The 69,685-nt window shown below is 48.3% G+C and overlaps 2 protein-coding genes across 24 annotated transcripts in view; one reads left to right on the top strand and one right to left on the bottom strand.

Moving 5' to 3' along the window:
• EXTL1 (exostosin like glycosyltransferase 1) overlaps positions 1 to 13,908 on the bottom strand; it is a 16,348-nt gene extending 2,440 nt beyond the window's left edge. For 3 of the 6 annotated variants that reach the window (XR_008665355.1, XR_008665356.1, XM_055332743.1), the window contains exons 1-12: positions 12,408 to 13,908; positions 6,483 to 6,573; positions 6,072 to 6,179; positions 5,138 to 5,257; positions 4,425 to 4,557; positions 4,132 to 4,238; positions 3,256 to 3,345; positions 2,500 to 2,613; positions 2,338 to 2,424; positions 1,586 to 1,746; positions 176 to 359; positions 1 to 37 (exon numbers count right to left, since the gene is read on the bottom strand). The exon at positions 1 to 37 is cut by the window's left edge. Coding sequence is in view for 4 of the 6 variants with exons in the window: in XM_055332743.1 (XP_055188718.1) it covers positions 1 to 37; positions 176 to 359; positions 1,586 to 1,746; positions 2,338 to 2,424; positions 2,500 to 2,613; positions 3,256 to 3,345; positions 4,132 to 4,238; positions 4,425 to 4,557; positions 5,138 to 5,257; positions 6,072 to 6,179; positions 6,483 to 6,573; positions 12,408 to 13,183 (2,008 nt within the window). In the remaining 2 variants the exon portion in view is untranslated. The remainder of the gene's footprint in view (positions 38 to 175; positions 360 to 1,585; positions 1,747 to 2,337; positions 2,425 to 2,499; positions 2,614 to 3,255; positions 3,346 to 4,131; positions 4,239 to 4,424; positions 4,558 to 5,137; positions 5,258 to 6,071; positions 6,180 to 6,482; positions 6,574 to 12,407) is intronic. The other 3 variants (XM_055332745.1, XM_055332746.1, XM_055332747.1) reach the window with 3 other exon arrangements.
• Positions 13,909 to 31,269: 17,361 nt separating this feature from the next.
• PAFAH2 (platelet activating factor acetylhydrolase 2) lies at positions 31,270 to 62,468 on the top strand. 18 transcript variants are annotated; one of them, XM_055331618.1, is made up of 12 exons: positions 31,718 to 31,834; positions 31,981 to 32,071; positions 38,287 to 38,424; positions 39,399 to 39,552; positions 40,191 to 40,287; positions 44,939 to 45,007; positions 45,559 to 45,700; positions 47,071 to 47,184; positions 50,444 to 50,535; positions 52,376 to 52,546; positions 54,434 to 54,588; positions 60,672 to 62,468. In XM_055331618.1, the coding sequence occupies exons 3-12, from the start codon at positions 38,335 to 38,337 to the stop codon at positions 60,764 to 60,766; spliced, it is 1,179 nt and encodes a 392-aa protein (XP_055187593.1). In that variant the 5' UTR covers positions 31,718 to 31,834; positions 31,981 to 32,071; positions 38,287 to 38,334; the 3' UTR covers positions 60,767 to 62,468. The 18 variants fall into 18 exon arrangements, 17 of the variants coding, with proteins under 17 accessions (XP_055187602.1, XP_055187593.1, XP_055187596.1 ...); XM_055331621.1 differs by having other exon boundaries at positions 37,842 to 38,424; XM_055331615.1 differs by having other exon boundaries at positions 31,981 to 32,140.
• Positions 62,469 to 69,685: the final 7,217 nt, after the last annotated feature.

Below are 69,685 nucleotides of genomic sequence, written 5' to 3'. Positions count from 1 at the left end.
CCTGGGCTGGCGGCTGCTGTTCCGAGGCCCCAGGCGCCTAAGGGGGAGGGGAAATGGGTTGGAGGTCTTCTCTCCTCCTTCTGGATCCACCCTCATGCCCCCATACCCTGCAGCAATAAAGGATTCCGATTAGACAGGAAATCCCTTCCCCAGCCAGCGCCCTCCTAGTGCCAACCTGGATCCTCACCAGTGGAGGCCTTGCCTCTGGATGCTGCTTCCCATAGGGCACCTTGATAGGGGGCAGCTTGGTGACAGCTGCTACTAGGAAGTTCATCAGGACATCCACACAGGTGGGTGCTTCATCTGCCAGGGTTCTCAGAACCTTGGGCAGGGAGTGGGTGAAGAGGGTGTGATAATACCTGCGCAAGAGGAGATGACAGGGAGAGGTTGCAGCCTAATTCACCCACCACCCCTCCCTGCCAGGCCCCAATCTCTCCCAACCTCACTCTCCCTTTGACTTCAATCCCCACACCTTCTTTAGAAACCCCTGCTCCCATCTCAGCCCCGGCCGCCTCAGAGAACACACACCAGAAATACAAACCTCTACTCTGCTGTGCTCTGTGGTTTGTCTGCAGCAAATGGTGTGTACTCCCTGCCCCCATCCCTTCCAGCTCCTTGGGGCTCCCACCCCTGGGCTCTGAGGTCTGAACTTGGCCAGAATGAGGTGGGGGATCAACTGGTTCCAAGGCCACTTAACATGGCAGGCCCCAAAGACCAGCCTCAGGAAGTCTGTGGATTAACCCGACTGATACTGCTCTGGGTGAGCCTTGCCTCCGAGAGAACAACCTAGGCCCACCCTGCAGACCTTAGGGATATTTTTCACTCTGCTAAGAATTCCCTGCAGAGCTCCTGGGAAAGTCTATCAGAGGTTCCAGGTTACACATAATTAGTTTAAACACATCTCAGCAATCCCTCTAAAGGGGCCTCCCAGAATTCAGTCCCTACCCCAAAGACAGGCCCTTCAATCAACTTCTGGAAGGACTGGAACAGTCCCCAGCTCATCACACACACATTTATAAAGCTTTAGGACCAGGACGCCTGAGTGGTTCAGTGGTTGAGCATCTGCCTTCGGCTCAGGGGCATGATCCTGGAGTTCCAGGATCAAATCCCCCATTGGGGTCCCTGAAGGGAGCCTGCTTCTCCCTCTGCCTGTCTCTGCCTTCTCTCTGTGTCTCTCATGAATAAATAAAATCCTTTAAAAAAAAAAAAAAAGCTTTAGGACCATTCTCTTACCACCATCACCAAACCAAACCCAAATCTGTAAGCTCTACAAGGCTCTATTTAAAATAACACTAGCTACCATTTGTTGACCATCTGTGCGCCAAGGCCTTCATAGGGTTTTCTCATTTGATTATCACATCAGCCCTGTGAGATGAAAACATTCTACTGATAAGGAAACTGGGCCTCACAAGAGGTGAGGAGACTTGCCCATCACACAACTGGGATGTGGTGGATCTGGGCCTTGAACCTGGGTCTCTGGGCTCTAGGTTGACTGCTGTGTTCACTCTCATGCCACCCTGCTCCTGATTCAAAGAGGGCGGGGTCTCTGGCCCTCTGCTCCCAGAGCCAGGGCTGCCACCTGTACCTGTGGTAGAAGGCAGCTGATGTGAGAACCATGGAGAACTCGTTGGCCCTCTCAGCCGTGTAGCCCCAGCCACCCTGGGCCTCATCCCAGAAGTGACTCCACGTCAGAAAGCCCACCATCCGCTCAGGGAAGCTCTGCCACACTCCAAAAGCAAAGTCCACCTGGAGAGACATTTAAGTGAGGTATGAGGAGGGACTTCCCCACCAACTGGGAACAAGATTCGGAGGCAACAGGACACCCAGGTGGCTCAGGGGTTGAGCGTCTCCCTTTGGCTCAGGTCTGATCCTGGAGTCCTGGGATCGAGTCCCACATGGGGTTCCCTGCAGGGAGCCTGCTTCTCCCTCTGCCTGTGTCTCTGCCTCTCTCTCTGTGTCTCTCATGAATAAATAAAATCTTAAAAAAAAAAAAAGATCCGGAGGCAAGGCCAGCCTGGCAGAGGGGACTCAGAGGAGAGGAGACAGGAGCATGAAAGTTTCCAGGAGTGCTGGGGGCGGGGGTGGGGTACCCATCTAGGAGCTAGGAACAATGCTTTCTCAGCTGGAGCTGAGAACTGTCTTCAAGAGTCTGCTGAAAGCTTCCAGAGATTGCTAAGGAGGAGGCTGATTGGCTCCCTTGAGTGGTGTCTACAGTTGGAAGCTGCACCTCTATGCTGGCACCTCGATGCTCCTCCCTGCTCTGGGGACCCAAGGGGCTGCCCAGGCCCTCTGGCTCTGTCCCCGCCACACACTGGGCTCCTCGCGGCCCGTCCTCACCTCACTTGTGGTAAGACTGCTGTGTGCATCGAGGCTGAGGATGGCATCAGTGCTGATGGCTCGGTGCGGGAAGAAGCGATCACTGACCTGTAGTGGGGGGGAGGTGAGGCCAACTCAGCCGTGGGAACGCTCCCCAGCCTCCCAGGGTGCCCGTCTAAATACCTGCTGTGCGGAGCCCCTGCACACGTGGTGTAGAAGGCAGGGCAGTGGAAGCAGCCTGGCTGCCTGGAATTGGGACCTGGAACTCGCTGCAGCTCTCTGCACTTCGATTTCCCCCTTGGTAAAATGGGGCAGATGGTATCTAGGGGCCCTTCTAGTTCTGACACCTCAGGATTCCTCTCGTCACATGACATGTTCACCTCAGCCCTTGGGAGGGGTTGTCAGACATCCTTCATTTGAAGGAAAGGCATCCAGAGAGATGAAGGGACTTGCCCAGAACCACGCAGCAGGCAGGTGGCTCATCCCAACCCGGGTTCTCAGAAGCCACCCTCCTCTGGCTCCACCGGCTGCCATCTGTCCTCATTTCCTCAAGATCCCATGTTTCTCCTCTAGCTCATCCAAGACAGCCAACACACTCCCTCTGCCTTCTCTCGTCACATAAAACACCAGTTCTCTGGAAGCACAATCCACAGGGGCCAGGGATGGAAGCGGATCATTTCTACTGGGCCTGTAGCTGAGACCACGACAGACAGCCCATCATCCACTCCAGAAAGCTCTGCCACACCCACACGGTGCAAGCAAAGTCCACCCTGGGGAGATACTTAAGTGAGTCATGAGGAGGGACTTCCCAGCCAGCTTCAAGCCTGATGGAAGTCCAGATTTGGCTCAGGCTCAAGCAAAGCACCCTGTGTGTGCCCTCCCGGTTCCCCCACATGCAGGGGCTGGAGCCCTCCCTCTGCGCCCGTCCCCACTCCTCACCTTCCTCTGCCCGGCCAGGACTGTCAAGGGCACTGTTGTCTTGGGCCACCTGGGTGGAAGTGGCTTCTCACTGCTCCAGAGAACCAAGATCTAGGAGGAAGAGGGGGTGTTGCTGAAATCTGGGGGAGCAGCTGTATTGGGGAGTCTGGGAGAGTTTAGTTGGAGCAAAGGCCCTCTCTTCACTGCCCTGTTTTTGCCTCTGGGCTTCTGGAAGGTTCCCGGTGACAGGAAGGTAGCTACCTATAGCATCAGAACTGGAGAGAGTCAGTTGTGGTGGCTCCTGGCCTGGGCCCTGACCCATCGCTCCATCGCCATCTTCCCTCAGAGGCTTTCTTTCTCTTCTGCTCCTTCATAGCATTGGCTGCTCAGCTCAGACGTCCCATCTGTGGAGCTGCTCTGCCTGTCCTGGGCTGAGGGCTGAGCTAAGAGCTTCCCTCCCCTGTGAGTCCTCTCAAGAGTCTATGTGGCTCCTCTGGAAGTGGGATTTGACAGCTTGTGCCAGGAAATGCTAACTGAATCTGAATCTGGGGCGGAAACCTTTCTGGCTTTTTCTCTGCATCCTCAGCATCAAGCCCACGGCCTGGGTGGGCTTGATGACTGACGGGTGAGCGCGTGAATGCATGTGTTTACCTCTCCAGCCTCCCCAAGGGGTACCTGCTTTTTAGATGATTTCATCAGTTTCCACGAGGGATGGAGGGAGGGAAGGAGGAGGAGGAAAGGAATAAGAACCCTGGGACTAAGAGGAAGGCAGTGATGGCACTTGAAAGGGCCTCCCGTGTCTCTCCCCCCAAAATGTGCGGTTACGCTTGAGGTCTCCATGTCTTTCCCTTGCCCCCACCCTGGATCCCAGGACCCCGGCTGGAAAAGGGGACAGACCTGGGCACAGTGCTGGGAGCCTGCCACTGCCTGGATGAGCTTCAGCGGGGGCTGGCCTGGGGCCCCCACCCAGATCAGGGCGCTGAACCCGCCCACAGGCCGAGAGCCTGGGGAATGAGACACAGGCTGTTAGGGGAGGAGGGGACAGGACCCCCGAGGAGGGACCTGAGCTGGGGACTCCAGGAGCCAGGAGAGACGCTGGAGAATCAGGGAGGGGTTGGCAGGGCTCTATATGGATGAGGCTGGGAAGAGTTGGTGAGGGGACTTCAAGGTGTCCCCTCCCGAGGGCATACCCCGTTGTAGGTGGTAGAATGGGAAGTCTGAGGGGCTTGTGGAAAACGTGGGCAGGGCCAGGAGGGCGCCTGGGGGGCTGTTCCACAGTAGCGAAGGGTGAGCAGATGCTCCGAAGATCCGGTCCTGAATGATCTGTGAAAGGAGAGAGGGCTGTGCTGAGGGAGTGGCCGGTGTGGCCGAGGGCAGGGTCGGGGAAGTGTGGACCTGGGAACCCCCCTACCCCCCTTCTGGCTCTTGCGAGGGCAGCAGCTGCATCCCTGTCCGAAGGGTTCAGGTCCAGAAGTCCAGAGTGGGGGGCACTCGGTGATGGTGTCAGGAGGCGGCAGATGGTGGTGAGCTTGCTGCCCCCCTTCCCTTCCTCACTCATGGCAGATGTTGCTAACAAGTCGTGAGATTCTTTCCAGACCCAGACCCAGACTCCCCTTTAACACAGCACCCCAGGCAGCCGCTGCCCATGACCTGGGCTGCCAACTTGGCACGTGCTTCGGAATCTATTGGCCAGAGCTGTACCCTCTGTTGATGGGGAAACTGAGGCAAAGTGTGGAAGAGTGGAGAGGGAACTTGTCCAAGAGCTCAGAGCCAAGTCTCAGATTCATCCCAGAAGCCTCTTCAAGGGGGAAGGAAGTCCCAACAGCGGGGAGCAGTGTGGAGAGGGAACCGGGCTGAGGCAGGAGCCCAGCACCAAGGCCCCCATCATGGAGGTCCCCCTCACCTCCAGAGTGGTGTGGATGACTTTCTCCACTGAGGAGAAGTAGGCATCCCACAGAAACTGGGTCTGCTGACGCAGGGCAAGGACCCTTGTGGGGGGCATCTCCTGGAGGGCAGCAAGGACCTGAGGCACAGAGGGAGGAAGGAGAAGGCACGGGGCCCTGTCAGGCTCTGACTCTGAAGAGGGACCACCTCGGTGGGAGGTCTGGGAACCAGAAACTTTCTCCCCACGGTCTTCCACGTGGGTTAGCAGCAGCCACCCTTGGCCAAGTCCCAGGTAACTTAGCAATTAAGAGTTCAAGGGTCACACACAGCTGGCCCTAGATGTCACTTAGTAGCTGTGTGACGGTGGACAAACTACTCAACCTCTCTGAGTCTGTGTCTTCATCTGTGAAGGGGGGATGATAACAGTACCTGCCCCACGGGTGGCAGTGGGGAGTAAATTAGATAATCACATTAAGTGCTTAGCATGTGGTAGAGGCTCAGTGACGGGTGGCTGTTATTATTAACAACCATACCGTCCTCACTTCTCAGGGGGTTCAAGCTTATGCACGTTTTTTCATAGCCAGGCGAAATTAGTTTCATCATGGAAAAGGTCACCGCGCATTTTGCTTTTCCTCCTCGGTCTCTATGGAGATACTCAGATTTTGGATTTTTTGTGGCTTTCCCTTGAACTGGTCAAGTCATGGGCTGGGCCCACAGACATCATCTGGTCTAACTTATCCCGTTGTACAGATGGGGAAACTGAGGCTAGGAAAGGCTCAGGACTTGCTCTCAGAACCATCAGGAGTCTCTGCCTCTCTCTGAGCCTATGGGAGCCCCAGAGGCTTGGGGATTGGAGCAAAGCCATAATATACACGTAGAGTGAGAACTGAGCGGAGCCCGGGGGCCAAGATCACAGGCCCTTTCCCCACCCCGTGGCCAGGGCCCTGAGCCACCTGAAATGGGAGCCTCTTGTCTGCTACAATGGCGGCCTTGGTCCAATCGATGACTTCGGAGAACGGCAGCTCCCACCGAGGGCTGAGCAGCACAGGGATGCAGCCAGCCTGGGGAAACGGGGCGTCACTAGGGAGCCCAGTCCTGTCCTACACACCTCCCCCTCCCCTAGTTCCAAATTAGCGGCTTCTTCAGTTGGGGGCAAGGGGCAGAGAGGGGAGAAAGTGTTTTTTGGGGCGCTGAGTCATTCTGCAGAGGGTGTGGTGAGCGTGGGTGTCAGCACTCCTGCGTCCTGGAGTAAAGGAGCGAGCAGCTCACTGTCCCTTCCCATTGGCCTGGGCCCACGGTGGCCTGTCAGCTCGGGCAGGGGGAGGGGGGGACAGGGTCAGGGGATGCCCAGGTTGGGGCTGTACCTGCAGGGCTTGGAAGAAGTGCAAGGCTTCCGGACGGTGGCCAGGGATGATGCAGAAGGTGGCATTGGGTAGCGTTGCCCCAAGGGGGGTCCTAAGGAGGTACAGGAGGGGGTCCTAAACATATGAGGCCTGAGACAGCTGCCCTTCACCCCACCCGGTTCCCTGATGGCCTCCAGCGCCCCCCCTCCAACATTCCCAGATTCATAGTGTGCAAGCCCATCACCTGGGGTTCATATGTCAGCAAACACTCATGCACACGCACAACCATGCACTGAACTCGGACACAGACACCAGCTTCACATCTGCCCCTCACCCACGGTGGCCTAGGAGGCGGGAGCCCTGGGTTCTAGTTCTGCCTCTGCCCTCCCGGGTTCAAGCATCTTCCCCTGCTCTTCTCTGGACCTCGGTTTCCTCACGTGCAAAATGGGAGGTGGTGGGAGCCGCTGTTCCCAAGGCCTGTCTGACGCGGAGAGGCACGGTCTGCCCACCCACTGCTCTGCCCCACGCAGATTCTCGGGCAGCCCTCACCTGAGTGGCCTCCTGCCCTGCTTTCCCCCCGCCCCCCATCCCGGGAGCCCAGGCCCATGAAAGGCTCTTCTGTCAGGAGGTGGGCCGGGCCCCCAGCCTGGAACCGCACAGGAAGCCGCTGCCCAGAGGCCCCCTCGCCCAGAGGACAGGCCTCCTCTGTTCCTCCCACCTTCTCCCCGCAACCCCAGGGCCACACTCAGACTGTGTGTGTTTGGGGGGGGAAGGGCTTGAGTCCCAGCCTCCTGAGAGCCCCTCCCTGGGACTGCTCACCCGGGGAAGCAGTGCCCAGGACGTAGCTCCTGGGAGGTGCGGGGAGGGCGTGGAGGGAGCGGGACTCCTGGACTCACAGGCCTGCTCAGAGTGGGACTGATGAACAGAGCCCTCCTCAGCTACAGCCTCCCTGGCCTGAGTCTGAACCATTGAACAGATGGAGAAACTGAGTCTCAGAGAGACCCAAGGACTCCAGCTTAGGGTCTCAGAAAGGGTAAAGGCAGAGCTGGAACTAGAACCAGGTAGGCTAACTCCCACCCCTGGGTTATTTGAACTACCCCAGAACTGCGGCTCAGGGGCTCCCAGGGGTTGTCTCCTGCCTTCTGTCTGCTGCTTAGGTGGTCACCAGGCTTCTCCCAGGAGAAGCCACATATTAAACACCAGGACTTTCTCTACTGCTTTGGTGCCACAGCACCAGCCGGCCACAGCCCTCCTCCCCTCCCCAACAAAGCCCTAAGGGACTGAGAAGCCCTAAGTTCAAGGCTACTGAGAACCCAGAGACAAAGCACTTTCTGAATAAACTGTACTCATCGGTCCTCCGTAACCTCCACTGTTCTGGACTCTGTGTCTCTGCACATGCGCCCCCAGCCTGGAGCACCCCTCTCTGCCTTATGGCCCAGGGAATTCCTCCTACTGGTTCTTTTTCTTTTTAATATTTTATTTATTTATTCATGAGATACAGAGAGAGAGAGAGAGGCAGAGACACAGGCAGAGGGAGAAGCAGGCTCCATGCAGGGAGCCCGACGTGGGACTCGATCCCAGGACTCCAGGATCACGCTCTGGGCTGAAGGCGGGTGCCAAACCGCTGCACCACCCAGGCTGCCCCCTCCTACTGGTTCTTAAGGTCTAAGCCCAAACCTCACCTTCTCTGGGAAGCCCGCCTTGATCTTCCCAGAGATGGCTCCCTCCTCTCTGCTCCCACAGCCTCCATGTGCATGCTCAGTAAGAGTGAGCCCTGCCGACCTTCACAGAGCACCATTCTAAATGCTTTACATGTGTTCACGTGCTCACTCACTGTCACAGCGCTCCCTCAGAGACCAGGGGCCTACGCGGTTAGTCCTCTGCTTTACAGATGAGGGAACGGAGGCCTAGAGAGGCCTCGCAGCTCCCAAGTAGAGGGGCCAGCGAGGCAGCTTGCAGCAGGTCTCTGCGTAACAACGTGGATCCCAACTGGTGACTTGCCTGCCTCTCCCAAAACACGGAGCACCCGGGGCCATGTGGTCCTCACCTCAGCATCCCCGGGGTCTCGTGGAGCCCCTGGCAGAGACAGGGCAGGTAGTGGCTGCTTGGTGTGCAATAAAGGATGGGCCCGGGACCAGTGGGCCAAATGTCTGAAAGGTCAGTCTCAGCACCAATCTTAGTAATGGGTCTGGATGAGAGTGGCCAGCGGGTGGCCTTGGGAGATGCTGAGATCCCCATCGGCAAAGGCAAATAAGCAGAGCTGATGAGCACCTGCCTTTGTATGTTTTCCTGCATGTGTGTTATGGAGGGGACATCACGGTACCTGCCAATGAAGTCTCAGGGTTTGGTCCCCATATAAGGTGTTGTCACAGACTCAGGGCCTCAGCCCCAATGATGGAATCAGTGTGGCTCCACCATGGCCCCATGGCTCCACTGGGCTCTCTTGTGGCCTGGTTATAGGTAGGGCCACGTCGTGACTTCCATGCATCCCAGGCATTTTGGCCTTTGGGGCCCCTCTGCCATAAAAAAATATATATCAGGCCCCTGGTCTCTGATGGCTCAGTTGGTTGGGCATCTGCCTTCAGCTCAGGTCATGACCCCGGGGTCCTGAGATTGAACCCCGTGTCGGGCTCCCTGTCAGTGGGAAGCCTGCTTCTCCCTCTCCCTCTGCTGCTCTCCTTGCTTGTGTTCTCTTTCTCTCTCTTAACTAACTAACTAACTAACTAACTAAATAACTAATAACTAAATAAATAAATAAATACTTCAAAAAAATTACATTTGATAACTTTGTTGATATAAAAACAAACACATTGGGATGCCTGGCTGGCTCAGTCGGTGGAGTGTACAGCTCCTGATCTTGGAATTGTATACCTGAGCCCCATACCAGGTGTAGAGATTACTTAAAAATAAAATCTTGGGGTTTTTATATCTATCCCTACTCAACACATAGTATAATTTCATATTTTATTAAACTTCATATATATGCTAAAAAAAAATCTTGGGGGTGCCTGGGTGGCTCAGCCAGTTAAACATCTGCCTTTGGCTCAGGTCATGATCCCAGGATGCTGGGATGGAGTCCCCAATCAGGCTCCCTGCTCAACAGGGAGTCTGCTTCTCCTCTGCTCCTCGCCCCCTGCTCGTGCTCTCTCTCTCTCTCTCTCTCATGCTCTCTCTTTCAAATAAATAAATCTTTAAAAGTAAATAAATAAAAATAAAATCTTAAAAATAAATGAAAACATTAATATTGTATATTAAAGCATTTTCTTCTACTTAAAGGTACATGTTTTTCTTCTGATTTTCAAACAAATGAAAATGTTTTCCTGGGTGCCTAAAAATACCATGGGTCCCAGGCATGGTGCCTCCTATATCCAAATAAGATGAAACAGGGGGGAAAAAAAAGACAAAACAGGGAACTTTAAAACATGCATTGAATTTATCTTAAAAAAAAAAAAAAGCCCAAGTTGGGGAGAGCATATACACTTGTTTGCACACACACAGAGCACTTCAGAAAAGACATGAGAGAAAGTAGAAATGGTGTTTGGCTCCAGGAAGGGAAACTGGGTGGCCAGAGACAGGGGTGGGAGGGAGTTTTACTGTACACCCTTTTGTGCCTTTGGAATTTCATACCATGCGAATGAATCCCCTATTCATAAAAATAAATAAATAACAATTTAAATGGGTGGAGGTTTATTCCAAAGCAACAGGAGACTGTTCACCAAAGGTGGAAAAATATGGGCTTTGGAACCAGAAGTATGGGGTTTAAGCCCAACCCCACTGCTGCCACTACCGCAGCTGCCCCATCAGAAACCCTAGGGAGGCCCTGGTGAATCAAGGAGATCCTCACCAAGGGGCCTCGGCTGGCTCTCTGAGCCTCAGTTTCCTGTTCCCTGAAATGGGAATAACAATACTTCCCTTGAAGGGTGCTGGAGGGTGCATGACAGTGGCTGGCACAGCACCCAGCCCAGGGCAAGCTCTCCCCACGTGCTCGCTTCCTCCCCCCCCTCCCCCTCCTCACCAGCCCAGTGAATGTGGGGCAGTGGCCGTGGGACAGTGGCAGGGACTGTGAATTGCCTCTTTCTCTGGCCAGTACTTGCTTATTCAGGCCACCTTCTGGGGGCTCCCCTGTGGCTGGTGGCCTCTGTCTCTTACTCTGTCCCTCCACTGTCTGGCTGGTTCAGGCAGCTGGTTGACACCTCCGGGGAACCTAGCCTTAAGCTACTCCAGAGATTATAGGCCTGTCCCTTGCAGGTGGGCTGAGGCCTGACACAGCTTCTGAAAGGTCAGAGGACAGAGGCTGCAGGCATTGCACCTGGGACAGAAACTCATCAACAATGACTCTCAGGGGGTGGCCCACAGCAATTTGAAAGCCTTGACCAATTCTGGCTAATTTGGGATCGATCTGTAAACACTCAGTGAGTCAACAATTCACCTACTACACGCAGCTCCCTAACTTCCAGCTTCTCAAAGAAGTTCAGACTGAAATAGCTTTCAGATTCACCAGTCACCAGCTGCAGAGAACGGGAATTAAAGTGAGCTGAAGGAACTTCCTATAAGCAAGAATAGCTAAGAGCCTAATCAGAAACTTGAGGGGGGGCCGTGGTGAGCCAGAGAAACTTGTTCACTGACCTTAAGTCCTGTCTGAGCTCCGAGCTTCATCAGGTGCCTGGGGTGGGGGTGGGGGATCCCTGACTTTTCAGATCCTGCCCAGGACACCTACTAAGAATGCGTCTCCGCAGAAGGGCCTGGGGACCAAGGAGACAACATTGCATTCCTACCCCTGGCTGTGGGGCTCCCTGGAGGCCATGTGCCTTCAGGAGGTAGAGGGATTGCATTCCCGTGAGAGCCCTCTGGCTGAGAGAAGCCCCTGAGAAGCAGAGGCAAAAATGGAGCTTGGCCACGTGAAGAATTCCTAGGGGGGAGGCGGAGCTGAGAATAGCCCGTGTTGTTCTAGCAGAGCACAGGGGGATACCTGAGGGAGGGAGCAAGGGAAGGACACCAGAGTGACAGGTTCCAACTCAGGTCTGCCCCAGAGATGAAGCAGGAACCCTCGGCCGCTCGGGCCCTGAACAACCTCAAAAGGCCTTGAGATCCTGTCTGCCCAACCAGCCTTTGGACACCTCCGGCCTTCCAGGGAGGGGTGCAGAAGGGTTGGGGTGCTTAGGGGTTAACTGCTTTATCACCTGTGGTCACTCCAACTAACCCAGGGAGAGGAATTTCTGAACAACTCTCCCTGTCCCATAGGCCACCATGCCCCTTCCATGTCTCCAGGCAGCTGTGCTGACGGGAAGTTCTTCTGTAGGTCTGACCTCATTCATATTTGCTGTTTCCTTAAGGGATTAATCCCCCAAATTAGATACAAGAGCGGCTTCCATCGGAGACCAGTCCTTAATCACCATGGCTCTGAGGCATTTGATGGGTTGATCATAAACTCTTGGTTAAAACTCAAAATTCTAAAGCTGACAGCTTTGCCAACAGGCAACTCTGGATTTCAACACGGGCTGTGCTCTTTCTGTCTGGACGGCTTCAGGCAAGTTACTTAACCTCTCTGAGCTTACTGTCTGGTACACAAATGATAGCAGTTAGGATGATTTTATTTTAACCATTATATATAAGGTAGCACAGAGTGAACACAAGAGCCGTGTAGGTTAAAATATTGGGAGAGGAGGAATTAGAAGAGGAGAAAAAGTCAACAGGAGTGAGTCATATTTTTGTTTTTACAGATCCCCCAAGGCAGAACTCCAAAACCTACTTTGGACACCTCCTGTGGCAAAGTACCATCTTGCTGGTGTTTCTCTGGGTCTACCCTGATTCTTTCCTGCTGCAGCTGAGGCCTAGCTCATTCTCCCATCCCATCTCAATCCTGCCCTCCACCCAGGCCTCTGGGCTCACCCCCACTGCAGACCCCTCCCAGTCCTCCCCCCACCTCCAGGGTAAAGGTCCACTTACTGCTCGGGTCCACGGTTCTGCTCACAGCGCCCGTCCCAGGGGCAGGCAGGGGAGTCAGCGCCTGCCACGCGCCACCCGCCCCTCTCCTCTGCCAGGGCTAGCAGGGGCACCCCGGGGTGGGGGCTGTGCTGTCGCAGCTGACCAGGTGCCCCACCTCGCAATGGGTGGGCTTCAGGGAGAAGCGGCAGGGCCACATCAAAGCCAGGCCGGAAGGTGTCCACCGCGGGGCTGGCCTTGGCTACCATCGCCTGTCCCGGTGGGAAGGTCTGGGGGCAGAGGGCTGGGTGGAGACTGAGGACCAGCTGGTTCTTTCCCCCATTCCATTGCTGGGGCACCGGGCTGCACTCTCCAGCCGGGGCTTCGGGGCCGAGGAGGAGGAGGAGGCAGGCCTCATCAGGGCTGACTGAGTGGTAGCTGGAGCTCTCAATGGAAGCCAGGATCCCACGCTGAGTGTCAGAGATAGGTCCAGCCACGGGGGACACGAATACCTTGAGGCCACCACCCCTGCACTTGGAGACATTAAAGCAAGCTCCCCAGTCACAGTGGCCGCCACCACGGGGGGCATGAGGAGGTTGAGGGTCATCTTCTGGGAGCTCCCCAGCCCGTGAGAAACTCTGCAGGAGCTCTGCATCCAGCCAGCGGGGCCAGCCTTGGGGGGCACCTGCCCAAGGTCTGGCAGGCACTGCCAGGCGGAGAAGGGGGAAGACTCTCAGGAGGACGAGAAGCCAAGAGGCCAACAGTGCCAGCCAGAGGGCCTTTCTTCTCCACGACTGCATGTGGCCACCCACAGCCAGGGCTGGGGGAAGCAGGAGGAGCAGGGGCTTGAGGGTGAGCCGCTGGAGCTGGAGTCGGCCTTCTAGTTCGGTGCCTTCATTGTACAGATGGGAAGACTGAGGCCCATTGAGAACAGGCTGCCTGTGTAAGGTCAAACCGCAACCACCAGCCAGGCACCGGGAGGCCGGGGAGGACCCGGCTTTCTGGCCTTGCCTTCTTGCAGTCAGGAATCTGCTTCCTTGGCCTTTGGACAAACAAGCCAGGCTTTGCCCCCCCCAGCAAGGCCCCCTGCCCCTGGGCACTGCTCAGGCTGATGCAATCCCTGACCACACTGCAAGGCCACGTCCTTCTGCCCTCCTGGCTGCACCCCCTGACCTTGGCCTCAGCGGAGAGGCGGGCAGTCTGCCAGGCCATGGGGGACCCGTCAGGGCTCTCACAGGAGGTGGCTTGGCCAGGGTGCGGGGCTGGACAGAAGTGGGGCTGGCCTCCCCAATCCTCCCCCTGCCTCAGCAGCCCCTCAGTAGCCCTGGCTGCCCCTGTGCCCACTGGCAAGCACTCCTGGGCTGTGGGCCCTGCGGCTGGAGCTAAAATTAGACCCCACGCCCCATGTGGGCTCTCAGGGTCAGCTGAGGTCAAGGCCTGGGTGCAGCCATGCCCCCTGCCTGGGGGTGCTGGGAGTGCTCTGGATCCCTAGTCCTCTCCCACCCTGCCCCTGTCCCCCAGCCTAGGCAGCTTGGCCCCTCCTCCCCCACCCCTAGCAGCTGGGCCTGCACCCTCAGACTTAGAAGAGCTATCACGGTGCAGACACCGGGACCTGGTCCCAAGCCCCTGTCCCACAACCCCAAGCCCTGCTGGTGTCTCCTCCGTTCCCTCTCAGGGCAGCATCTGGCCGGACTAGATCTCTTTCCCAGCCTGGCTCCTCCCCTGCCAGCTCTGATTCGTTCCTGCCTGGGAGGCAGGGTCTCCACTTAACCCCTTCCAAACCAGTTTCCTCACTGGCCAATAATCCTCTTGAGCGGGACCCACACCTCACAGTTTGCCTAATTCACACATCAACCTTCCAAGGCAGAGGTTTATCACCGTCATTTTTTTTTTTTAACAAGTGAGAGTAGTGAAACTCAGAGAGGACCGGTACTTTCTGAAGCCGACTAAGATGTGACAGGGCAGGGATTTGAAACCTGAACTCCTGACTCTATTCCTGGGTGCTCCCCACAGGTATGAGTGTGGGGAGTCTGTGTCAGTCAGCAGATGAGAGAGTCCACAGATGAGAAAGTGAGGTGTGAAGTGGGGGAAGGGAGTAGGTGGGATGGGATGGGTGGTATTGGGTAAGATGCTCTCAACCATTCCCAGGCTTAGTCCCTCCTCCATCAGCATCGCCCACCAAATCTCATTTCAGGCCCACTCCCGGCCCTTCTCACTCAGGTGCCCAGGTCTGCACTTGTCTGGAGCTCTGCAGGGAAGGTCTCATTTTTTTTTTAAGATTTTATTTATTTATTCATGAGAGACACAGAGAGAGAGGCAGAGACATAGGCAAAGGGAGAAGCAGCCTTCCTGTGGGGAGCCCAATGAGGGACTTGATCCCAGGACCCTGGGATCACGACTTGAGCCAAAGGCAGATGCTCAACCACTGAGCCACCCCGTGGAAGGTCTTGACACTCACCCTCCAGTCCATGTGGTTCTGCCTGGCATTGAACTTGGCTAACCATTCATCCACAGCCATTGAGGGGTTCCCCTGCTCAGTTCCTTGGTCTGTGCTCTGAAGGGGGAGGGGGTCAGAAATAGGTGATGTCACCCGCTGAACAATTGCTGAGGTGATAGGGGGACACAGACCCTGGCTGCCAGGAGTCCCAGTCTGATGGGGGAGGCTGCATGGAATGGGCCAACCTAGAGTGAACTCAACTCCACCTCTTAATAGCTGGGTGATGTGAGGCCTCTGTCCCTTTAGCTCTATATGGAGGTAAAGAGCTTGACCGTGAGATGGTTGCCAGGTTAAATCCAGGCCTATCCCATGGGGTCCCTCAACAAATGGCAACTTCCTTTTCTTGCTTGCCTTCCCTGATCTCGGATCTGACCAGAGACAATGCTTTGCTGTCCGTGGGCAGCAGGTCTGAGGGAAGAGCACAGTTCATTCACCTAGTGCCCTCAAAGTGGCCAGCACAAGGGAAACCTGGCCTCTTTGCCTAATGTCCATCACTTAGTGATGGCAGAAAGGCAGACTTTATCTGCATGTATCAGGCTTTCTCAAGTGGAGAGAGGCCTTTGTACTTTCTGTTTGCTGCTCCCGCCATTCACCTTGCTCAGCTAACTCCACCTCATCCTACAGGAACCAGTGAAAGGCTGCCTTCCTACAGAAAGCCTCCCAGACTCTCCTCGGGCTGGGTCTGGGCCCTCCTCCTCTAGGTTCTCATGTCACTTCTTCATCCTTGTATCCCTGTACTCATTCATTCATTCATCCAACAAATACTTATTAAGTACTAAATGTGGGCCAGGTTTTGTGCCAAGCCCTAGAGATGTGACAGTGAAGAACAGTAACAGTGTCAGTAACAGCTGACATTCTTTTTCTTTTTTTTTTTTTAATTCATGAGAGACACAGAGAGAGAGGCAGAGACACAGGCAGAGGGAGAGGCAGGCTCCATGCAAGGAGCCCCATGTGGGACTCGATCCTGGTACTCCGGGATCACACCCTGGGCCAAAGGCAGACGCTCAACCACCAGCCACCCAGGCATCCCACAGCTGACATTCATATTACATTTACCACGTTCCACACACAACTCCAAATGCAAGTATATTAGCTCACTTAATCCTCTCCTAGGGGCCTCCAAGGAAGGTATTGTTGTTACCTGCATCTTACAGATGGGAAAACAGAGGCCCGGGCAGCTTGACTAACTCACCCAAATTCCCACATCTTAGCTGGGATTTGGACCTGAGCAGTCCATTCCTTCAGCCATTGCACCATCCTGTCTCTTGAGTGAGACGGGTACGCCCCCATTCTGCAGAAGGCGCCTACATCCCAGAGAAACACCAGGATCCAGGCAATTACAGGATGAAGGAGGGGGAAGGACAGGAGAGCTCTGAGGGCCGGAGGGACTGCCTAACTCAGAGGGCCAGAGAAGTCAGCAGTGATGCCTGTCCTAAGACTTGAAGGGCACAATAAGTTTTTTAGAAAAATCTCTGTGGCTGCTCATGTGGGAGCAGATAGGAAATGGCAGGAGTGGAGGCAAGGACTGCTTTTTATTATGGCTCTGGCGCCCCCACAAGTCACAGAGGCCCTCATTCCACAGCTCCTGCATGAGCCCCGAATGTGGGCCAGACACGTTCTCAGGGCAGGGAACAAAGCAGACACAACCTTGGGCTCATGGAGTTCATGTTCCAGGGCGGGGAGATGGGCAGTGAACAAAACAAATAACACATCCTGTGTTATTTGGCAATAAAGCTGTGGAGAAGAGGAGGAGCTGCAGCACTTAAAGGGACGTACAGGGGAGGGCACACTGACACGCTATCTGATGTTGGAGGTGAGGGAGTGAGGGGGGGTGTATGTGTAAAGGTCAGGTCACTCAAGCAGGGCAGGGAGAAACCAGGGCACAAGTTCTGGGGGTGGCATGGACGTGTGATGATGTGAGAGGCATGATCCGACTTGTTTTTGTGGCACCACTGGACACGGGCAGAGACAGAAGCGGGGAGCCGTGTTGGCCCCAGGGAATCTCGCAGAGGAGCCCCGATGGTGGCTAGGACTGGGGTGGCAGGGTGAAAGGGGTGAGAAGTCCTTGGATTCTGGGTATATTTCGAGCTAAGGCAAAACGACAGATTTGCTGATGGACTGGATGCCATCAGCAGGATAGAGCTGCTGTCAACCCAGACCAGGAAGACCAAGTAGGGAGCCAATCCAGAGGACAATCAGGAGTCTGGTTCTGAGGCTAGGAGTTCTGTTTCATTCACCCCTGTCTTCCCGGCATTGGGGTAATAAATAAATACTTGCTGAACAAATACTTGCTGAATGAATGAATGGATGGATGGGTGGACAAAGTTGAGAGGGCTGGGAGGCCAAGGCCAGCTGGCGAGGGGTTTGGTAGAGACCAGGTAGAGGCTCCTGCTGCCCTAGCCCTAAGCACCCTGGCTGGCTCCTGCCCATGTCCACACTCGTGTCCACACACAGGCCACCTCCTACGGCCCTGTGGGGTGGCTCTCAGACTGGCTGGCCCCTGGGCTTGTCTGGCCTGCGATTCACATGGTTGCCCTGCGGCTTGGATAGAGGGAGAGAAGGGAGGGCATCCTGGCAGGTGGGACTGAGCTTGGCTCATTCTAAAAATGCATCGCTGGGCTCTGCCCAAAGCTCTGGCGGCCTCCATTGAGCTCTTCAAGGCTCCTCAAAGCAACCAGGAGTCCCCAACCTCTGCCTGGGCTCTGATCAATGGCACGGTAGCCAACACTTGAGGAGAGGTGGGTGAGACAGGGCAGGGAGGAAAGGACAGCAGTGAGGAGGAGGAGGAGGAGGAGGGAGAGGAGGAAGAGGAGGAGGCCAGGGCTCCCGTGCAGTGTGGGGAGGCTTCTGGGAGCAGACAGAGATCTTGGAGGGCAGGGTTGATGCAGACCTTGATGTGGATTGGAGACTGGACGTGCTCAGGCTGGCCCCCCGGGGCTGGGGCACTGCAGGTTTTGCTTTGGGGAGCTACAAGGATGTGTCATGCTGCCTGGGGCTGCCCGAGCAAGGGCTTGCTACCTGCCTGAGGTGCCAGGTGTCATACTGGCCAAGCGCACAGGTAGAAAAAGGGAGCTAACACCACTGTGTTTGATCTGAAGGGTCTCTCTTTTTTTTTTTCTTAAAAAAAAAGATATTTATTTATTCATGAGAGATACAGAGAGACAGAGACACAGACAGAGGGAGAAGCAGGCTCCCTGAGGGGAGCCTGATGTGGGACTCGATCCCAGGACCCCAGGTTCATGACCTGAGCCAAAGGCAGACGTTCAACCACTGAGTCACCCAGGCGTCCCTGAAGTTTTTTTGTTTGTTTGTTTTGTCCCTGAAGTATTTATTCCCTCTCTGCACCCTGGTTCTGCCTCCCTCTGGTCCTTCCTTCTCTGAAATAGGCCTGAAATTTCCAGAAGGAATGTATCTAGTCTTTCAAGAGAAAGTTGGCCCGGAGCATTAGCTCAGGTGCTCTTAACAAGCTGTGTGTTCCTGTGCAAGTTACTTCACCTCTCTGTGTTGCTGTTTCCCCCTCTATGAAATACTGATCATAGCACATTCTTCAAAGGCTTTCTGGGAAGAGGATTAAATTAAGTCATGAATGGACAACCTTTAACACATCATCCTGGCACAAAGCTAACGCCTAATGAATGTGTCCTCTCTCCCTCTCAGAACCAAGGTGAGCATGCACCAGGCTGTGCATATGGGGTAGATCGGGGCCAGGGCTTGGGCTTTCTCTCCTGTGCCCATGTTCTTCCTGCTGTACCTCCATCTCTGTTCAGAAAGAAAGACACTTGAAGCTCCAGGAGGTGATCACCATGGCAACCCATCTGCTGCTTCTTGTTTGCTGCTGTTTTTTCCTCCAGCTCTGAGCTTTCCTGGTGTCTCACTGAAGAATTCACAAGTGTGGGAGGCTGGAGGCCATGGGAAGCTCTGGGGTCTCAGCTCTCACTTGCCTGAGCACTGATAACCCCAAACTGTGGTGAATCCCCACAGGACTCTATGATATCAACCCAGCTCCAGCTAAAGTGGATCCCAGACCTGGGGCAGGGCCAGGGAAGCTCTTAGGGGCTCTGGGGTTGGAAGTCAGGGAAAGCAGGTCTCTTCCACTCCCCCAGGTATAGCTATTGACCTTGGATAAATCACACTCTTTTCCTGGAACTTCAATTTCTCTCCATCAGCCTAACATGGTAGCAGGACTAGATTTTAGAGCACAAAGATCTGAAATTCTTATTGAGAAGTAATTCTGACAGTTTGGAAGGCCGAGCCTCCCCTTTTTCATCCTAAGGACACTTGACTTTATAAGGAAAAATATACAAAACTTGGAAGCAAGGCGATGAGACAGTGCGAACTTTTATTATTCCACCGGGGCATCATCCAAGAAGCCGGCAAGGGTCATGTGACCCCCTACATATTGGGAGCCCAAACATTTTATAAGTATGAGAACTAAGACACAAAGTTGTAGAACACAAGTAAGATACAAATGATTTTTATCCAATAGCAGCAAATACACATGATTTATGACCAATAGAGATCACCCCAAAGCTTGTAAATCACGCCTTATAGGGTATTTGCCAGGTTGGAATCTGGTTAGCAATCTTATTCATCAACTATCCTCACCGAGTTCCCTGAACCAACTCTGTCATCCTATAATTTCCTTATGAATGAGTGAAATACAACTTTGACACTTGCTCGCTATGCAGGGGTACAATAATTTTTTTAAAAAACACTTGGAAGATTATAATTTGATAGTTCAGTGAAACTCATTTTCCTCTCCTGTAAAATTCAAGAGGAATTCAAGGGAATTTGAGGGAGGGGCCCATACATTTGCTCCCCATATGCCAGGCACTATTGAGCTCCTTGTGTACATGATTTCATTTAGGCCTCACAATAGCATTGCCAACATAGGCATCTGTTCTCTCCCATTGAACAGGTCAAGTTAGTGAGGTTCAGAGAGGTGAAGTGATTGCCGCAAGGCTACAGAGCCAATGCGTAAACAGAGCCTGTATTTCAGTCAGTGCATCGTAGGGGCCTAATTCCTGCTCTGGAGGTTTATTGTGCAACTGGTTGAAGGAGGAGGTAACACATAGGACTGTTCTTGGCAAACTGAACAGGCCTGTGCACGTGTAAATAACTAGAGTCAGCTGAGGCTACCTTCTAACCAGCCACACCTAGACACAGCCCAGGGTCTGAGCCTCCTCACCCCTGCGAGGTGGGTCTCTGCTTCCTGTAGGGTGGGTGTCTCTTAGCAGGAGAAATCCAGAAGGGATTAAGGTAAGCAGGCACTGCTGGGCCAGCCTTTCACAAACAGGACACCATCCCTGCCTGAAACTGCAGGCTGAGTTTTCAACCCTGGCCATTCCTCTGGGGCCTGCCTCCCCAGGACAGGGGTCTCAGGGTGGAGGCTGGCGGACAGCAGGGCTGAACAGGGCAAATAAAGTAAATTTCAACCCCTGGTCATAGTCATTCTGTTCCATCCTCCTGAATGTTTCACTTGAATTAGTTCCCCTCCGAAGGCTCCAAAGCCATCCCCGGCCTCAAGGTTCCTCGACCCTCCCAGATCAGCCCACACCCAGACTCCTCCACCCCAGCCCTGGGTGCCAAGGGGTTAATTGACAGGCCAGCTTGGCAAGTGTTTACATAGCAGTTGGGCTGCTTGGAGCCCCAGGTAATTAACAGCCTGCTTTTCAAAGCCACGGCAGGAAGATTTAGTTCTCCTCTCCTCCCTCCCTAGGGATGCCACTTGGCAGAGTAAACACAGCTTTCTGTTGGCTCTTTGAGGAAATGCCCACAGAGGAGTGGGAGCTAGAGGCAAGAATCAGGCCTGAAGAGTGGGAGTCAGGGGCAAGAATCAGGCCTGAAGGTGGGCTTAGAGGAGGAAATGAAGGCAGCTCAGTCCCCATTTCTCTGGGAATCGTGGCCCTACCTCCAAAACCCGGCCCCCAACTGACGTTCCTTAGGGCCTGCCCATCATTGCTGAAATTGATGGGAGCCCATGCAAGGGCTGGGCCCCTTACATACATCACCTCATTTATTCCCTGCTACCACTGGAAGAACTAGGTGCTTGTATCTCTGCTTCCAAATTAGGGAAGGGAGATGCAGAGAGATGAAATCACTTGTCAAAAAAAAAAAAAAAAAAAAAAAAAAAAAGAAAGAAAGAAAAAAAGAAAGAAAGAATAGAAATTACTTGTCTAAGGTCACCCAACTAGTGGGTCGTAGAGCCAGGACCAAACCATGATCCATCCGACATCAGACCTGCTGGACTTTATATTTTCCCTTATGGAAGAAAAAACATGTCTATTTGTTGAGACCTACCATGTGCCGGCACTGTGTCAGACACTTTACTTCAGTCTCTAATCTGGAAGTATCATTTTCTAGAATCTCTTTACTATGCCGTTTAACATCAGAAGAGTGAGACAGTACAGTCCATATCTGAGGGAAGAAACACAGGTGTGAACCCCAGAAATGCAGACACGACGACGGCACCCTGGCAAGTTGCCTCTTGCAGTCCCAACAGCATCCTCATCGTGTCCATCAGGTCCTGTTGGCCCCACCTCCAAACAAACCCTGAGACTAGCCTGACTCCCACCTCCCTGCCCCCACCCTAGTCGGGGCCACCATCACTTTGTGTCTGGATCGTTGCATTGCCTCTGGCCTCTGCCTTCCTCTTGTCTCACTAAAATACTATTTCCTCACAGCAGCCAGAAGATCTTGTTAAAGTGCAAATCTATCCCTCCTTGGCTTTAGCTCTGTATTAACCATGTCATTTTATTTTCTGTATTTTGATGCTTTGACATCGGGGCCTTGCTCACCCCAGAGGGACTGCCCCTCCCAAGTCTAGCCCATTCCGAGAGATAATAAACAAATCACTCTGGAGCTTGCCTTTCCAATGCAAGCCAACAGATCCAGAGCCCATACCCCAAACACCTTCTGGAGGGCTCTCTCACTCAGGGCCACTCTCCCCCTGCCCTATTCACCCCAGCGTCCGGTGCTAGACAACTGGGGACAGCCCCTATGTCTCAGAGCCTGCGGACATGATTTATAATAGCCAATCCTAAACCACTCTATCCATTTTAGAGTGGAACTTTATCCATTCCTCCCACAGAAACCAAAATAAAGGCTCTTGCCTAGGCTTTGCTCTGGCTCGCTTTGCCTCCTGACAGACCTGGTGCTTTCCCATGTGATCCCTTGGAGCATGGCATGCCTCCTCCTCTTGGGATCCTTGAATATAACAAATTGTCTTTTCAATCATAGTTGTCTCCTGATCTGTTGGCCTTGTCACACCTAAATAACAAAACCTTTTTAAAAAATAAACTATCCGGGGCAGCCCGGGTGGCTCAGCGGTTTAGCACTGCCTTCGGCCCAGGGCCTGATCTTGGAGATCTGGGATGGAGTCCTATGTTGGGCTCCCTGCATGGAGCTTGCTTCTCCCTCTGCCTGTGTCTCTGCCTCTCTTTCTCTCTGTGTGTCTCATGAATAAATAAATACAATCTTAAAAAAAAAAAACTATCCCAGTGGTTTACATCACACAGAATAAAATCGAGGCTTCTTTCCATGGCCTAGAAGGCCCTGCATGATCTAGCCCCTGCTGACCCTGCAGGACCTTGTCTCCGGCCCCTCTCTCTGACTCACTGCACTCCAGCCCACTACCCCCTCACTACTCCTCAGACCCAGCAAAGCCACTTCCGCCTTAGGACCTTTCCCTTGGCTCTTCCCTCCCAGAGTTCAGCACAGGTTCCCCTATCTGGGGCTCTGTGTGCCTGTTGCCTTCATGGAGAGGACTTTTCTGAACACTTGCCATCACAAAATAAGAACAGTAGCACTTCTTGGGTGTTGTCTATGTGCCACGCACCATTTTATACACTTTCCATGTATTCACTCTTTGAATCCTCACAACAAGCCTCTACGGTAAGTGTTATTATTTCCATTTTGCAAGTGAGGTAACAGGCTCAGAGAGGTTAAATGATAGGACCCAAGTCTCATAGCTAACAGGCAGGAGGGCTGGGACTGAAACCTGCAGCCCATTTCCAGAGTCCACACCCTGAATCACTGTACCTTATTTCCTGGTGCACAGTAAGTTTGTAATTAGCTATTATTATTGTTGTTGTCATTAACAGAACTGAATTTCACTCTCCGCTGAGTGCAGAACCCAACCTGGGGGCTCCATCTCTTAGCCCTGAGATCATAACCTGAGCTGAAATCAAGAATCAGATACTCAATCAACCTGAGTTGATTGAGCTGACCTGGTGTCCCTCTCCTATTTTTTTTTCATGGAATTCAAATTCCTTTAAGCAAATCACTGTCCACTTTGCCGCCATCCTTCCTGCTCCTCAGCATCTTACACCGATTCACTTGACTTGCTTGGAATCAGAAGATAATCATGTTTCCAACCCCCTGCTCTGGGTGGAGGGCATTCTCTTAACCAACACCCACTGTGGGGATCCCTGGGTGGCGCAGCAGTTTGGCGCCTGCCTTTGGCCCAGGGCGCGATCCAGGAGACCCGGGATCGAATCCCACGTCGGGCTCCCGGTGCATGGAGCCTGCTTCTCCCTCTGCCTGTGTCTCTGCCTCTCTCTCTCTCTCTGTGACTATCATCAATAAATAAAAGTTTAAAAAAAAACAACACCCACTGTGCTGGCCGCTGTACTAGGCCCACAGAGATGAATAAGATGGCATCCTTGTCCTCAAGGAGCCCATAGCATGTGGGGAGGCACACCTGTCACAAGGATGTCAATGCATGTTAGGGAATCACTAAAGAGCACAGTGGGATGCAACCAGGATTCTGCAGAGGAAGTGACATCTCTGCTGAGTCTGGAAGACTGGGCAAGAAGCATATGGAATAGTGCAGCAAGCCCAAATGGAAACAGCAGAAACACTCAGAGGTGGCTGAGTACATGCAAGTCTGGGGATTAGCCAGTCACTTTGCAGGAGAAAAAAGAGTGAATCTCGCTGGCTGAAGGAAGTTGACTCAGATCTTGAAGAGCTTCTAGGCTTTCTGGTGAGGATGGTGGGCTTAGTCCTGGAGGCTGAAAGCAGTCCTAGAAGAATTTTAAGCAGGGGCTGATGTGGCATTGTTATGTTAGTAAGGGTTCCACCCCTACACACTCCCATTTTCCCAGACCTGCCAAGAACTTGGTACCCACCAGGCCAGCTCATGTTCTGCAGGCTGGCGAGGCTTTACCAGACATTTGATGGACTTGATGATAGCAAGGCAGGGGGCCAGGAAGAAAAGATTGAAAGTGGGAATTCAGGACCTCCTTGGCCTCTGGGCATCTCTGAACTGGCCTAGCCTCTAAGAACCATGATGAGAGATTCTGGGAAGTAGGCCATTGCCACGGCCAAGTAAACTCCTGAAGGCATTGAAGGAGCCAAGAAGTAGAAATGGCAACGCCTTCACCAGTTTTCCCCTCCTAGGTGGAGGTGGGCCAGATGCCCAGCCTCTTCCTTTGCAGGAAATTCCTTCAGCCTGGCCTCCTTCCTCTAGGCTCTATAGTCCCTGCACCTCTCAGCCAGTGATCTAGTGACTGCTTTGGGGGTTATATCCTTAGCTGTAGAATTAGATCTCACAGAGGAGAAATGTTGGAACAACCTCAGAGACTCCAACATCTACCCATTCCCTCCAGCCAGGTACCAGGTATAGTCGCAGAACAGATAGATCTGGGTTTTGGTCTTGGCTTTGCCAGTTATTAACTGTAAGACCTTGCATGGGTCACCTGTGGCCTCTGTGAACCCTGTTTCCTGACCTGCAAACTGAGAATGGCACTCTTGACTTCTCAGAAGTATTGTGTCAATGGAACGAGATCGGGTATGCCAAACACTTGGCACAAACGTGATTCTTGTCAGTGCTGGACACTCGCAGCCAGGGTTCATCAGCTAGAGAGCTCAGGGATGGGTGAAGGTACCTTAGATGGACCATAGTGGGTGGCCATGGTAGAGGACATAGCCATTGCAAAGGCATAGAGGGTGAGAAGGCATGGCCAGATTGAAGAATGTTATGCCCCCAAGCAGTTTGCTGCGCCTGGAGCAAGAGGTGGCTGAGAATGAGATTGGACACAAGCAGGGAAAGTCAGGGTGGGAAGGGCACAGGGTGGGGCTAAAGGGGCTTGGGCTCCCTCTTCAGGCTCATTGTTGTGTAGTATAGTGGTTAGGACTGTGGAATGTGATCCCCATGAACCTGCATTCAAATTCCAGTTCTGTTACTTGCTTGGGTGGCCTTGAGCAAATCACTTAGGCTCTATCTTAGCTTGAGTCCCCCCAAAAGCAGACCCCAAGACTTAGGTGCTTGTAGTCTACTGGGGAGATGATTTCAAGAAGCAGAAGTAAAGGCATGGAGAAGGTGACTCCGGGAGAAAAACTAATAGGAGCCAGATACGTTCATGTGAGGCTTGCTGCCGTGAGGCACTGGCGTCAGTTCCCCTGGGGACTCTGTGAGACACAGTGTAGAATTGCACCTCAAAATCATCTTAGCTCAGGATGGGAGGCACCAACTTCCTTGATGGTTCAAGATTGGCCTTGGGGTGCAGAACACAACACCCTCTTGCCCTTCCTGGTTCATAGATGCCTAAGAAAGCCCTTGGGGGCAAGGAAGCAGGCAGAAGCAAGACCTTGGGTGGATGGCCCTCAGGGTGCTGGAAAGTACCACGCTGGCAAGGAAACTCAGAGAAGGGGTGAAGGGATCTAAGGCAGGTATCAACACTCCTATTACCTCTTTGAGCCTCTGTTCTTTTGTCTGAAAAGCAAAAAGACTAGGACATACTTCCCCAGTGGGTTAAATGAGGTAAAGTATTTGAAAGTTCCGAACAACCTGACTGACACATAATAGACAATCAAGAATTGCTAGGTATGTTTGGGCACAAATGGCAGCTCTTCATAGAATCCTTCCCTGACCATTGTTCTCCATCAGAGCATCCTGTCTGTTTCTTGCAGAACACTTAACACAGCCTGTAATTATCCTTGTTACATGTTTGTTTATTATCTCTCTCCACTAGAATGAAAGTACCATGTGGATAGAAATTTAATATCTTGGGCAGCCCAGGTTGCTCAGCGGTTTAATGCCGCCTTCAGCCCAGGGCCTGATCCTGGGGACCTGGGATCGAGTCCCATGTCGGGCTTCATGCATGGAGCCTGCTTCTCCCTCTGCCTCTCTCTCTCTCTCTCTCTCTCTCTCCCTGTGTGTGTCTCTCATGAATACATAAATAAAATCTTAAAAAAAAAAAAGAAAAAAGAAACTTAATTTCTTGATTCACTGCTTGATCTCCAGGGTTGAGCACAGGGCCTGGGACATATTAGGTGCTTAATATTTTTTGAATAGAAGAATCATTATATGAACAATAATAGAGAAGGACAGTTACTATTCTTGACCTTTATTAAGCATATACTCAATCTGTTAACAGGACATGAGACCTAGCTGGATTCATCCAGACTCCAGCTGGGGCCCAAGGCTGAAAATAGTAGGTGTAGCTGTATTCAGAGCAGGACCCTTCAACTCTTCCAACACTACCCACCAACTTCCAGGCTATATGACAAGAAAGAACTAAGAGTACTTGAGCAGCTTTCAGCCAGGACAAGAGTATTTTGGGAGAGTTTAAAGGCAGTGATTTGAAAAGAATGAAGCTGTTGCATAATTTTGCTTCTCTCCAAGGTCAGAGTCATAGAAAAACTAATGAAGTTTAAGCTTTAGAGTCCCTTCTGAGGCCCTGGGTGGGGACCTAGCAATATGTTCACATGTTTTACAAACTTTGAAAAAGTAAGATATTTAAAATTCTTTTTTTTAAAGGGGGGTCTCCTAGAATTGTATAAGCTTCAAGCCTCACAAAACCTGGATCCACCTCTGCCCCCTATCAGATCCAAGCCATTTAAGTAACCAGTGATCCATGGATTAGTTCCTTGATCCTTGTGTCAACTCTGTGATGTAGATGCTATTGTTGCCCTTGTTTACAGATGAGCAAATTGAGGTCTAGAGAAGAGTTGTTGCCCAAGATCTCAGTTAGTATGTGGTAGATCTGGGATTTAAAGTTTGTAGTCAGGGTGCCTGGGTGGCTCAGTGGTTGAGTGTCTGCCTTTGGCTCAGGGCATGATCCCGGGGTCCTGGGATCAAGTTCCACATCGGGTTCCCTGCAGGGAGCCTGCTTCTCCCTCTGCCTGTGTCTCTGTCTTTCTCTCTCTGTGTCTCTAATGAATAAATAAATAAAATCTTAGAAAAAAATAAAGTTCATAGGGTGCCTGGGTGGCTCAGAGGGTTAAGTATCTGACTCTTGGTTTCAGCTCAGGTCATGACGTCAGGGTCATGATCTCAGGATCTTGATCTCAGGGTTGTGAGATCTAGCCCTGCATGGGGAGTCTGCTTGAGGACTGCCCCTCTCCTCTCTACCCCTTCTCACTCTCTCTCTCTCTCTCTAAAATTAAAAAAAACCTTGAAAAAAGTTTGTAGCCTATCTCCAGGGCCCAGACCCTTAACTACAGTGCTTTCCAATGGTATATATCTGTTTTCTTGTCCGTTTTCCCTACCAGCTGTGGCATCTCCAAGGACATGAAGGCAAGTAATTTCTATACTCAGCACCCAGTCTGGAGCAGACATTAACATATGTTGGTATATAAGAAAGAAGAAAGCAGCCCCTGACCTCCAGGAGCTGGCCTGGGATTCACAGTTGACCTTTGGTGTTCCTAACCTGAACAGAAACAATGCCACAGAACGGCAGCATCAGAGGAGGCCATGTCCAAGATGGATCAAGATACAAACAGGACCACGTCATAATCGTGTCTGAACATAGACAAAATTAACATTGAACATTGTCCGAAACACAAAAAACACTAACCATCCCCTATCTTGGCTAATAAAAGAGACTATTGCTTCTTACTAATGACAACTTTCACCTTAGTGAACTCTTCCCTCCTTCTAAATAAAATTTAGATCCCTAGTCATAGATTTACCCTTTACTCCTGGATAACATTCAGTCCAGAGCAAAGGTTTGCTTCCTCCAAGCCTCCCTGAAATCATCTAACAAAAACCCCAATTCTAAGTCTTTTCTGATCCCCTCTGTCTGTGATGACCCACATTTCCCAATCATGCATGTTCTCCCTCACTGCAATGAGTATCCAACTTACTCAGTTACAGCTGTGTTTCTGGTGGTCCTTTACTGCAGTAGCATTAACACAGTATCACCCATCTATGGATCATTGAGCATAAAATATCACTGTCAAAAGTTACAAAGCCTTGCTCATCCAAAACTAGTTGATGGTGATAGAAAAATACTGGCTCCCTCTGGAGGATGAGTGGTTATAAACTAGGAAGGGACATGAGGCAACCTTTCAGGGTATTGGAAATGTTCCACATTTCATTTTTTAAAAGATTGTATTTATTTATTAACGAGAGACACAAAGAGAGAGGCAGAGACACAGGCAGAGGGAGAGAAGCAGCCTCCAGGCAGGGAGCCTGCCGTGGGATTCGATCCCGGGTCTCCAGGATCACACCCTGGGCCGAAGGCAGGCGCCAAACCGCTGAGCCACCCACGTGTCCCTAAATGTTCCACATTTCAAACTAAGTGTTTTGCATTTCAAATGTTGGGTTTTTAACAGAAGATTATTTTTGGGGGGGAGGGCAGAGGGAGAGGGAGAGAGAGAATCTCAAGCAGATTCCCCACTGAGTGCAGAGCCTGCCTCAGCTCCATCCCAGGAGTCTGAGATCATGACCCAAGCCTAAATGACTAGTTGGATGCTCAACCGACTGAGCCACCTGGGCACCCCTATTTATTTATTTGAGAGAGAGAGAGAGCAGGAGTGTGCACACATGTGAGGAGAGAAGGGGCAGAAGGGGAGGGGTAAGGAGAAGGAGAGGGAGAAGTGGCTATGAGCTGAGTGTGGAGCTGGACTTGGGGCTCAATCTCATGGCCCTGAGATCACAACCTTTGCTGAAACCAAGAGTCAGATGCCCAACTGACTGCACCACCCAGGTGCCCCAACCTACATAAAATGTTTAAACAAAAAAAGATTCAGCGATACACTTAATATTAACACACTTTACACACTTTTTGTATACATATTATACTTTGATTTTTAAAAGTGTTGTCCAACAACTTTGGCAGGTAGTGGGGAGGACAGGAAATCCAAACTGGTCACTTAAATATCACTTTAGTAACTTAGCAACAAGGAGAAGTCTAGAGTAGGATGGTAGCCAACTGGAAGGGAATCTTGGGCTGTCAGAGGATGGGATCTATGATGAAAGTCTGGAAAATCAACTGCTTGATGAAAACTTAAAGCATTTGGGTTGTTTATCCCAGAAAAGACTAGATTAGAAGGAAATGCAATTAAACTCAAATATTCTATTTTGCAATAGGAGTTTCAACCCCAAACAGAGCTTCCTAATGGTGACAAAAGAGGTAAAAGGAGGCTGTGATGTCCTCATGCCTGGGAAGTTGAAAAGTCAGTTGCCCAGCAAATACACCCACCATAGCGTGGTCTGGGAGTAGGAGACAGAGGAATGACCCCAGATGCTCCTTTCATGACTGGGGACTCTGGTTTAGTCATGGGTGTCCTGGCCCAGCTGCAGAGCACCGATTAATTAGTGCCAAAGAGAGCATTCTCGGATGTGCACTAAGCTTTTTATATTCTGCTGTCACTGCCACTGACCACAGCTTTAATTAAGTCCCAGGCTTAATTAGCACAGTGCGGTGCTGCCATCACTATTTCCCGATGACTTTATCTTGGTTCCTGGAAAGATGGTGGTGGTGACAGTGTCAAGAGCAGGGGTGAGGCTAAAGAAGACTAAATCATGGACTCTAGACACTGTTGATTTGAGGGTATGTGAGATGGGGGTGGGTGGGGATCACCTGTAGGATTCAGCACCTGATCTCGGAGAGCTCACAATTTCTTGGAGAATTAAGACTCCCACCTAGGAGATGGCACAAGGCGGTGTGATTGGTAAGGTGCACACAAATGAGAGGTGCACACAAATATCCCAGCAACTGAGAGGGGGTAGAGGTTCTTTGGGACTGGAGGAATCAGCAAAGCTTCATGGGGAGGAGGGCCTAGCTGACCTTTAAAGGAAGAACAGGATTAGAGGAGCCACCAGGCAGGCTAGCCACCTAGTGGAGGGAGGAGCATGAGTGGAAGAGCGGAGGTAACCACAGAAACCTGACAACATCTCAAGAATGGCCAGGAGGTGAAGGTAGCCAAAAGCAGAGCAGAAAAGAAGTGATCCCTGTCAGAGAACAGCATGAGCACCACTTCTGGGGAAGTGGTGGGGGGCCAGGTTGAGGAGGACCTCCAATGCCAAGCTGAGACAGGGAAACCTAAGGGAACCCATCAGAGAAAAAAGCTGGTTTTTTTTTCCTTTGCTCCTTTTTGGGCTTCTATTCTTGCTAGGATCTGTACCCCCACCCTACACATGCCTTATTTTATGTATGTCCTTCTTGTAAGGGACAAAGAGTTAGTGATATCTTTGGGGTCTTCCAGCACAATATATACTATCTAAGGAACTAACAGGCAGAGCCATCATGTGCATATTCCAGACCACTGGTGCTGGACATCTCAACGCCCAGACCCCCGGCTCCAAGGAGTGAGTGACTTATGATGGACATCTGGCCCCCGTCCTTGTTCTGAGCAGTTCCGGGATGCCTGAGAGGACATGTGCATCAGACCACCATTGTCAATAAATCCCCCAGACCCCAGCAAAGACCAGACTCATGCTCCTTTCCTTTCCGAGTCTCCGAGACTCTATCTGCTGTTTCTATAGCCTCAATAAACCGCTTTCACTTCTTGCTGGCTCGAGTTTGAGTCCCATCCCACATGAAGCCAAAGACCTTCTTCTCTTGCCTCGTCCTGCAGGACCCCCTCTGGTTCCCCCTCGGACCCTGCCTGCCTGCATCAAAGCTAAGTTGGGACCTCATTCAGTAGGTAGTGGGGAGCTGCTGAAAGTGTTTAAGTCGCTTGAATGATCCAAATTTCTTCTAGTTTACAAGACTCTTGAGGGTGTGGCTCTACCTACCTCCTCGGGGGTCTCTCCATCCCTCACACTCTTGGGCTTCAGCCTGAGTGTAGGACACTTCACACTCCCTGTACTCCTAAGTCCCATTCCCTCAATTCTCAATCTTAGTGTCTAAGAAGCCTCAAGGACAGGGTCCCGTTTACCCGAAGCCTGAGCAGGTGCCCCCTTTCAGGATTCCCTCAACCCCCTAGAGAACCCCCTAGCGCCGTGTTGTAATTCTTCATTTGTCGGAATCCTCCGCTAGACTGTGATGTCATCTGAGGCTAGGGACAGCACCTTGTTCACCACCGTGTCCCTAAGAACCAGCACTTGATCAGCAAAGGGGTGACGGACGGATGGAGGGGCTGGGCTGGGGGCGGGGAGGACCAGCGATCGCTCAGCCTCCGCCCCCCTGTTCTCCCTCCGGGAGTTTCTGAAGGACAATGGAAAAGCGCCAAGTGTCAACAGGTAACGGGCTGCTACAACATGTGCGCTTAATTTTAATGATCAGCTTCATACTCTCACAGAACGCAGAATGGGGGTAATCAAAAAAAGAGCTCCAACCTTCCCCCCAGCCCCCCACGCCAGCACCTCCCCGAGACTAAAACGAAGCCCTGGCAATCCCGAGGCACGCCCGGGAACTATTTGGGGAGCGGCGAGGCGGAGGGTTACTAGCCGGAACTATACGCGGGAACCCTCCGCTCGGGGCTTGTAGTCGTGGCGGCGACGCCTCGACCACCAGGGGGAGGAATCGCGCCGCAGCCCGGGCCTTGTTTCACCCAACAATGAGGGGCCGCCTGCCACTCTGGGGATTGTAGTCTTAGGGTCGCAATCTTGCGCGGTGCACGCCGGGAGTTGTAGTTCCAGGCAAGGAGGAGGGGAAGGCTTCTAAGCGCCAATGATGAGTTCCAGAAACTACACCTACCAGAGGGCCGCGAGCCCCGGAGTAGGCTCCGGTTTCCGTCGAGTTGACTGTCTGGGATACTCCTGAAGGGTCAACTTGACCGGGTAAGTTGGGGGTGAAGGAAGCTCTTCTGTTCGGAACTGAGGTATCGTCAGCCGACTTTGTCCTCCTCCAGCCCGGTTTGGGGGCTGCCCGTCTCAATCCTAGAAACTCAGCATTAATCCTTCATCCTTTTCTGTTTCCTCTTCAGACACCTCCGGTATCTACCTGCACCCTTAACGCTCCCACTGTCACCTGGCGCCTTCGCTCCGGGCGCGCCTGGAGCCCCAGCCTGAGCCCAGGTCTGAGGCCCCAGCCTCCACCGCCCTACGCGGAGCGCTCAACGTGACCTCCCAGAAACCTGGACCGCTGTAGGCTCCACGCCTCCTGTGTGCTTCTCTCTTACTCCCCCTTTCCGCTTTTTCATGCTAGTGGAAGAAGGGTCGCCTTTCCCACTTCCCGCTCGGTGGCAGAGCCCCGGACTCAGCCGACCCGGGGTCTAGCCCACCCCTGCGGCTCGCTCGCTGTGTGACCTCGGGCGGACCAAGCAGTGTCCGTGGGACTCCCGCTCTTCGTTTACAAAACCTCCGTCTTAGGCGGAGGCTCTTTTGTGGAGCCAATAAGCTAGTAGGTGTGAAAGGGCTTTTTTAAAAAAAAAAAAAAAAACTGTGAAGCCTCCACCAGCGAGAGAGGTTATTTTTGTTATAATTGTTGATGCTCTGGAACACTCTTCTCTTGGCTCCTTTTCCGTCTCTGCCCCCTTGTTGCTCAAGTCTGCCCCTTGAGGGCTTGGTGTCTCCGTACTCTAAGAGCAGGATATTTCCTCACTTCCTCCAGAGACCAAAGGTCAGACTAATGAGCTTTAAGCCTCCAGAGAGCTTTGTCTGAAAGGAAGCCCCAGAGAAGGGCTTATCTTGGACTCTGTCCTCAAATAGCCAGTGATGAAAAGTCCACACAGCTGGCAAATGGGTGGTTGGTTTCTCCTCACTGGAAACAGGATCCCAGCAGGAGATGGACAGCTGCGTTGCAGGCATTGTCCATTGCTTTTGGGCTCTCGTGGGCCTTTTTAAGTACACTCTGATTTTCACGGGGGTGTTTTAGACTCAAAAAGGCTGGGAGGAAAGAATCCATTTTGCCAAAGGGTTTAATACAGAAGAAAAAAAAAAAGATGAAAGAGACCTTGGCCAGGTATGATGAAAGAAGGACATAGCACTGTTAATTAATTTTTAGCATTTTGTGAGCACTTAAAGTGTACCAAGCCCTAGGCAATATCCCGTTTCTTATTTACTTTTTAAAAACATTTATTTTCTCAATTTTCTTATTTAAATTTAACCTTTGAAGTGCCTTCATTTTACTTATAAGGCACTTAGTCTCAGAGAGGTCATACTATAATAACTATTGTAGTTAGAGCTACCATCTCTGGTTAGAGTGCTGTCTCCATGTCAGGTATTTTATTTACATTATTTTATTTAATCCTCAACAATTTCATGAGTGCTATTATTTCTGTCATATGGATAAATTCTCAGAGGCTTAGAATTTAACGAGCTTGCTCGAGATCACAACCAATTAGGAATTGGAATTCAGACTGTCACCAAAGCCTTTCTTTTTACACTATACCAAATAGACTTATTTTGGAGTAAAAAAGACAAAGAATTGAGAGGGTTTAAATCAAAGCCAAGTAAAGGAGCATTTTACTGGGTTCTTAGTACATAAGGAAAGCATGAAAATAGATGGTTTGGCCTACAAAGAAGTATAAAACACAGCCTTTATATAGTATGTGGTATATCCAAAGAAATGGTATAAGGTATAATTGTGTAAAAATTAAATCAGATTAATTGGATAAGTTAATTATTGAGACCTAGAATATGCTTCTAGGTGGCCATGGGGATTGAACCAAGTGAAATGATAGTCATTATTTCATTAATATAAAATGGTGGGCTAGGACACTATATACATTCCGTAAATGTTTGCATACATGCATCCCTGGATAAAAAGTCCTATGTATCATCGGATCAGAAGTTCTCAAACCTTGCGAGAAACATGGGAAGCTTTTAAAAACTGACCTTTGGGAACGAGGACCCTAAAATCTGTATTTTTGAAACTTTCCCAGGTGTTTGTGACGAAAGATTCAGGAACCTCTGAACTAGGTTCTATCTGGGCCACTTGTAGGCAAGTCACTGATTTCAAACTGCCCAGAATTGGTACTGATCCTAGAGCTATCTTAAGGCAGCCCATGATTGGCTAGCAGGTGAGGGATGTGGATAATGCTTAGAGCTGAGAGGAGGGCAGGAAGGACTTGTTAAAACACAGAGAACCAGAGATTTCACTGGGCCTTTATGAATGGGGTAGGCTTACGTGGGTGGAGAAACTTCTAGACAGGCACCACCGTAAATTGTTTGGATGAGGCAAGCAAAAGAAGGTAGAGACCCCTGGGCTGATTTCCTTGGAAAATTATATGGCATTTATGAGGAAGGACTCTGGATACTCTGGCTGGGTATTTCTTAGGCAAAATTGGATTTTTCCATCTCCCCATTGTCCTCGGGCATCAGTTAATGTAAGCCCAAGGAATGTAGACTCATTTTTGTGTATGCCTCACTCTGGCCAATTAGCTTTAGTTTGTATTTGTTTCCAAACTTAAAGATTCTTCCAGAAACTTTCTAGGACTGCTAGAGAGTTCTACTCCCCTTCTGTTGAGCAGTTTTTAACTCCATTCACTCATCCTGATTCCTGTCCCAAGCACTGTTCTCTATATGGGGTGAATCTCTTCCCATAAATTACTGTCATTCTGGTCACCCAGTCCTGAACCCTGACTCATCTTTGGCTCTTCTATCTCCCTTGCCTCCTCAAATCCACTCATTTGCCAAATCCTGTTGTTTCTACTTTTCACTCGATCAACAATATTTCCTAGATAGTCCCTAAGAGCCAGGTACTACACGAGTGCTTTATTTTATTTATTTATTTTTTTAAAAATTTATTTATTCATGAGAGACACAGAGAGAGAGGCAGAGACACAGGCAGAGGGAGATGCAGGCTCCACGCAGGGAGCCCGATGTGGGACCCAACCCTGGGACTCCAGGATCATGCTCCGGGCCAAAGGCAGGCACCAAACCGCTGAGCCTTTAAATGCATTATTATTAAATGCTTTAAATGCATTATTTCATTTTATCTTCCTAGCAACCCTATGAGGATGGATAGTTTCCTGTTGTACCGATGAGTAATCAGGCTTACTTAGTGAGATCAGAGGATCTGCCCAAAGTAAAACTAGGTGGCAAAGGAACTGGGCTCAAACTTGACTCTTTTAGACTTAATATCACTCATTTCCAGAGTAGATTCCAGCTCCTTGGCCTAGCTCTTGAGAGACTGCTACCCTCCAAACCCGTGATACCTTTTTCTTATCACGTGTGCTTTCTTACCTCTGTGTCTTAGCTTATGTACTTTCTTCTACTTGAAAGTCAACTTTTGTCATCTTCCTTGCCCTCCACTGCCAAGCTACAGAAGTGTGCTTTCTTCTCAGAACTCCTACATCTGATCACCTTAACTGACCCTCATTTTTGGCCGTTAGAACTTGGAGCTGCTTCATTGTCATGTGGGTGACATGTATCACGTGCCCTTGCCGTACGTCTTCTCTGTGTGTGTGTGCCCTCAGAGACAAGGGGAAAAGGTCAGGGTGTGAGACTGAGTAGCACATACTCAACTTCTCTCTGGCTAACCAGTCCATGGACTGCATCAGTTAGTTCCTTTTTTAAAAGAATTGCATTCTACCACTACAGAGTAATAGAAAGAAAATCATTTGTTATGTTCTTAAGTTAAATAGAATGATGTTAGGATTATTGGTTATTTGAGGTTTGCCACTGGACCAGACAGTTGGAAGTTGGCATCCAGGAGATCTTTGTGTAATAATTGTTCTGCTTGTGACGTTGTGCAGCCCACTTAACTTCTGAGGACCTTGGTTTGTTCATCAGTACATGTATGTAGTGGGGAGGGTGGGAAATGATTGTGGTGAGGATTGATAGAAATGGTCTCTAAGGCCTCTTCTTTCCCAGACACACTTAGGCTTGAACTTTCTGATCCTTCCCAGAGTGTCTTTTTTTTTTTTTTTTTTTTTAAAGAAATTTTATTTTTATTTTTTATTTTTTTTAATTTTTATTTACTTATGATAGTCACAGAGAGAGAGATAGAGGCAGAGACACAGGCAGAGGGAGAAGCAGGCTCCATGCACCCGGGAGCCCGACGTGGGATTCGATCCCGGGTCTCCAGGATCGCACCCTAGGCCAAAGGCAGGCGCCAAACCGCTGCGCCACCCAGGGATCCCCTTCCCAGAGTGTCTTAAAGCAGAATAGCGTAATGGCTAAAAATATGGGTCTGGGACTCACTATTATTGGTTTAGATGCTTTTGGTTCAGGCAATGGAAATCTAAAGTCAATTTTTTTTAAAGATTTTATTTATTTTTTCATGAGAGACACAGAGAGAGAAAGAGGCACAAACACAGGCAGAGGGAGAAGCAGGCCCCATGCACGGAGCCTGACGCAGGCAGGACTCGATCCTGGGTCTCCAGGATCACACCTGGGCTGAAGGCAGCATTAAACCGCTGAACCACCCAGGCAGCCCAAGTCAATTGGTTTTAACAAAAAGGGGATTTACTGACTCGTGTAACTAGAAAGTCCAGGAGTGGGTCAGGTTTTTCAGGTATAGTCTAATCTAGAGATTCTTTTTTTTTTTTTTTTTTTTTAATATGAGAGAGGGAGAGAGAGCACAAGTCGGGTGAGGGGTGGAGGGAAATGCAGACTCCCTGCTGAGCTGGAAATCCCAAGACTCCAGGATCATGACCTGAGCTGAAGGCAGATGTTTAACTGACTGAGCCACCCAGGTGCCCCCAATCTAGAGATTCTTAATGTCTTCACAAAAATGACTATTTCTCTGATTCTCTCTGCCAACCTCCTTGGGTAGCTTCATCCTCAAGGTAGCAAAGTGACTGCAACATTTCAAGGCTTCATATCTGTCATCACTCTAGTTCAAAACAAGAAAGAACATTTCCATCCTCAACCATCAAAGCCCTGGGCTTTACTCTGAATGGACCAACTGTGTCATGTGGCCACTCTTCATCCAGATACTGACCAGGGCATACCAAAGGGTGATTGGCTCAGGTCAATTAAGGCTCAAGTCTAAGAAGTCTACAGGTCAGCCCAACCCAAGTCACAAGGGTACTGCATAGGAGGGCAAAATAGAATGGATATCGAGAAGTTTGACCATATTCTCCGCTGTTACAGCCATATTGCCTGTGAAAAATTCTGGCTCTGTTAGCTTTATGTTCTTGGGGGAAATTACCTAAGTTGGTCAAGCATCAGTCATCAGTTTCCTCATCTCATTTTTTCAATTAATAATGTATTAAAGCACTTGGTGTAATTCCTGGCCCTCCATAATGTCATGATGACGATGCTGCTGGGGATGAGATTAAAGAGGGATAGAGAGCAATGGCATTGGCTCCAATTTAGGGAGCAGCCTAGTTAAAGAAATGTCTGCTAGTCAGGAACACGCACACCTGCCACGTTGAAGGCTCCTGTTTGATCTACTGCCATATCATAGTCTTCTCTGTCTCTGCCCCTTCTTTCTCATGTGTCCTGTGTAGAAATGCTTTCCTTCCTCTCCCCTATCTCTAAATATTCCTGATACCTCACGCCTAGCCTAAGTTCCACTTTTATAGTCAGTAGTTTAGGTCCTTGTTTTTGTAGACATATAACTGCGTCTCCCCATGAGCAGGATCAGTAGGGGTTAAGAGCTTGGGTCTGGATTAGACAGACCTGGCATTGCTGCCCAGAAGCAGGATAACTTGGGAAAGTTATTCAACCATTCTGTGCCTTACTTTCCTCATCTGTAAACAGGGTGTCCATAGGACCTACCACAGAGAGTTGTGGAGAGAATGAATAATGTACTGTATAGAAAGCTTAGTTCAGTGCTGACACAGTGAATCTTAGACATTATTATTCCTGGTCCCATGAGGACATGATCCAGGTTATGTTGTCTGCAGAGGTTGTGCTGAGTATAAACACTTGACAGTTTTGTTTTTTTTTAAAGATTTATTTATTTAAGAGAAACCATGAAAGTGTGAGTGAGGGGAAGGACAGAGGGAGAGGGAGAGAATCTCAAGCAGACTTCCTGCTGAACTTGGAGCCTGCTGCAGGCCTCCATCTCACAACCCTGAGACCATGACCTGAGCTGAAACCAAGAGTTGGATGCTCAACTGACTGCGCCACCCACGCGCCCCCTTGGCAGTGGGTTTGGAGAACATTGGAAGCTCTCTGCTTTTCCCAACCATCTCTTCACCCTGCTCTCAACACCAAAAAAGCAGCCCTTAAGCCTTGGCAAAGTCAGTGTAGCAAAGTAGATGACGAAGACTGGGTGAGTCCCCAGCAGGGAGATGGGATGATAAGTAGCAGTGGACATGATAACAGATAACACATAGAAGCAACAGGAAGCTAAGAGGAAACCAGCAAGAGGCTCTTCTGTGTTCCACCTTCAGCCATCAAGTTCAGCACTGTCCAGGTTGTTTGTTTCAACTGGTGATGAAATGGGGGTGAACCAGTCCATGAGCTTCCCACCTGTCACAGGACCCCACCATGTAGGCTGCGGGGATGTGATGGAGGGCCAGGGTCTCCAGGTAAGTCTCTCCAGCTCTGTCCCCACACATCTCCGCTGCTGCTTCTGCACCATGACTTGTCAGTAGCCAATCTGATGGTGTGATTCTCAGTGGGGGAAACTGAGTTAGAGCTGGTCTGGATTTGGTTATAGAGCCCCCAGCTCTGTCTTCCCTGACCTTTTTCTTCCTATTTCCAGTTAGAAACATCTCAGTAGTCAGAGATGGGTTCTTTTGCCACTAGGATGAAAGGGGGGCTCGAGCTCCAAAGGCAGGTCTCAGATCCCCTGTGCTGTCTTGGGAGCAGATGTCTTACCTGGAAAGGTTTTCAGTCTCATCTCAGTCTGAAGGTATGAGGAGGAGCAGTGAACCATGTGGTGGTGGCCTCTGACTTCCCAACCTGGGTAGGAAGACATGCTCCTCTTTCTCCTTTCCTGCCTTTATCTGTTTTTCCTCCTGCTTTGGTTCTGGACCTTCCCTCCACCAGTTCCTAGGTGCTTCTCTGCTGGCCCTTGGACTCCCATCTCTCTTCGAGAAGCACATACTTCATGTTAACCCCTCTCCTACTCCCATGTGAAACGAGTGTGCTGCTGCTTCCTAAGGGCCAGCCTAGACGACTGGCCTGGGTGACCCACTGATGCCACCCCATCCAGCATGAGGGCTGATCTCCTTCCCTGGGCCCCTTCAGGCCTGGGCTCAGGGACAGATTTAAATCTTTCTGATCCAAGGACTGAAAATATTTTGGTGCTCTCCAAACGTAATTTAAAATGCAGTCGGCTATTTGAAATAGCATAAGCCTTACGTGTACGCTAAAAATAATATTGCTTCTTTCTGGATTTTCTGAATGCAAAATTCAGGTATATGAATTGAAGCTTCAGTGCCCCACTTTGGTGGCTTACTTTGCTGGCCCCCCCAAATACCCACTGAGTGTGTCCTTTGGGAAATTCAACAGAGCTTAGGCTTCTTGCTCTGAGCAGTTGCTCTCTTCTTTCCTACAGGGGAGCTTCTTTCGACTCTTCTACCCCTGCCAAGAGTCAGAGGAGACCACCGAGCAGCCTCTGTGGATTCCCCGCTATGAGTACTGCACTGGCCTGGCCAATTACCTGCAGTTTAATAAGCGCTGGGGCGGGCTGCTGTTCAGCTTGGCTGTGGGTAAGTGCTGGCCTCACCCCCACATTTCCTAGCTTCTTGGTTATGTTCCTAGGAGATCCCTAGGTAGACACAGTACTGTCGTGCTGGCCTCACCCCCACATTTCCTAGCTTCTTGGTTATGTTCCTAGGAGATCCCTAGGTAGACACAGTACTGTCCTGCTGGCATCGTCCAGCCCTTTTGTTGTGGGGCGTGCATTAGTCAGTGTGGTGTGGAGAGTTGGGAGGGGATTATATACATAAGAGTTTTGGTTACAGAATTAGATTGTCCTGGATTTGAATCCCGACTTTATCGTTTACAGTTCTCTTTAGCTCTCCTCTCTGGGTAAAGTCACATTGAATCATTCACTTTCCCTAACGGCCCCACCAATTAGGAACTCTACCCAACAGCCTTGGCATCTCAGGGGTTTACCCCATAGTTGTTCAGTACTTCTTTGCATTTATCTTCCCATTTTCTATTATATTTGTGCTTTCTAGGGAAGAAAGGGTGAAAGAAAAGGTGATTGCCCTGGACTGCTCAGGGGCAAAAGGTAGTTCTCCAGTGAGGTGGGGCACATGTCCCCACCCATGCCTAGGCCAGGCTGCCCTTGGGATTACAACTTTGGGGCAGACAGAGATTCTACACCCTGTGTCTCTGCTAGGATCGTGTCGCCTGCCTGTTAGCTGGAACGGCCTGTTTAAGGCAAAGGACTCTGGATACCCCTTGATCATCTTCTCCCATGGCATGGGAGCCTTCAGGTAAGAGCTTCTATCCCTCAGACCTTGTCATATTCCTTAACTGGTGACAGCTGCTGAGTCTTAACTTATTCTCAGAGGGCAGAGACACAGACATTTCCATCTGCCAGCTGTCTCTTCTGCCATCTGCTTCATTCCGTAGCACTGGGTCCACCTTCCCCAAGCCCCCTTCACCTGGTGGAGTCTTTCATCGGGCTTCACATCCTTTGCTTCTCATGTTGCTGCATTTATAAATAAATAAACATAACTTATTTTACGTTTATATTCTATTTAAACATAAACACAAATAAACACTTTTAGCTCTCTGTGTAACAGCACGAGAAGTATTAGGAGTTTGAGCTTTATAGTCAAAGTCATTTCTTTGGTATCCATGGAGGGACAGCTCTGCCGTGGCACTGACCAAGCAGTAAGATGGGCTCACTCTCTGCATACCTGCAGCTCAGAGCCTCACCTGTGAGTCTCAGCCACCACCCCTGTGCTCCGTGTGAGTTCGGGACGGTTGTAGAACTCTTCAAGCCTGGATTTCATCGTTTGTCTGGTGGGAATGCTGCTCCCATCGCATGGTCTGTGAGGATTCGGTTAGACTGGTACTGAGTAAGCGTAAACACACACAGTTTTCTCGGTTTCTCTACGTGGAGGAACATGGGATGGTGAACATGGGATGATCTCTCTTACCAGACTTCGGGAAACTCTGCCTGATTTTTGTAAGGCCATATCCATTCCAAATTCTTGTGAATCCTGATTTCTGTACCTTGCTGTGTCTTAGAATTTAATAACTTTAGTCTATATGTTCCTGTTTAAATTTGTGAATATTCTGACTATACACATTCATTATCAACACATAAGTCTAGTTTATGTCCTAGAGTGTTACACATCTTAAAGGTGTCTGTTTTTGTGTCCCCACCCTCCAAGCCATTGTCCAGTCAGGGAGATCTTTTTGTTTTGCTTTTTTTTAAAAAAGATTTATCCATTTATTTGAAAGAGAGAGAGAGAGCATGAGTGAGCATGAGCGGGGGGTGGGGGGGTGGCAGAGGGAGAGGGAGAATCTCAAGCAGACTCCCTGCTGAGTATAGAGCCCAATGTGGGGTTTGATTCCAGGACCCTGAAATCATGACCTGAGCCCAACCAACTGAGCAACCCAGGTGCCCCCAGGGAGATCTGTTTTAATCTTTTTTTTTTTTAAGATTTTATTTATGTATTCATGAGAGACACACAGAGAGAGAGAGAGGCAGGCAGAGACATAGGCAGAGGGAGAAGCAGGCTTCACCTAGGGAGCCCGACCCGGGACCCCATCTCAGATCTCCAGGATCAGGCCCGCCCTGGGATGAAGGCAGCGCTAAACCGCTGAGCTCCCTGGGCTGCCCATGGGAGATCTATTTTAAAAGCAAATAGGGTCTTGTCATTTCAGCACCTAGAATAGTGCCTGGCAGATAGTAGATGCTTAGTAAATATTTGTTGAATAGATGAATGCACGTCACTTCCCTGCTTAGTCTTTGTAATCGCCCTTTGAGCTTAATACAGCTCTCAAAGTTTCCCACCTTGTTTCTTACTACTTACCAGCTCTCTAAACAAACTGACCTTTTGCTTCCATGAAGGCACTATGTTATTTTCTGCCTCAGTGTTTTTATCTGTGCTGTGTTTTGTGGCTATTCCGTTTGCCTGGAATATTTGCCATTCTGCTCCTCTCTTCCTCCCGTGCTTTCCACTCCTTCATCTTTGCCTAACTAATTCCAAATTACCCACAAGGTCTTACTTTGGGTATGACTTTCTTAGGGACACCCATCCTGGCCTCTGTATTATGTTAGTTCAAGTTTTCCAGTGATGTGCTTTCATAGGCTAACCTATACTTTCCAGTACTTACCATAATTGTAATGAATTAATTACATGTGTGATTATTCTTTAGGGTTTATCTTTCCTACTGGATTGTCAGCTCCATGAAGGCAGAGCCCTTGTCTGTCTGCTGTCTCTTCCAGTGCCTAGGACAATGCCTGGAAAATAGTAGTTTCCCAAAGAATATTTTTTAAGGGCTATGTTTTGCTAGGTTCTCATTCATTTAGCAGATATCTTTTGGGCACCTATTCTGTGCCAGCTGTGTGGCATGAGAAGGTGAGTTCTGTGGAGATAAACAAATCAAGGAATTGCATCCACTAGGGGAGGCTGACTGTGAACTCACATAACTACTCCATGGCAGGAGAGTAAATGCAAAGATAAGGCCAGCAAAACAACTAGATGGTTTTCAATGTTGCTCTTATTCAGTAAATTTAATACATGCCATATGCTGAGGCCTATGCTGGGGTTGTGTATTCACTAGGGACTAAGATAGAATGCCTGCCTTCAGAAGGACTGTAGTCTAGCAGGAAAAAGAAATAAGAAACATTCTCTCCTAAGCTCACAGCTATTTTATACAGAGAGCAGGTGAGAACATGACTTGGGAGAGTGGTCTTTTTGGTCTAAGAATCTGTATGGAGACTTCACATCTCAATTAACCTGGGTAAGCCAGTTATAAATACACTTCATTAACCAAAATGAAATTCCAAGAAAAAGGACAGGGAGGGAAAGGGATATGGTTTCCTCTTGTTGTATATGTGGTTAATTCAGAATCTGAAATCTTTGTAGACCTACGAGTTCCCACTCCAGGGAGGAGTATGTGCATTTAAATGTTACCTGTCTGCAGTGTACTATTGTTCCTTTGGTTTCCACATAGTCCTGTGAGGTCAGTGGTGAAGGATGCTTGTTTTACAAATGACCAGAAGGGCTCTAAAAGGCAGACTTGCCCAAGGTTATACACTTTGAACGGGGAAGGGATCAGAGATCTCTCTGGTTCTTGTGTCCAGTTCACTGCCTCCCTTGGGGAAGTGAGAGAAGGTGAAAAGAAATTTAATGTCTGTCCTTTCTGACCTTCCTGAATCAGTTAAGATACAGGCAAGTTGTATTAACAGGAAAACCCCAAACAATAGTGGCCTAAGCAACATAAGATTTCTTTCTTGCTCAGCTAAAAGAAAGCTGGTGGTAGACAGAGATGATATGGTACTTCCACAGAATTACCAGAGAACCAGACTTCTTTTACCACCTTGCTCTGCCACATGTGGCTTCCATTTTCTAAGGCTATCTAATGACCTTGGGTATCTGGTCTAGCTCCTGCCATTACATCTACATTCCAGGCAGTAGGAAAGGAGAACTCTTCTGAAAGTTTTTGTTTTTATTTTTTCTGAAAGTCTACACAACACAATTGCTTCTAGTCCCAATGACTAGAGCTGCTCTGTTCATTAGAGTAGTTTCTAGCCGCATGTGGCTATTGAACATTACAAATACAGCTGGTCTAAACTGAGATGTGCTGAAGTATTTTTTTTAATTATTTATTTATTTATTCATGAAAGACATAGAGAGAGAGAGAGAGGCAGAGACACAGGCAGAGGGAGAAGCAGGCTCCTTGCAGGGAGCCCAATGTGGGACTCAATCCTGGGTCTCCAGGATCATGCCCTGGGCTGAAGGTGGTGCTAAACTGCTGAGCCACCCGGGCTGCCTGAGATGTGCTGAAGTAAAGGATACACACTGATTTCAAAAACTTCATATGGAAAAAAAAAAACTTAATAAAATATTTTATTCATTCAGACATTCTTTTTTTAAAGTATTCTCTATACCCAGTGTCGGTCTCAAACTCATGATTCTGAGATCGAGAGTCAGATGCTGGGCAGCCTGGGTGGCTCAGCAGTTTAGCGCCACCTTCAGCCCAAGGCCTGATCCTGGAGACCTGGGATGGAGTTCCATGTCAGGCTCCCTGCGTGGAGCCTGCTTCTCCCTCTGTGTCTCTCTCTCTCTCTGTGTCTCTCATGAATAAATAAATAAAATCCTTAAAGAAAAAAAGTCAGATGCTCTACTGACTAAGCCAGCCAAGTACCCCTAGTTCAGACATTTTAATCACCTGTTAAAATGATAATGTTTTGGCTCTATTGAGTTAAATAAAATATATTATTAAAGTTGATTCTACCTGTTTTTTTAACTTTAAAAATGTATTTACTAGAGAATTTTAATTACTTATGGGAGCAGCATTATATTTCTATTGCTGGGCTAGAACTTAATCTCACTGATAAACCGGGGTGCAGGAGAGGCTGGGAAATGTCATAATCGATGCCATAACTCTATCTTCGTCTGAAAATCAGATTCTGCTACTAAGGAGGAGAGAAAAAAGTGTTTGGGCAGTTAATAGTGTCTGCCATATTCCTTTTTTTCTGAGAAGTTGGAGGACAGACAAAATTCACATGTTAAATCACAGGTGCATATTTGCATATTACAGAAATAGCCAGAGTGCCTGTCTTCAGAAATGTGACCAACTAATTTGGAGGATGTACCATAATATATAGACGATAGAAATGCAATTGTGAAAGAAGCCAAATCGTATTGGGGGTGGGTGGAGGAGATGAGTCAAAAGTTCATGTGGGGTTAAAAACACGAGGGATTGATTTACACTTGCTTCTTGGAGCCCTGTGAGACAAGTGGTGTACTGACCAAAGAAGACACCTTGAGGAGGGCTGCTGCAAATGAAACTTCCTCCAGTCTTTTGAGATGGTCACTAGCAGAGCATGATTGGAATGGGAGCTGCAGGGGGGGCACGATTCTTTAGACCACTTCTCTCTGTTCCTTCATTCATCTCTAGGACGCTGTATTCAGCCTTCTGCATGGAGCTGGCCTCCCACGGCTTTGTGGTTGCTGTACCAGAACACAGGTGAGAGGGTGACAGCCCTAACAAACTATCATGGATATGGGATATATCCTAGGACATAGGCTAGTTCCTTATCGACATATTATTTCTAATTTTCACTACTCATTTTAAAGGTGAGGAAATCAGCGGGATCTCTGGATGGCTCAGCGGTTTAGTGCCTGCCTTCAGCCCAGGGCGTGGTCCTGGAGTCCCCAGATCGAGTCCGACATCAGGCTCTCTGCATGGAGCCTGCTTCTCTCTCTGCCTATGTCTCTGCCTCTCTCTCTGTGTGTCTCTCAAGAATAAATAAATAAAATATTTTTTTAAAAAAAAAAAAGTGAGGAAACCAAAGTTCAAAGGTTTCTTGCTGGAAGTGACACAGCTGAGTTGGGGTTCAAACCCAAGTTGGTCTTCAAAATCCATTTTTTCTCCTCTCCTCTGTATGCCCCCCATATCTTTCTGCCTGCTAGGCAAAAGGGGATCCAGAGTGTCTTGGTGGAAATGGAGGATTTGGTAAAGGGGAAAAATAAGCTGAAAAATGTCTTTGAGTTTCTCTGGTGGCATGTGTATTTCAGGGATGGGTCGGCTGCGACCACCTGTTTCTGTAAGCAGGCCCCGGAGGAGAGCCAGGCCACTAATGAGTCGCTGGAGGAGGAATGGATCCCTCACCGACAAATTGAAGAAGGGGAGAAGGAATTCCATGTCCGGAATTGCCAGGTAGGCTTGTGCCAGTTGGGGAGGGAGAGTTGATAAGCCTCTCTTCCGTATACTACAGTCACTAAGAAGACTTGTAACTAACCTTCTGTCCCGCAATCTCACTTATAGAGGGTCTGAGCTTGCCACATCAGAGAAATGGTGTGTTAATCAAGACTCTAAATGATTATAGGTGACAGAAACTCAATTTAATCTTGTTAGGGGATCCCTGGGTGGCGCAGCGGTTTGGCGCCTGCCTTTGGCCCAGGTCACGATCCGGGAGATCCGGGATCGAATCCCACGGCTTCTCCCTCTGCCTGTGTCTCTGCCTCTCTCTCTCTCTCTGTGACTATCATAAATAAGTAAAAAAAAAAAAAATAATAATAATAATAATAATCTTGTTGGGCAAAAGAGAGGTTTGACTGGCTTATACAGGCAGATTAGAAGAAGAGCAGGACCACTGGAGCCAGACTCCAATACCATCTCTCTCTCTCATCTCTGTCTCCTCTGCTGGTTGATCTTATCTGCAAACTGGCTTACCTTGTGAGGTTAGACCACAGCTCACTCTCTCTCTCTCTCTCTTTTTTTTTTTTTAAGATTATTTATTTATTTGAGAGAAAGAGAACGTGATTGGGGAAAACAGTAGAGGGAGAAGCAGACTCCCTCCTGAGCAGGGAGCCCAACGTGAGGCTCGATCCCAGATCCCCAGGACCCTGACATCATGACTTGAGCCAAAGGCAGACACTTAACTGACTGAGCTACCCAGGTACCCCATAACCACAGCTCTTGACAGACTGAGTTTGCATGTTTGACCTCACCACCTGAAAGAATAGGGGTGTTTGGGGGTCATCCCCTAGTCGCCACACCTGCCTCAAGCTGCACTGTGAAAAATCCTAGAGGGAGGCTCCTAGGCCGTGAGGAAGTACCCAAATGAGAAATTCTCATCAGAAAGACATTGATAGATTTGAGGAGGGCATAGTCCTCAAAAGTCAGGGATAATGAGTGAAGTGGGGGCAGGTAAGTACTAGGCAGACGAAAACAATAGATGTGTACTACAAGTAGGCAAGTAGAAACCAGTACTGGGTTTATAAAAAAATACTCTTATTCCTTTTGTGGTTCAAGGTACATTCATATATGTTGTCTTATTGGGTCCTCCTGACTCCCCCATGGGGAAGTGGGTAGAGTCTGAGTAGTAGTGCCAACTCAACTCTCAGCAGTTAGGTGAGCTGCTCGGAGGTTGCTGAGTCTTTCTCAGGATGTGGAGCCCACAGTGCTTGCTGAGATAGAGGTGGGCAAACTATCCCTGCATCCTTCCTTGGCTCTGTTGGAGAGTTAGACTCTTGTTGAATGGTTGTGTCACATTCTAGCTCCCACCACCATTGTCTCTGTTGCAGGTGTATCAGAGGGTAAGCGAGTGTACTCGGGTGTTGAGGATCCTGCAAGAGGTCACTGCTGGGCAGATTGTTCTCAACATCTTGCCTGATGGGTTGGATCTGACGACTTTGAAGGTATGGTAGCAATTGGGATGACCTGGAGCACATGGATTCATCAGGACTTTTTTGGTTACAAATCATAGAAACCTAACTCATTAGCTTAAACCGAAAGACAATTTATTGCCTCAAATAAGTCGGAAGACCAAAGACTTCAGGCCAATGTAGCTAGATCCAGGGTCTCAGACATTGTCATCAAAGTTCTGGCACTCCCTCTTCCTTCTTCTGGCTCAGTTCTACTCTGTGTGTGTGGGCTCCCTTCTTACCATATTCTCTCCATTAGGCAAGAAAGATGGTTGCTGGCAGCCCAAGCCTGTATTTCCACTCTCTCCAAATGTAAAAGGAAAAGAGACTCTGTTGGCTTCCACTAGTCTGGGAAAGCTGTGGCCCTGCTTGGGTTACATGTCCCTTCTGGACCCATCACTGTATCAGAGGGACAGGGTATTCTGATTGGCCTGCCTATGTTCTACACACACTTCTGGGTCAGGGGAGCCTGAGCACCAGGAACTGGCATCCCAAAAGGTCCACATGGAGAAAGGAAAGATGGTTTGTTCCCCAAAGGAAGGTGTGTTAGGCAACAAACAACCTGTGTCTGTAGCAGGCTAATTCCTAACTTGGAGAGAATCCTAAAATTCCTCCCAGAAGGGTAGAAACTGTCCCAGCTATGGGATTTGATACCCATGAAGAGACATTCCCAACCCCTGATCTTTTCCACCTAATTTCAAAAGTAGCTCAGGCTCTATTTAGAGAACCAAGAAATCACACAAAAATGTGAAGAAAAAAGTTTTTTACATTTTGATGTTTGTCTTTCCAGTTCCTTTAAAGTGTTCAACACATACGTATATGTTTTTAAAAACAATAATGTGATCACTTTAATACAAGCTGTTTTGTGGCTCTTTTTTTTCACTTAGCATAATAGTCTGAATGGTTAATATTTTTCTATGGCATGACTTTTAATAGCCATGTCATATTCCATTGCATGAATGAGAATGGTATGTGTGTGTGTACATTTATATACACAAATATATATAAAATAGCAATTACTACTCTCTGTGTACCATGATAAGAGTACCTCATACAAACTTACACAGCAAGCACTATTAGCTCTCTACATAGAAAGAAATGAAGGATCAAAGAGGCTAAGTATCTACCCAAGGTCACATAGCTAAGTAAGTGGTAGACTTCAAACTGGGACTTTTTGTTCCCAAAGCCTATGCCGTTTGCCCCAAAGCCTTGTTAGAAAATGCCTTTTAAAGGCTCCGGTCGAGTTGAGGCCATCCAGGGCAAAGTACCTGCCTGGATGGCCAGTTGGGAAGGCAGACATCTAAAGCACTTTAACAGCTATTTGCTGTGTGCCACCAGCTCCCAGCAGACAAGCAGGGACCCAGGCACTGAAGTGCAGGGCTGCATGCCTGGGATCCTGAGGCAGGCATTGGGCAGGCAGGAGTTTAGTTGGATTATTTTATTTTGGAGAAATATAGGATAAAAACAGCTCTAAGAACATTTTCACCTCTCAGATTAAGATCAGAAAATTATTCACTCCTGTTGGCAAAGCTATGGGAAAGTAGATATTCTGCTGTGTTGCCCATGAGAGTCCAGATTACCCCATGCAGGACAATTTGGCAATAGCTATCAACAGTACAAATGTGCATATTCTTTGACCCAGCAATGTGCAGTTCTGGGAATTTATTCTATAGATATCTGTACACGTGCAACATGATATATGTATAAGGTTATTCATTCCTCTGTTGTCTTTCACAGCAAAAGATTGGTAGTATCCTAAGTGTTCTTCAGTAAGGGAAATGGTTTAATAGATTATGAAACAATGTACGTAATCGTTTTGATAATGCTAATTGCTGTAACTCATAAGTTCCAAATCTCAGTAGTTTAACACAGTAGAAATTTACTTCTCTCCCACATAAAGTTGAAAATGGATACTCCTCTGCAAAGAGTGACTCAGGGATCCAGGCTCCTTCCAGCTTATAGTTCTACCCTCTTCTACTTGTGAAACCCAACTCCACTGTGTGCATTAAGCCAGGAGTGGGGAAAGGTGTGGAGGTTTATACGAAACACTCTTTATGGGCCAGGCCCTGGAAGTGGAGATCTTGCTTTCACGCTCATTCTGTTGGCTAGAACTCAGTTCCAAGGGCACATCCAACTGCTGAGAAAGAGTCTAGCTGTATGTCCAGAAAGAAGAAAGACAGATTTGGTGATTAGCCAGTTGTCTACGCCATGGGGAAACCAGATGTAACTGTAAAGAAAGATAAGGAAGGTCTTTATGTAAACTAATATTATTATTCACAAAGGTAAGTTTTGTGTAAAAAGTGGATGTGTAGATTCACATTTACCTGTCTGTGCATAAGTAAGCTCTGCAAAGACACTGAAGAAACTTACCCATTTGGGGGTAGGTGTTGGGCAGCTGTGTGGAAAGGGAATGTGGTACGTGGGTGACTTCACTATATACTCCCAATTTTCAAGGTATATAAATATATTGGCCTATTAAAAAAAGCTGAAGTGGCCATCAACCAAGTTGTTGGTCTGAAGATACTAAGCAAATGGGGAGAATTTAGATACAGAGTCTTAGGATAGAAATTGGGGAGAGCACAGGTTCAGGGCAGACGCTGGGCCGCAAAGGCCAGAGAGATTTCCCTGGAGCCCCTCAGCAGGTGGCTGCAGTGGCTTCTTATATAACCGTGCCCTGAAGGCTTCTGGGGACAATTAGAAATAGCTACTTACAAAGCATGGAGGAACAAGCAGACTCACTCTGGTGGATCAAAGTCAGAACAGATACCCAGAGGAAGTAGAACCAGAGTTTGTTTTTGCATGAGCGGCCTTGCTTCAGTGGAAAGTGGACAGGCAGCGTGAGTTTCCCATTCTGTCTTTGACTTGGTGTCTCTGTCACCCTGTTGGAGCAACTGTAAGGGATCTAGAGATAGGAGACATTTCTTGTTCCCAGTGTGCTCTGACATGGATGGCTCTGTATGGAATCACATCATTTAGACCTATTCATTTATTCATAGATATTTGGATGTCTCCCCTGGTCCAGGTATTACAGGTGGTATGATTACAAAAACAGAGATGAAAAACATAGTTTTCAGAATTCCTGACTGCAGAAAGTTGTTCAGCTTGGAGAGCAAGAGGTTCTTACTATGCAGGCAGGAGCTCACCCGCTGTATTGTGCTTCTGCATCATTGTCTCACTCTTTGCCTCTTGCCTCTGAATTCCTGAAAGAGCAGTCATGCATTTCTGATTTGGTTCAGTTCTCTGCTTTCCTCAGGGCAGCATCAACATGAGCTGCGTGGCTGTGATGGGACATTCATTTGGCGGGGCTACAGCTCTATTGGCTTTGGCCAAGGAGACCCAGTTTCGGTGAGTGTCCCAACGATGCTTATGTGAGCTCTGCACACCATTCATTCATCTAGCAAATATTTGTCACACAAGTGTTATGTGGCAGGCACTGGTTTGGGAGCTAGGGATTCCATGGTGAACAAAAAAATAAGGTCTCTGATTTCATAGAGTTACGTTATTTTGGGAGGAGACAGGCTAGTGAACAACTAGCAGCCAAATACCCAGCACTCAGATGCAGGGAAGAAAATAAACTAGGCTGATATACTGGAGTAATTGGAGGTTTCTTTAAGAAAATGACATAAGCCAAGGCTTATAAAGAAGCCAACCATATGAAGGTCTAGGGAAAGATAATTCTGGGCCGAGGGAACAGCTAATGCAAAAGCCCTGAGGTAGAAAGAAACTTGCTTTTTCAGTGTGGGAGAGGCATAGTGAGTGAGGGGGAAGTAGTTCAAGATATGGTCAGAGAGATAACATGGGCTAGATCACATGGCCTTTTGGCCAGAGTAAGAGAGTTCAGTTTTATTCCAGTATGATGGGAAACCACCAAAGTATTTTAAGCAGAAAAAAATCCTTTTTTTAAAGTTTTTATTTATTCATTTATCTAATCGCTACGCCCAGCATGGAACTCAAACTCATGACCCTGAGATCAAGAGTCACATGCTCCTCTGACTGAGCCAGGCAGGTGCCTCGAGAAAAGTTTTATTTACAGTTTAAAAGATCCCTCAAGGGGGCACTTGGGTAGCTCAGTGGGTTAAGTGCCTGACTTGATCTCAGCCCAAGTCTTGATCCTCAGGGTCATGAGTTCAGGCCCTGCATTGGACTCCACACTGGACAGGGAGCCTACTAAAAAAAAAAAAAAAAAAAGAAAGAAATTAAAAAAACAAATAAAAGATCCCTCTGGCTACTGTATGAAGAGTGGCTTGTAGCAGGACAAGACTGAAAAACAGGAGGCTACTTAGAGGAAGGCTATCTCAGTCAAGGGCAGAGGTGATGGATTTGCATTAGGATGGAGAGAGAGAAATTGAGTCATGATATGTTTTAGAATTTTCAGGACTTGGTGACTTATAAGGTGAAGGAAAGAGAGGAGTCAGGTTTTTCCTTTTGGTAAGGAGATGCTTGTCTTTTATTGAGGTGAAGAATGGAGGAACCCAGGGTGGGGGAGAGGTGCTAATCTTGGGGCCTTAGTTTTGCCCCAGGAGACAGATTACTGCTTGACACACTGGCCATGTGTTTGATCTGTGACCTCCCATCCACATATGCTGTGGTCTCACATAGTTCCTTATGCAGTCAGGGCACTAAGCTCTGTTTTGTTCCCTTTTCTGTTCTGTCTCCCCTTCTAAACTGGGAGCTCCTTAAAATCAAGAACCGTGTCACTTATCCCTGTATCCACAGCACAGGGCTAAGCACATAGAAGGTACTCAATGAATGTTGAATGAATAAAATGCCTTCTGAGCAACCTAAGTCAGCTGCCTGAGAGTAGACCCAGGAGAAGATCTGATCCTTGCTGTCAGTGAGTTTGAGATCTAAAAGGATCTGGAGTACGTGGCTTGCTCTGTCAGTAGAGCATCCGACTCTTGATATCAGAGTTGTGAGTTCAAGCCCCATGTTGGACGTGGAGCCTACATTTAAAATAATAATAATTAATTAGTTAATTAATTAAAATCTAGAATGATCTTTGGTGACAGATAAAAGTGATCTCTATCCAAGATCCTAACTGAAGGACCTGGGCTCTGGTAACCCCTTCTTGGCTTTCTGAGCCTTTGTCCCACAGAAGGGAAGAGCCCTGGCACTTCCCCCACTGGCTTAACTATTTTTGCCTGGATTTCTGTATGGCAGTTCCAATTGTCTGGTTCTGTCACAGGTGTGCTGTGGCTCTGGATGCTTGGATGTTTCCCCTGGAACATGACTTTTACCCCAAAGCCAGAGGTCCTGTGTTTTTTATCAATGCTGAAAAATTCCAAACAGTGGAGAGTGTCAACTTGATGAAGAAGATATGTGCTCAACATGAACAGTCCAGAATCATAACTGTGCTGTGAGTAAGCCCCAGGATCATCACCCCCAGTGTCCTCTCCATTTGCTACTCAGCAGTGGCTCTCTTAATTTCTTCTAAATTATCTGTAAGTTCTACCCATTAGTTCAATACTTAAATTCTTCCTGAGGTGCAAAGTCTTAATTCCTTTAGGATTTCATATCTGTCCTTCTCTGCTATGACTTGATGACAGAATTTACCTGTTGCTTTCTGGGAAAAGGGTATTGTGGAGATTGTAAATTGGAGAGAGAAAGTATGGGTCTGGATGGACTCCAGAGATCCATAACCTCATTTGGGAATTTTATTGAACCTTTTGAAGAGTGTAAATATAATAGACTCTTTTTTTTTTAAGATTTTATTTATTTATTCATGAGACACACACACACAGAGGCAGAGACACAGGCAGAGGGAGAAGCAGGTTCCCTGCAGGGAGCCCGACGTGGGACTCGATCCCGGGCCTCCAGGATCACACCTGGACCGAAGGCGGCAGTAAACTGCTGAGCCACCTGGGTTGCCCTATAATACTCTTGACATTCACAAGATAGACTTTTGGAGACCTTGAATACCTCAATTCAAATTATCTTCCTTAAACCATCAATATTCTGCCCAAGATAAACCATATTCTCTTCACTTCCATTCCTAGCACTAACAGATGGGAGTCGTTTATCACAGAAAGAAAATTTGGAGTGATCTTCAGATAAGTACTGTAATTTGGAAGTGCACAGAGTTCAGGCCTAGGGCTAAAGGCTCACTGACCAGTCTGTGACTTTCTTCTGCCCTACACTCGAGCCTGGCAGAGCTGAGCAACACATGTGTTAAGGATCCCAGGTCCTATTTCAGCAAAACAAGTAACTATATGTCATGGACTTTTGGAATCATCTCTGGTAGTTGAAATGCTAAATCCAAAGCCCTGGAATGCTAGGAGTCTTCTCAGTAGTCAGTACTTCTTCCCTTGCTCATCTTGGCTAGGCTCACTTCCTTAGCGCCAGCCCTCCCCTGACCTTTTGATCTCTTGGCAGCAGAGGACTGCTTGACAGTTTCCCCAGGCCACTCAGATTGAGGGTAATGCTGACCTCTGGAGGGAAGGGAGGTGAGAACAGCTGGGAAGGAGCATCCAAGGGTGATTTAACTATTAGCAGTGTATTACTTCTTTTTTTTTTTAATAATATTTTATTTGAATTCAATTTACCAACATATAGTATAACTTCTTAACCTGAGCACTGGATACTCAAGTATCCATTACATTATTCTTTACACTTTTTCATGTGCGTTAAACAATACATTTTTTTTTTAAAAAGTCAGTTTATCTGCTGGATACCAACCAAATGTTAGCATTTAGATTTCTTCCCTCATTGAATTAAGTAGTAAATTTAGTTGTAATAGTCCAAAATGAACCTAGTGAGAATTGCACTTTTGAATTAAATGTATTTGATATCAAAGAACTTAAATTCTAATCCAGAAACCCATCTTTTATAAATAAGTGTTTGCACTTACTTTTCTGATTACTTGGGTACAGGCAGGTGATTCCTTTTCCTGTTTACTTTGTGGTACAGTTCTAAAGAAGAAGAAGCTGATGTTTTGTGAATGTTCAGAAGTCACCAGGAAAAAGCCATGGTGCAGTAGTTGATAACACAGAGGAATGGCAGGTGTGACAGGTCCCTCCTCCTCACCCTGTGTCCGCCCCCTCCAGCTAACTCAGCCTTTCTCTGCACTGTCAGATGTTGTGTTCTAGGGGTTGAGGCAGCTTTGAAGCTAGGCACACCTGCATTGTGATGAAAATTCAGTGAGCTAATGCATGCAAAGCCCCTTGTACATGGTAGATGCTTAGCAAATATTTGTGTGCCCTGGCCTCCAGACCCTGATCAGTCATTTGTTTCTCTTTTCCTCTAGTGGTTCTGTTCATCGGAGTCAAACTGATTTTGCTTTTGTGGCTGGTAACTGGATTGGTAAATTCTTCTCCACTCAAACCCGTGGGAGCTTGGACCCCTATGAAGGTCAAGAGATTATGGTGAGGGCCATGTTGGCCTTCCTGCAGAAGCACCTTGGTAAGGAGAGGACTGGAGTTTGTGGGCAGCCTTGGGGGGGGGTCCCTTAGATTTTCCTACTAGTGGCCTATACTACCACTTGGGGATCCCTTAGATTTCCTGTTAGTGGCCTATACTACTACCATGTCCCAGAGCAGGAAGATTTATGGCAAAAGGAAAGCCTGAATAAAGGAGAGAATTGCATAGAGTTGTAGAAAGAACACTTAGCTGAAAGTTTGGAGACGCTGACTCTGTCTCTTACTACCCAAATGACCTTAGCTGATTCATTTAACTTACAAGTCTTGGTTTCTTCAGTGTAAATGGAACTTTCATCTCTCTCCCTCCTCCATTACCTTCATCCTAACTCCTTGCCACTCACCTCATCTATACCGCAGAGCAGGTTATGATGATAAATGGGCTAAATTTGTAGAAGTGCTTTAAACAAAATAAATCGTGGAAAGCTTATGGCTAGCATCATATGTCACAGACCAGCTAAATGGCAAGGTCTGTAGAGGTCTTTGTTCTAGCCTTCCACCCAGAGCAGATCTCCTCTTCCTTCTTCCCTGCCACACTATCAAGCAGCATGGAGTGTGCTGCTATGAGGGTTAGCCCTCTCTGCCTCTCTGTTTTAAGAATGATATTCTAAATAGGCTTTTTTTCCATTACAAAGACTAGAGATTCACTCATTTACCTTGAGATAAGAAGGAGAGTTTGTTTTTGAAAGTATATCCACCATGTGGGAAGTGAAGTTACAGGAACCAAGATAACTTACAGGACTGATCTCTCTCTCTCTCTCTCTCTCTCTCTCTCTCTCTCTCTCTCTCTCTCTCTCCCTCTCTCTCCCTCTCTCTCCCTCTCTCTCCCTCTCTCCCTCTCTCCCTCTCTCCTCTCTCATGGGCTCCATCCCTGTGTCTCTTCCTCTCATGACATCTCTGTATCTCTTGCCCTCTGGTCTGTATTTTTCTTCTTCTCTACTCTAGTTTTTCTCTTGGTGCTAGCATCTGCTTATTCATAGTTACTGGTTCCCTATCGCTTCAGTTGGCTCGAACCATTCATGGATTGGTCTCTCTACCTTGTGGCATCCTTTCATCTCTGATTCCCACTGCTCGTGGCCATATTCTCTTGGATTTCCCAAAATTCCCAAGAGAGACAACTTTATTCTCCCAGCCCGCCTTTACCTAACAACACGTTGTAGGCCACTGCCCAACCTAGGCCCGGGGCTCTCTTGACCAGATGTCCCTTTCTGACCCAGCCAGCATGGCTGAGGCTACCATTGTTTGCCCCAGACTGATCCCTTGGCAGTGCTGGGTATAGTGCAGTTTCCTTCAGAAGGGGACCAGGCTGCCTTGAGTTTTGAAGGTCACTTAGCTCTAGCCCAATAGCAAGATCTGATTCTTTCTAATTCTCTGCATGTCCTGATTGTCCTGAGGGGACAAGAACTCCCCAAGGAGGTCTCAGACCCCTTGCAGCTCTTTGGATACTCCCACTGGGGCAGTTCCCCATATTGCCATTTATTATCCCCTCTGGATACACTCTTTGTCAGGGTGTTTCTTGAGATGTAGTGCCCTGACTTGGACATAACTTACTAGAGGTGGTATAGCAAGATTGTCACCTCTGTGCTCTGGACACCAGCCTCTTAGTTGCATGGCCTGAGTGCATTAACAGTTCCAAAATTGCCTAACAAATATATTTTAAAATATATTTGTTTTAGTATGAATGTATTGACTATTTTAACCTAAATTTGCATTTTGTATGCCTGTTCATTTCATCTTGCTCATTGTGAGCCTTTCTGCCAGCCTGGATTTAGAGACTTTAGGGTTACTAGAGACTTTAGAGCATCACCCCGTCACCTCGTAGGAGAGGAATGGATCCGTGACTCTAGACTTCATTGGGGACTGACTACATGGTCCTCGGCCCACTTGCTCTGTTAACTATTGGCATCATGTCATTAGGTAAGAGCTAAAGATGACAGGGGAGCCCACCATAGCATGATGGGGCGGGCTGCCTTTAGTAGCAATGTCTGTTGAGCTAATATACTCATTGCTGGAGACCAGCAGAGGAGGAGATGAAAAGGAGAGTCTTCGACTATAGGGAGATTTTTGAGAACTTGCTTTATGTCAGGCCTTCTGCTAAGTACTTTAGATTCACCATCACATGTAATCCTGAAAATAGACCTGTCTAGTAGGTACTTTTATTCTTAACTCTTATTTTATAGATGAAGATATGAACCTTAAGAAATTTAAGTAATTTGTCCAAGGTTATCTGATTCCTAAGTGGCAAGGCCAGCATGTAACCTAAATTGTCTGATTCCAAAGCCCATAGATTTAGTGATGCCCTGTTCTGCCAGTGACTCTGATGACCTCAATATGCACTCAGTGTTGAGGAGACACAGACAGCAGGTACCTAGCGGATGGAAGGGAAAGAACAGCCTAAGAGAGGAGGCTCCCTGGACAAAGTGATGCTTGTCTTTAATCTTAACAGATGAGTATAGTTCACCAGGGAAGGGGCAAGGTCTTCTAAACAGAAGGCACAGTGGCTTGTGTGGTCAGTTTTGAGAAACTGTTTAGTGTATCTGGCACTCAGGTTATTGAGTTGGTGGAACATAAAGGCAGAGAAGTGGGCAGAAGCCAGATGTTTGCTGAAATGACTGTGGATTATATTTCATTGGCCAGGAGAATGTCATGATTAGACTTGTGTGTGCGGTCCAGCTGCATAATGGAGGACTGGCGATGGGCCTGTCTGAGAGGCTGAGGGCCCCAGTCGGAGGCTCTCATGTAACCAGGCAAGAAGAGATGAGACAGTCTGAAAAGGCAGACTTTCCTCTTGGGGCAGTTAGCTTGGCAAAGGGAAGCATTTTGGTGGCCACATGGTACATTATCACCCGGGAAACTAAAATGGATTGTAGTGAGCTGTACCTCTCACCACTCCTAAAAATACCTCTGGGAGCATATCTGCCACTGACCCAGGGAAGTTCTTTCTTTTCTATTAAAGAGATTGGCGCTTCTGTAGGCACCTTCTGTCTATCTATTCGTCCTCTCTTCTGATCTCTCTTCTCCTTTCTCTGCAGACTTCTGACACCTTCCCCTCCCCTGTCTCTCAGCTGATGAACTTCACCTCCCTTGTCACTGGAAGGTGGAAGGAGTCAGTACTTCCTCAAAATCCTAGTGCCTCATCTGTCCACCTTTGTGAAGGTGCTTACCCCCGTATCTGCTTACTGTTTCCCAGTCAGTTGTCTAAGGCCAGCCCTTCTACCCTCTTCCGTGGACTCAAGCTGATGGTGCCAGCAATTTTTTCCTCTTTATCTTCAGTCATCAATTTGTCTCTCTCTACTTGGTTAGTTTCACCCTGAAATTTCTCTTCAAAGACCCCTCTCTTGACCCCACTTTCCCTTCTAGTTATCACCCCATTTCCTTGTTCCTCCTAACAGCAAAACTTCTCAAAAGAAGGTCCATCTTTCCTTTCTCTGTTCTTCTCTTTACATTCTCTCTTAAACCCACTCCAGTCAGGCTTTTGCACCCCAGTTCCCCATGAAAATTGCTTCTGGCAGTGAGGCCTGTGACCCTCATAGGCCTCAAATCTGGTGGTGAGTTCTCATTCCTCATCTGCTGGGGCACTTAGCAGCTTCTGACAGTCAGTGACACCCTCCTCTGTGAAACCCTGTGTTCACTTCTAGGACACCCCACTGTGGGGTTTCTCCCATCTTGACGTCTGCTCCTCCTCAGTCTACTTTACTGCTCCCACTGCTCAGGGCTTACACCTCTTCTCTATCCATACCCCCTGATGTCATCCATCCACTCTTGTGGCTTAAAACACCGTCTCAGGCTGCTATACCCACTCCCTGCTATATACCTTCAGTTTGATCTCTCTTGTGAACATCAGATTTGTATAACCTACCACCAATGTTTCTCCTTCCAATAGACATCACCAACAAAACCCGATTCCGAATTATTCAAGCTGACATCATTATTTTCTCTGCTCTCACATCCCCTTTCCAGTCCCTCAGAAGTCCTCTTGGCTCCACCTTCAGACTACGTATGGAATCTCATCGCTTGTCCTCACCCCCATGACTGCTATCCTGTCCCAAGTCCTTTCTCACTGTTCTTGCCTCTCTACATGGTCTTTTCTTAATCGAGAGGCCAAAATGATCCTGATAGAAAGTAAATCAGATCTCTCATGCCTGTGTTCAGAGTTCTCTGGTAGCTCCTCATTTCTCTGAGTGTCAAAGCCAACGTCCAGTGTCCTGTGGGGCTGATATGATACACCCTCGGTCCCTCCTGCCCCTTTCTGCTGCTCCTCCCCAGGCCACCTTCAGTGTTGTTGTACGAGCCTCCAGCACTCCAGACATACCCCCTTCAGGGCCTTTTTACTGCTCTTCCCTCTGCCTGGGAGACTATTCCATTTAGTCCCATGGGTTCTTCCCACTTCTGTAAGTCTTTGTGCAACTCTCACCTTAGTGAGGCCCACTCTGACCACCCTTTTTATTTTAGTTGATGTATTTATTTAAGTAATCTCTATACCAGTTTGGGGCTAGAGCTCATGACCCTGAGATCAAGAGTCAGACTCTCTTGTAACCGAGCCAACCAGGTGCCCCTGACCACCCTTTTTAAAACATTGTACCTTCCCTTCCACCCCTCATCCCCATTTCCCAGGCACCACCACTGCTTCTCTTATGTGGCTCCATTTTTACCTGTAGCACTTATCACCTTTTCCCATCCTATATAATTTATTGTGTCTATTGTTATCTCTGCCTTCTAGATTATGAGCTCTGTGAGGATAAGGGTGTCTATTTGTGTGTGGATATATTTTTAGCACCAAAAACAGATTGGCACATCATGGGTGTGCTTGATATCTCTTGAATTAATGAATATGTAGCACTTACTTGTTGAGGACCTATTCCATGCCAGGTTCTTGGCAGGGCACTGGGAATCCAAAGCTGGGGAAGAGTGGTCCCTGCCTTCTGTCCCAGCTTTTGTTTGTTTTGAACAAAAGCACCATTTGCCTGTTCAGCTGTGCTCTGCTCCCTCAGCCTGAGGCTTTGGACCCTTTTTGACTGTTCTTGCTGGATAGTTAGACCCATCTGCCTCTGATCCCAGGGCCTTCTCTTGAATCCTACCCAGTGTTACGCTGCTTCAGGATGCTGCTGTCTTGTTCTTTCCCTCCCTCCACTGAGGCGGCCCTGAATTTGCATCCACTGGCGAGCATGCGTAAGATCTCTTCCTTCCCGCCCAGCTGCTTCCCTGAGCTTGGAAGTAGGCTTTCCATTTTCTCACCCTTTTTGTTTTGTTTTGAAGATTTTGTTTATTTATTCATGAGAGACACAGAGAGAGAGGCAGAGACCTAGGCAGAGAGAGAAGCAGGCTCCCTGTGGGGAGCCTGATGTGGGACTTGATCCCAGGACCCAGATCACTACCTGAGCTGAAGGCAGATGCTCAACCACTGAGCCACCCAGGCATCCCTTCCTACCCTTATTGACCCAGGTTTGAATTCTGTCTCTACCACTTCTCACCTGGATTGACTTTGTGTGAATTGAGTAGCATCTCTGAACCTCGGTTTTCTCTATGTAATAGGGCTAAAACAGGACTTACCACATAGGGATATTGTGAAAATTAAATGAAACAATGTATGTTTGGCACAGTCCCTAGGATGAATTACCCTTCAGTAAATGCTGCCTTCTGTTGTTATTATTGAGTTGTTACAGGTTAAGCAAGTCATTTATGTAGCATGTTTATGAAAGCACTCAATGAATGGTAGTTACCATACTGCGGTCCCCGTCATAACCACTTCTCTCTCTTTTTTTTTTTTAAGATTTTATTTATTCATGAGAGACACACAGAAAGAGGTAGAGACATAGGCAGAGGGAGAAGCAGGCTCCCTGTGGGGAGTCCGATGCAGGACTCCATCCCAAGACTCCGGGATCACAACCTGAGCTGAAGGCAGATGCTCAACCACTCTGCCACCCAGGCATCCCCACCATCACAACCACCTTAACCAATCCTTTTAGTATCCCTCCTCTCTAGGATGACCCACCAAATCCATGGAAGCTACTCTTTGTTCTAACCTTACAAAGATTTCCCTAACCTTCCTGTTTTTTTTCCCCCACTCAGACCTGAAAGAGGACTATGACCAGTGGAACAGCCTCATTGAAGGCATCGGACCATCGCTTACCCCAGGGGCCCCACACCATCTGTCCAGCCTGTAGGCACAACCAGCCATTTGTGAAAGGTCACTGGGCTGAGTTACCATTTGGGGCCTTCACGGGGATACCTGTAGCCTCCTATCAAGAACTGGTTGAGATGACCCTTCTTCACAGTTTGAGAGGATGTAATCACACTGCTGATTGGATAACTGGATACTTTGATCTTGGACTTGTTGATTTTAAACTCATGCTGAGACTTGGATCACTTACTGATTGGCACACTGGCTTTCTGGGAACTGAACCCTGATGGTGTGGGGAACAAGCAGTGGGGTAGAGTTGGGGTGGGGGGTTTCTTCAAACCCCAAACTGAGCACTGTTAACTCAGTGGCCTATTCCCTCCCCTTGAGCCAGTGTGGCTTCTGGCGTGGAAGAAATTAAGCCAAAGGGTTGAAGTAAATTTCCTACCTTCGAGACCTTTAGCCCAGCCTAGCACTGTCTCTTCTTACCTCTCAGCCTTCTCCCTCCCGAGGGCCACTTGGTAAGTTCTGAGCACTTTTGGAAACTTTCTAGGATATGGACCACCATCAGATTTTCCATTTGTTTTTAAGCCTTCTTGTTGCAAGAAACATGGTCAGGCCTCAGACTTGTGAGCCCACAGAGGAGGCAGCAACATTGTCCTCACAGCATAAGGAGAGAAACGAAGGGCCAGAGCGGTATCATAGAAGCTTGGATGTCATGGAGGTTTGCCAAAAGTCTATCTTGACAAGAGTCAACACAAGTTGGTGGAGGTGAAGAAGATAGATTAATGCCGTTAAGTGGCCATTTGAATAAGACACAAGGGGATCCCTGGGTGGCGCACCGGTTTGGCGCCTGCCTTTGGCCCAGGGCGCGATCCTGGAGACCCGGGATTGAGTCCCGCGTCGGGCTCCCGGTGCATAGAGCCTGCTTCTCCCTCTGCCTGTGTCTCTGCCTCTCTCTCTGTGTGTGTGTGACTATCATACATAAATAAAAATTAAAAAAAAATGAATAAGACACAAGAGGGAGGACACAAGAGGGAGGCAGTTTGGTAAGTTAGAATTCAGGCAGCCACCCCTAGAGATGTCTAGGAATACTTTGGTCTTGCCTCTTACATCAGATATCATGAGCCTCCAACTTGCTCAGAATCAGGGTACTATAGTTGTCTGTTTTCCGGCTCTTAGGCCCTAGCCTCAAATGTAAGTCAAGATATAGGCTGAATTTCCATTCTGTTCCATTTATAATACGAATGATATTAATACTCATGTTTGCCTAATGATATGTTGGAATATTTTCTTTATTTAATCTGCATTAGAGCAAGATGGCGAGCCATCTGGAAGTAACTTTTCCTTCTGTCTTTCTTTGTTCGCTTACCACTTACGCCCATGTGGAAAAAAAAAAAAAAAAACTTTAAAAGGAAAGGAAATCTTCCTAGGGATCTAACTCAGAGCTATCCGAGAACATCAACCTGATACTCTCCTCTCCATTCCTCTAGACTTCATACCTCAGCCCAGGTAGGGGGCCCCAGACGAGGCAGGAGCAAAAGGGAAATGCATCTCTACACAGTAGATCCAAGGTCAGTGCCACCGAAGCAACCTGGAACCATGTCTCCCATCTCTCAACAGCTATTCTTTCTAAGACATGAAACATCAGATCCACTGAGTCTGTGGACCTTGGGAATTCACCTTATAAATTCCGGTGAGATCGAACATAAGGAAAATATCATTCATTAAACCACTGGGCTCTCAAATTCTGTATCCTAGTTTTGTGTCCCAACTCTACCACTACTAACTGGGTAAATTTGAGCAAATCGTGTTCTCTTTCCATTCTTAGTTCCTGAATTTCTAAATTGGGAATCTGTATCATGAATTAAGAGATTAAATGTAAGGATGTATGACCCATGGGTTATTGAAAAGTGTGTTTCCAGCTTTGCGAACATGTGAGATTTTTGTAGTTCTCTAATAGCTTTTTGTTTTCTGGCTTTATTGCTTTATGGTCAAAGAAAATAACCCATGTAGTCTTCATCCTTCAAGATTTTTTGAAACGTGCTTTGGGGCCCAGTGTAAGGTCAGTTTTGTAAATATTCCATATATGATTTAAAAGACTGTATATTTTAAAGTTTTTGGCCTGACCCCTGTGGTCAGGCTGCCAGCCATCACTCTTCATTGGCTTTAATTATTGTGCCAGCCCCTGGCAGCCCTCCCCATTCACTTCAAATTTGTGACATCTGATCAGCCACATTATTTACAACTGTCTAAAATAAAACTAGGTAGTCAGAGAGGGCTTTAGACTTCCTTCTATGAGAGTGCATACAGATATTTAATCGAGCCTTCAAGGCCCCATATGGGGAGCAGAGCCCCTCTGCACTCACAGAACCAGTAGATGCCACATCTTGTGCCTGGGGCTGGTTCTGCAAATGATGCTGAGGGACAAGTTCTGGCAGCATTAGCACATGATACCCAACTTCTATCTTAAATAAATATTGCAGGTATGTTTTGCTTGCAAAGAAGGTACTCAGAAACTGGATTCATCTCCTCCATTCAGTTCCTGTTCTGGTAATGACTCATTTATCTAGTAGTAATACTGGAGTAGGTGAATTTTTATATAATTGAAAATCATCCTTTAATCCACAAAATATAATGCTGTTTTGAATGGCAGTCTACCAAAAAGATAATGCACATATTTTCTTAATGTGAGCTTGACCTCTAACTTTCTAGGAAATTTCTATTCAGAGACTAGATTATGTGGTAGTAACAAGCAACCCCCAAAAGAAACAAGTTTATTTCTTGCCCATGTTCTTGTTCTCTGTTGGTTGGGGAAGCTCTGCCTCATGTCATTTTTATCCTCATTTGGGGAGTCAGGCCAGCAGAGTTGCTGCCGTCTGAAAGTGTTCATTGCCAGTTGCCATGGTGGAGCACCCACTAGCTCTGAAACTTCTGCCCAGGAGTGCCACTCACTATTTCCATTCACGTTTCATTAGCCAAAGCAAGTAATCTGGCCATACCTAACATCCCATACTACCCGAAGAGAGCCGACATATCTGTGACCAGGTCTACTATCTAAGCACTGGTGCCCTCCAGTCTGTAAAGATGTAGATAGCTGTTTGTACCTACCCTGTGTGGCCCCGGTGACTGTCCTCTTAATTCTTTTTTTTTTTAATTTTTTATTTATTTATGATAGTCACACAGAGAGAGAGAGAGGCAGAGACACAAGCAGAGGGAGAAGCAGGCTCCATGCACCGGGAGCCTGACGTGGGATTCGATCCCGGGTCTCCAGGATCCCGCCCTGGGCCAAAGGCAGGCGCCAAACCGCTGCGCCACCCAGGGATCCCTGTCCTCTTAATTCTTTTGATTGCTTTCAGGGTTTGTGCTGTCTCCCCTGTGGTCAGGCTGCCAGCCATCACTCTTCATTGGCTTTAATTATCGTGCCAGCCCCTGGCAGCCCTCCCCATTCAGTTCAAATCTGTGACTTCTGATCAGCTACATTATTAACAACTGTCTAAAATAAAACTAGGTAGTCAGAGAGGGCTTTAGAGACCCTCCTGCAGTTAAAATGCACCGCCTTTAGCTCTTGGACTTTATATCCTTCCTTTTACTGCTCAGAAGGGATATCACAGGCCTTTAGTCCTTTGTCCTGTTTTTTTGTTAGCTTCCAGGGGATTGAAAGACACCAGATAAATGGGCCTTTAGATAAGTAAGGTAATCATGCGTATCATTTGGCATTTGCTGGCAAATTACCTTCTAGTGAATCCTTTCCAAAAGCAAAGAAGTTGTCTAGAGTTTCTTTTACATCTTGTTCCGCATCCCATTATAGGACTGTCCCTACGAAGCCTCCTAGCGGTACATGGTGAAGCTTCTGTGCATGCAACAGGAGGGAAGGTTAGTAAACAGACTGGAATAAGATTCCCCATCCCTCCCACTTCCTGCACTTATCAGGCTGAAGCTCATTCACTTCAAATTCAATTCATCGAGTTCCCAGGTGCTTTTCTCCTATGTTCTGACATAGCTGCCTCGCTCATCTTTAAGAGGACTACAGGGGGGATCCCTGGGTGGCGCAGTGGTTTGGCGCCTGCCTTTGGCCTAGGGTGCGATCCTGGAGACCCGGGATCAAATCCCACGTCGGGCTCCCGGTGCATGGAGCCTGCTTCTCCCTCTGCCTGTGCCTCTCTCTCTGTGTGTGACTATCATAAATAAATAAAGAAAAAAATATTTAAAAAAAAAAAAAAAAGGACTATAGGGCTCTTGAAATGTCAGTTGATGGGATCCAACTCCATGTCTGGGCCTTGTGGGGACCTATATCAGTTCCTCTCTCCCTCCGAGGCACCACTTACCCCTGGGCCTGCAGAGTGACAGAGGGACAGGAGAGGCCATACTCTGTACTCAGGACCCATCCTCATTAGGAAGCTTATTTTCTGTCCCTTCACAACCACACACAGATGCCAAGTGTCCCTGCTGTCACTGCATGGCAAAGTAACCTCAATGATGATCATCATAGCCTGTGTTTATTGGGCCTTTCCATGAGTCAAGGACTATGTTTAGGGCTTTATGTGCATCATCTCACTTGCTTCTCACAGGAGCCCCCTGAGGTCAGGTGCTATTGGCCTCATTTTATGTATGAGGAAACAGACATTAGACCTTAGAGAAGTGACTTCATCAAGCTGTCACAGCAAGAATTTGGCAAAGCTGACATTTCAGCATTAGAACCTAAGCTCCTAATCACTGAGCGATACTGCTGGATACACATACTCAGTTTTGTACCTTCTTCCTCTGTCTCTTTAAACTACCAGGGCATGAAGAATGCAATTTTATGAGAAACTGAATAAAAAATATCAGACTACTTGGGGTACCTGGCTGGCTCAGTCAGTGGAACATGCAACTCTTGATCTCAGAGGTAATAAGATCGAGCTCCACATTAGGTATAGAGCTCACTTAAGAATAAAATCCTTTAAAAAAAAAGTCAAACTCCAGCAATTTCTCTACAACTTATATTTAGACTCAGTGACATCCTCAGTATTATTGAGAAAAGGGTTGGGGAAAGAAGTGTGCCTCACCAAGAACTGTGAGTTAAGTGCTTGGTTGGTTTAATACATGAGGAAAGCAATTCAGGGGTTGAGAAGATGATCTTCAAAATCAGATAGGTCCACCACTATTAGTCCCAAAACTTCATGCTGTTCATTCTATGAACTTTGGTTTCCTCATTTGCAAAATGAGAATTTGGATTGTATTTACTTCTTCGAGTTGTAATAATTAAATAATACACGTAAAGCACTTAGCACAGTGTCTATCCTAAGGGCTTCTAGCAACATTGGCTATGACAGGGATTGTGTTCTTTGGTCCTCCTTCCATTCCTGTGTGGTCAGGTATTATTTGCCCTTCACTGAGTGGACCCCAGTGATCCTGGTCTGAGTTCTTCCTGCAGCTTGTCTGGCTTCCCCAATACTTCCCTCACAAGAAGCCTGCCCAATGCCACCCAATTGCTTGCATTGTGTGAGGAGGAGGAGGGGGGTAGATGAATAGGTTTTCTGTTCTCTTTTCCCTGATTTCCCTGCTCCTCAAATCAACACTTGAAACCCACCCTGCCGTTGTAGCCTTGCAGGCTCCCTTCACCACCAGGAGTCTATGCTCTTAGGTTCTGGTTTGGGTTTCAGTTTCATACCTGATCATCCATGCATCCTGTCTATGCATCAGTGTAACCTGGAGGTCCTCAGATTTTGAGTGGGAAAATCAGAGGTCAGTGTAGAGTGGGGGAGGAAGGATGGAGTTTGTAGTAGAGGCTAGCTACAGTAATTGTCTGCTGTCCCTGAGGTGGACATAATGGGGCTAAAGTGGCCTGTGACCTCTTCAGGAGACACTTCCCAGGTCTTGGCACAGCTCTCCCCATCACTGCTAGCTCTGACTTCCCCCCGCAGGCCCTGTGTGTCCTCCCCCCTCTTTGAGGCTAGTCTCACCAGCAGCTTGCCCCTGGACTGATCTCTTTCTCCCTATGTCCTGCTGCCAAATCTGCCTACCATTCTACTTTCGTATCAGAATGCCAGCCTGGGGCAGCCCCGGTGGCGCAGCAGTTTAGTGCCACCTGCAGCCTAGGCCGTGATCCTGGAGACCCTGGATCGAGGCCCACGTCAGGCTCTCTGCATGGTGCCTGCTTCTCCCTCTGCCTGTGTCTCTGCCTCTCTCTCTGTGTGTGTGTCTCTATGAATGAATGAACGAACGAATGAATGAATGAATGAATAAATAAATAAATAAATAAATAAATGAATGAATAAATAAATAAAATCTTTAAAAAAAGAAGAAGAAGAAGAAGAAGAATGCCAGCCTGGCAAGGTGGTCTGACAGGAAGAGGACTAGAGTGCTGGGCTGGAGCCCTGGGTTCTTGTCTCTACCCTCTGTCATGGACTGTCTTGTCACGGTCTCTTGCTGGGTGACCTCACCCATGTGCCTTTCCTCTTGTGACTTCGGCTTCCCTGTCTAGGTTAGGATGTGGATGATGGTTGTTGAATTGGCTAATCCCCGAGGCCCTTCTGTTCTGCCATTGCGGGGCTCTGCCCTGGAGTTGTCAGCAATCTGCATGACTCCCTTGTTTCTGTAGGATGGTGTCTTGCCCCCTCACTCTGTCTGGTCTTTCCTTACCCGTTCTATCCTCTGCTTCTTACCACACACTCTTTTTCCACAGACCCCCTAACATGCCCACCCATTCCCCAGACCAACATGCACAGATCCCCTAACATGCCCACCCATTCCCCAGACCAACATGCACAGATCCCCTAACATGCCCACCCATTCCCCAGACCAACATGCCCTTCCTCAGGATGTTTGCTTGCTTGCAGGGCCTCCCACCCTCACTTCTGTACTTCCAAGTCCTGTTAATCCATTAGGCCCCTTTCAAGCTCCCCTCTTCTCTGAAAGCCTTCTTGATGAGACTCAGCTATCATTTGGCCTCTTGGCCTCCTCCTCCCTACAAGAAACACATTTGTACCATATTTAGTGTGGCCCTGGCTTACATCATTCCAGGAGCAGAACCCCTCTGTTGCCCGGGAAAAGCATCCTCCTGTTGCGTGGTGAGGGAGCAGGGATCACTGTCCCCTCCCATCCTGCCCCGCTCCACAGCAGGCTTCTTGTTTCCCAGCCAGACTTGGGAACAGCTGGTGTTCCCCAACCCTCTGAATGTCTCCAGCTGCCCCTGCTTCCTTTTCTTTTTGGTTTTCTCAGATCCCAGCTGTGGGGCCCAGGGCAGAGCCAGTGACGGTGCGGCCAAGGGCAGCTGGAGTGAACAGAGATACATGGACGTGGAGTGTCTGAGAGTTAGAAGGAAGGCAAAACTGAGCACGAATCCCACCGATAGTGAAAATGAGGGAAAGTTTGCCAGCTCATTTTCCCCATCTTGCTTTCATCTAAAAAAAGAAGCTGCTCAGAAATACAGTCTTCCTCAGCCTGCTAAGCCAGATGGTCCCTAGATGTTCAGCCTGCCAAGTGTGCGTGTATAATTATTCATTTTCATGGTATCACACCCAGGTCTGAATCCAGACACACTTTTTTGCCATTTGATCTGGAGCCAGCGAACCTTTCTGAGCCTTTCTTTCTTTTTCTGTAAAATGGGGTCACTGATGTCTGTGGTGCCCACCTCAGGATGGGGGTAAGGGGAGGGAGGAGAGGGTTTCAGTGGCAGATGTAAGAGCACTTTGTAATTTACAAGGCACTAGACAAATATATATTGCTATTAATAACAAAAGTGCCATATTTTGTTTTTGCCGGTGTGCTGCTACATAATGAGCACTTGTTTTGTGCCAGATTCTGTGCTAAGTGTTTTACATAGATTGTATCATTTAATCCTAACAACATCCCTGCAAGGTAGTTCATGTTATTCCCATATAACAGCTCAGGAAAATGAGGTTCAGAAAGATGGGCCAGCTCAGCCACAGTCAACCAGCCTGTACGTAAGTCCTGCAGCCAGCATTTGAACCTAAACTGTTGGGTTCCAAAGTCAGTGCTCTTAATTTCTGTTCATTCCTACCTTACCAAGAAAGCAGTTCCTTACTCCATGTAAGCTAAAATAAAAGCTAAAATAACCTATCATTTGATCTCCAGTAAATGCCCTAAACATTAGTTGGGTCATACCAAGAGTCATTTTCGTTGAGGATCCAACTGAGTCCTGATAGTGCACCTTGAATGCTTTTCTAGCAGTAGAGATGGACTGGTTCCAACAGTCAATCATCCATCCACCTCACATGAAGTTAACAGTTCAGAGAACAAACCCATTAGTACTATACTCTAAGCCATGGAGCCAAACAACTGGCAGAAAAAAAATTTTTTTTAATCTCTAACATATATTGTAGATTAGTGATTCTCAGCTCTAGATGCATATCAGAATCACTTTGGAATTCTATAAAAATACAGTTGCCCTGGCCATGTCTCCAGAGACCCAGAGAAGCTGAATCAGAAGGTATAGGGTGGGCTCCAGAGGTGTGTGTGTGTGTATGTTATAAGCTCCAGGGGTATCCTGATATGCAGCCTAGTTTGAGAACCCCTGTTATGATTAAACACTATTAGCCTATTTTTCTCTTCTCTGTGGAAAAAGACTAATTACTGGCTGAAAATAGAGAATCATTAAATTTTAGAATTGGAAGAACAAACCAAAGCTCAGAGAAGTTCAGCAAGTAGTTGGTAGATTTGAATTAAAATCCAGATCTGAGGGTGCCTGGATGGCTTAGTCCATTAAGGGTCCGACTCTTGATCTCAGCACAGGTTTTTTTTTTTTTGTTTTGTTTTTAATTCATGAAAGATAGAGAGGCAGAGGGAGAAGCAGGCTCCCCGTAGACCCTGATGCGGGACTTAATCCCAGGACCCCAGGATCACGACCTGAGCCAAAGGCAGGCCATCAACTACCAAGCCACCCAGGTGGCTTAATTCACCCTTTTTGTTGGATTATTAAGAAAATCCTCAGGACCCACTCACCATGAAATCCATGGTTTCC

The sequence above is a fragment of the Nyctereutes procyonoides genome, unplaced genomic scaffold (genome assembly GCF_905146905.1).
Source record: "Nyctereutes procyonoides isolate TBG_1078 unplaced genomic scaffold, NYPRO_anot_genome, whole genome shotgun sequence".
Classification (NCBI taxonomy): domain Eukaryota; kingdom Metazoa; phylum Chordata; class Mammalia; order Carnivora; family Canidae; genus Nyctereutes; species Nyctereutes procyonoides.
Note: the sequence above shows the minus strand (reverse complement) of the source record. Positions and strands in the feature narration are given on the sequence as shown.

What these genes read in the sequence shown, in the direction of transcription:
- PAFAH2 (XM_055331611.1), top strand. Translation starts at nt 32,484, where the DNA reads ATGCTCTGGAACACTCTTCTCTTGGCTCCTTTTCCGTCTCTGCCCCCT. An exon ending in CATGGCATGGGAGCCTTCAG is followed by an intron (nt 40,288 to 44,938) that starts GTAAGAGCTTCT and finishes ATTCATCTCTAG; the next exon opens with GACGCTGTATTCAGCCTTCT. An exon ending in GCCAAGGAGACCCAGTTTCG is followed by an intron (nt 50,536 to 52,375) that starts GTGAGTGTCCCA and finishes GTTCTGTCACAG; the next exon opens with GTGTGCTGTGGCTCTGGATG.